Source organism: Apteryx mantelli, chromosome Z (assembly GCF_036417845.1).
Source record: "Apteryx mantelli isolate bAptMan1 chromosome Z, bAptMan1.hap1, whole genome shotgun sequence".
Taxonomy (NCBI): Eukaryota; Metazoa; Chordata; class Aves; order Apterygiformes; family Apterygidae; genus Apteryx; species Apteryx mantelli.
Window position 1 is genome coordinate 9,508,214 of NC_090020.1, and position 71,934 is coordinate 9,580,147.

The following is a 71,934-nucleotide window of genomic DNA, read 5'->3' on the forward strand; positions in this document are numbered from 1 at the left end:
TTCAGCCCAGGCTCAGCACGGGGGCCATCTGACCGTCTCAAAGCAGAAGTTCCCATTTCAGGTACAAGATTCAGTTTTTAAAGACAGCTCCAGACCTTTTTTTCTCCCTCTGGTCTGCTCTCCTAAGACATGAGGGAAGAGGATGAGTTAGTGATGGCAGTAGCATACTGCATGATTTTGTCAGCAGCTGAAAACTTCTCCAAGCACAGAAAGATAATCTCCACTTAATATCTCCATGGTGCAGAGGGAACGGTGAACAGCATGTTTGCTTCTTGAGCCTGTGCGATGAAATGACTCTTCCCAGAGTCTGAGAGCGTGGCTACTTCAATCACACAGCAGGGAATATTTTCATCTAAGCCTGATGGCTGTAGTTTTCAAGGGGACATAAGTACCCCAAATCCATTCAATTTCACTGCACATCCTGAACCAAGGATTAGCACAGTGTTTTACTTGTTTGTCATAAGCATGGAGAGAGAGAGAGAGAGATAATGTCTCCCCAACTCTAGTATGCATTTAAAGTAGTTCTAAACAATTTGCACAGCTCCTAACATGGTTGCCAGAGGATGCTCACTACACAGAGACCCTGTATAATCCAGTTAAGGAAGAGAGGAAAGAGTAATATCCATGGGAATAAAATAGGTAGAACGGAGGTTGTTGCTGGTTTGGAGTACACTCCTGAGCAAATCTGGCTTGCAGAAAAAGTGCTGCTTACCAAGTAATTTCTGCATTGAGGAAAGCAGCAAATGACAAGTCAGAGGTGAGAATCAGATGATGTGTCTGGAAATAACATTGTCTTCCCGCTCAGGGCTCATGACTAAGCCAGTAGTTTGCAATGGAAAGATAACCTGTAGTCAGCTGGATGACCTGCTATGAGTTGTGGTGCACAGAGCACTGAAATGGATGTCTGCAGTGCTTTTCACCTTCCAGAAAGTTGAGTGAGGACAGGTCAGTTACCAGTCCTCATTTCTCTCCTTAATGCAGGCTGGATTTGGACAAAGGATTTAGAGGAAAGGACAGATTTTAAGGAGAGCTCGTTTCCCTTTGAGGATGGTGAGGAGCTCACCCTTCCCGCCTCGTTCCCTGAGAGAGGTGTCAAGCCTTCCTTTCCATGCCACTGTCCAGGACAAGAGGGACCTCTGCCCACTCCCTTTGGCTGAATTTGCCATGGGAATTATGGGAATTATTAATAGCCGGAGGCTAACACAGCGACAGCTGGAAAGTCTGCTGCTGTTCAAATAACAGCCTAAAGCCACAGTTTGCAGGTGGGATTGACAAGACTGCACACCATCTTCCCTAAAGTTCAGCTGAGACTATGTGGGAAAGAGTCACTGGTCGCTTTGATCCCCACCATATCAAGAGAGAAAATAAAGCGGTAGATTGCAAAGCACAGCTGGGGTGAGAGAGGATCGCATCTATATAGAAACCTAGACTTGTAGAATAATTCAGCTGGAAGGGATCTCCAGAGGTCACCTGGTCCAAACCCCCTGCTCACAGCAGGGACAACTCAGTTCGGTTGCTCCTTGTGCAGTGAGATGAGAAGATCTCCAAGGATGGAGATGCTACAGCCTTGCTGAACCCTTCTCTCGGGAGGTGAGCACCCTCCTGAGAAAAAAATTCTCCATTGGTCCCCTGGCAATGCCCCGTGTTGTGACTTGTGTCTGTTTGGCGCTGTGCCTGTGCACCTCCTGGAGGAGTCTGGCTCCATCATCTCAGTGCCCTCTCACACGGGAGCTGGAGAGAGCTAGGGGAGCTCCCCTTCACCTTCTCGTTCCCAGGCTAAAACCAAAAGCGTTTCTGTCTGCCTCTCCTTGGACATGCCGTGCTCCAGGCCCCTCCTCGTCTCCATGGCCTCAGCTAGACTCACTCCACGAGACAGTGTCTGCCTCGTGCTGCCCTGAGGAGCCCCAGTGGGACACATGACTCCAGAAGTGGGGGGGCTCAGTGGGGCTGAATATAGGTTGTCCGTAAAGGAGGTTGCTGCTTAGTGTTTTCTTCTCCTCTGAGACAGGAGGTTTGGGGTGAGGCGGGAAGCAGCCTAATGTAGGGGTTCATATTGAGTTTCAGAAAATTCATTCCATAATTCTTAGCCATCTTGTGCCCTTTTCGGAGAAGAAATTCCTCATCTTGAGCCTGCAGGGTGGTGAAACACGGCATGTCAGATGACGGATTATTTCTCCCTGAATATCGTGCCACTTTAGAAAAGTCATCAGCACACTCAAATCTAGCCTGAGGAGGAGCGGCTGGAACAATAGGAAGAGGAAATAAAGAATGAAAGAAATAGTTGTTAGGTGGTTTGCAGTTGTCCGAGTTTCAAGTTGAGAGCTTCAGAGCTGGCAAACAGACAGCAACTTTGAATTAGACCCGTTCTTGTACAGGCATCACATACCATCGACAAAAGGGCCTAGGAATTTCAGGAAGTCAGAGACTCCTAGGCAACCCTGAAGGTGCTCCTCCAGGCGGGACAGAAGGAGTCCACATGCACGTGCACAGCCCAGACACACATGCTAGGAGCCAAATCACTGCACAGCTGTCACGGCTATCCATGTATTCCTAGGGCTCAGTTCCACTGTAGCCAGATAGAAAGCTAGTTAAAAAAACCCTCTCCAAGGTCAAAATGTATCTATGAATTCTCAGAGAAACAAAAGCCTGGTTTGCCCTTGGATCCCGGAAAGCACATCTTGTAAACAAAGGAAGGGGCTTGCCAAATCACACAGCTAAAGCCGTCTCTCACTGCTGCAGATTCACTCCACTGCAGCAGATTTGGGGTTGAAGGAGCCACAGGATATCCAGGAAATTTTCAGTAGTCCACCCTAGCTAAGGCTAGGACTAGAAAGCATTATTCATGCTGCTTTCATGATTACTTACTGAAAGCTTCAAGGTCCTCACAAACAACTGCAAAGCAGACCCTTGCCCTCCTCCCCAGTCCAGGCTCCTTCCGAGCTTTCCCATGGGCTTGATATTGGTGCTTGGGCTCATCCCTATGGGTTAAGTTGCCATGCAGTCGCTCTTCCCTGTTTCAGTTGGCAACACCTTCCCACCAAGCAGCTGTACGAGGTTTAGCCCAAGGGGGCTCTCACCCCCAGTGGGACCTTCCAGCTGATACCACAACACAAAGTTAAAGTATCTCACACATGCTAATTAATGGCAACTCCAGTCTAAAGAACTTGGTCAACGTATGCAAGGTACCCAGAATATCTGTGTCGATGGGAATTACAGCTAGGTTCTTCCAGCAGGCTTTCAAAGCTCAGGATTTATATTTCTGCACCAAATGAGGTTTTCTCCCTTTCTATCCTTCAACTCTGCCTTCAGCTGGTCGCTTCAAGGCAAAAGACATGCCTTTCTAAGGAAGCCAAGCAGCTACCCTGCAGCATACCCTCTGCAGCAGCGTTTTGTTCAAGGGCCAAGCTGAGTGCCAGCCAGTGATGACACCAGCCTTTCGGGGACAGGAGGGCATGCAAGAGAGCAGGCCAGACAGCATGGGGCCATTTTTCACTTTTCAGGCTCATTCGGATCTCTTACAGCAGCAAATGTCTCACACGTGCAGACATCTGCTCCTGAATCACAAGATGACAGTTTTACTCCACCTGGACACTTGGGACACCAGTTTTGTTTTGTTTGCACTGGCATAATTTCAGACCGTTATACTGGAGTTACCAAAGGTTTGATCCCAAGAGGCTAAAGTCAAGTCCAAATCAAGTTCTCCCATTGCCTGAAAGTGCCTTATTTTCACTGTGCTTCATTGCTCCTCTTGGTGAGGATCAGAGTCAGTCAGTCAATACCGGTTTGCCTGGCAGAGTACAGCAAGGAAAGCCATATGTTTCATACCCCCACAGATTCCAGCAAAACCAGGACTCCAGGCTTGTACCTGAAGAAGAGGTAGTTGCTTCTGGCATCCTGAAAACAGGGGCAGATCAAAACTAACAAACACTCAGGCGTTATTAAGACCCCGTGACATTCAGAAACTGGGGAAAAAACAGCCCTTACTTCATGATACAGCTAATATTCAGCCACTAGATATGCACATAAGCTAATCTGCGCTGAATCAGCCAAAACAAAGCACTTCTCACAATTGTGAGTGCCCTGCGTCAGGTATCTGCAGACACTTGTTTGACTGGCCACAAGTCTAATTTGCTCCGAGCCAGCGATTTCACTCATCAAGACCATCTTAAAAGCAGCTTCCATTTTCAGAGTGAAATAAATTCAGACTCCCTGCTGGGAATTTTCACGCCTGTATTTAGACTTCCCCTTGTCATTGAAGACCTAGACTACTACAGCCGCAGACTTCTTAGAGAAGTCCCTTGATTGCAGTCACTTGTGCTGCCCAAAACCTCCGGATTGGCACCAGCCAGCCAGCAGCACAGCACCTGCCACGCAGGCCAACAGCGCGTTAAGCCGGGCTCGGGAGAAGCTCAGCAGCGCTCCTTAAAACAGGGCTGAATGTGGTCCAGGGGAGTTTTAGGTAAGTTTTGCGCCCTGAGCAGGAAACCATTTCAGGTCTTGGGAAGGCGTCTATTCACATCTCCCAGCCCTCTCACCTTGCCCACGGGCAACAGCTGGGGCTCAGGTGACACCGAAGAGGGCGGAAGGTGCCACCGACGAATGAAGAACATTTCATTCTGAGTACTGTTGCTGCTGAGGATGGCTGTGCAGAACAACTTGCAGGTGGACAAGGCTGCCCTTCCAGAGACAAAAATGCATCCTTCAGGAAGCAGCCAACTCCAGGACAACCACCGCTGCAGCTGACTGTCATGAAGAGGAGGGGGAAAGATCACTGCAACACCTTTGGACACACTGGCTGGTTGGTTTCTGCGACACGGCCGTTTGGAGCATTTTCACTCTGACCTGACATCTGCATCGCCCCGAGCTGTTCAACGCTATCACATCTGCCTCAGGAACATCACATTGAGGCAAGGGTTTTGAGGCAAGGTCCCTCACCTGCGACTTGTGAAAAAAGGAATGGTTTTTTCTGCCTAGTAAAGGCAAGTCTGTGACGAAAGTATATTACCTAGGAGAACTGCGTTTGATTTTATGGTCTGTGCCATTTCATTTACTGCTGCTCCCCGCAAAATCCCAGCATAGCTGGCAAGGGTTGCTGTGACGTGTCTCAGCTAGGTGAGTCCCCCTCCGCTCCTCTGCTCCTCCATCTGCTGCTCCCATGCTGCTCTACGTCTAGTACTGTAGCACTTACACTCGTATTGTATGGAGCTAATGAAAAAAAGCAGTACACTAACAATACAGGTTTTTTCCCTTTCCGATTCTGTTCCAGAGCAATGAAGCAGTTTAGATAACTACTCTACATTGGAGAGGTATGCCAATGTTGGTAATAGCCTAACACACGTCTCTTCACCTCACACACATATATCCTTGTCTTTAAAACACCTGCACCAAGCCAGCAGGAACCACTGAAAAAATAATCCGTTCTTTCACTATGTAATGGCCTACATTCTCTTCTTAGCACGTTGTCATGTGCCTCAAGTCTCTGAGTTGAAACCTTTTGTCACATACCCTTTAATACCCATTTCTACTAGGAGTCCTTTAACTGGTACAATCAAACAGAAATGGCCAATATCAGGAAGATTAGATACAATTTGCCTAGGAAAATATGGCATTTCTTAGATTTCTCTGGGTACCTAATGAGTTTTGAGCGTAAGACGCAGAAACAATCTGCACAGTGAGAACCAAAGATTAGAATCGAAGATTATGCAGAAGGGAAGTAGATTAAAAAGAGGTTTTAAATGGGAGAAGTATTCAAATACCCAAACACACAAACATGCACCACACACACGGAGGCTTGAGGCAGCTGTTGCCGTGCCCTTGGTTCCCGTGCGAGTACTCTTCACCTAGTGTGATGGCATACGTTTCAAAGCCAAGGACGCTGAAAGAAATAATGCATTTGCAGCCCCAGACAAAAGCAACAACCCTGCACGTAAGAACAAAAGCAGATGGGACACATCTGTGTCTTTGGGGATTAAGTGACATATGGCAGTGAGATGCTTTACGTTCTCCAAAATCTGCAAAATACACAAACTAAGGTGAATGCTTTCTTATAGCTACCAAAGCAGTAAAGCACGCCACGTTTTGGTAAGAGATACTGCAATTTCAACTATTAATGCTGATGAAGTTGCCTGTGAAATAACCTGCATTTTCAGTGATATTACCCCTGTTACTTCCCCCCATAACTGCTTATTGCATATGCTGTTTATCTCTCTGTGACCATTCCACATGCATTCCCGAAGAAATAACTAAAATCCCTGTAAGAGTTCAGTGATAAGCTAAGCAGAGGTAAATAATAGAGGGTTAGTTACCTCATAAAAGTCTGCAGGTTTTTAGGAAAATATATGAGGCTCTAGGAGTTAGACAGCTCTGATACCCAAAGGTTTTCCTCATGCTTTTTTGCTGTGTAAATGTTCCAGTCATACTGAGATTGTAGGCATTCATTATACAACGAAACATAATAAGATCTATGAGTATAAGGACACTGGTTTTCAGAAAAGGCCAGAATTCCCCTCAATTTCCTTTAGGAAACAGTAATAAAAAAGAAAAGAGCAGCAGGAATGTGGCAAAAACAGTACAGAGAGAGAAACAAAGTATGCAGATGTGGTGGAGTATCTGCACAAAGTGCAAGGGGAGTGAATAAGTACCACAGCAATGATATCACAGGAACTGAGGAACACCATGAACAAGAGAAGGAATGATCAATAAGTACAGTTAATGTTGCTCAGAACATCTTGGGAATCCATGCCCTTCCACCCAACCCCCTGGTGACGTTTCCTTATTTAATAAATACTTGTGTGCAGCAAGCCATTTTGTGAGCCACACCAGTGACGCTCAGTCAAGGAGCAGACCACTTCTGGAACGAAACTGGGAAGCTGGCAAGAACTGGACTTTTGCCCCAGGGCCCAGGGAGGTTTTTATTAAAAAAAAAAACAAAAAACAAAAAACAAACCAACAAAAAAAAACCGCCCCAAAATTGATTTTCAGCTGTGCCGCCAGATCAGATATCTGAGTCGCATCAAGATCATCATGCCTAAGCAAGCCACAAAGCATGCAGGCCAATTGAGACAGCTCTCCTCACCATCACTGGCATCAGGGCATGGGGAGTTTGGTCCAGACTTGAGCTTGGGCATGCCCAGCTGCTGACTTGGAGCTGACATCAGCCAGCTCCAGCTTGACCTAATTAAACTGCACTGTCTCAGAGAATTCAAAATCCTTCATAGACAGCACGAAGGCTCAAAGTCACTGTGAAAAACTACCTGCGCAAGCCCCATCAGAGACACCTCTCTCCTTCTAGTTACTGATCCACACTTTACCCAAATAGCTGGATGCAAGTATTAACCTGCTTCCAGGTTTGCTCTAAGGAGGTCTCTGCAGCTCAGCTACCAAAGCTCTGCTGATTTTTTTTAAGACACAAAGATCCCATGTTTAACTCTTCCTCTCTTTGCCTAACCCTGGCTGGACATTACAGCATGTCCGCATTTGACGAAGATGATGAAATCCCCTGTGCAGACCAGGCATGTGGAAGGAGAGACAGCCCAGACTGTAAGCTAACAGCAAGGTGGCTTGCTTTCTTTTCTGCCCAAATAATTCAAGACAGGCATGATGCAGGGGAATGAAGGAGGAGAAGGACAGCTATTCACAGGCGTGTAAAGCAGGAGATCTGCACCTCAGAAATAAGCCCACAGGGAAGCTGCCACCTCCTGCTTCCTTGTTACAAGTTCATCTTCCCTATCACAGGACTCCCTGATCCAGCAGAGGCCACAGCAGCATCCTCCCTGTGAAGTTCCCTGGTCTCACAGTAATACATTTGGAGGGGCCAAAATTTACCTGGTAGAGAGGAGAAGGTAGCATACTGCAATAGAGAAACAGTTCCTAGGAGGTTACCTTGCTGTGCTACTCACATCAACTCCGTGCTAGAAAGAAAGACACAATTCAATAATAGCACGTGTGCCCAAGAGATTTTGAGAGCAGTTTATCGATCATGTCGCTCAAACAGTGGGCATCACAGTGTGGGCTTCTTGCAGACTTCTTTGCAGGAGAGAGAGAAGAGATTCGAAGAGGTACCTAAGAAATCAGTCTGCTCCATGACTACCTCTACTGTTCATAAAGCTCTTCACACAGCTGTCTGGGGACCCCATTCCTGCCATGGATTAATTAATTGGCCTTGTGCCTTCCAGGTGTCTGCAAACTGTAGGAGCAGTTTAGGGGATCCAACACTCAGGTTAATCAGAGAGTAAAGCTAGAGGGACCTGATGCGCTGCCTATCTCAGGCCATTGCATGTCACCTAATCACCCCATAGCTAGTCCAGCAGCTTTTTGGTTTAAGCAAATTCTCAAGAAAGACATCCAGCAGCCCTGATGTGAGGACACCAAGACGGAGCAGCCCTTTTTCTAGATGTTTGCTACATTTTCTGCTAGAAATGAAATCTGTGCTTCATGTCCAGCTTCTTTTTTTTCTTTTTTTTTTGATTTCAGCTCCGAGCCACAGATGGCTTTGATGCCCTTTCCACAAAAGTAGAGAGCCCTTTAGCATCCAAAGCACATTACTGCAGAGTCTGTCAATACTTGCTATTCTTCCCACTAGAAACAGAGCTCACCTCACTCTGTGACAGGAGGCCACTTTTGCACATGCTCATTACCTCTTAGACTTACTATAAGCAAACTCTCTGAGGATGCCCTCTGCCTTGGCACCACTGCAGCCACGCCGGCCATGTGTTATTCCGAGCACAGCTCCTTCCCCAGGCTCTCTCTGCCATCAGCAGGCTCATGCACCTTATGCTACCAGGTGTCCAAAAGGAGTACAGCAACAATCACCACCTTTGCCCAGAGAAAGATAACAGTAGGTAGAAGCCTTGATCAGACTAGATTTGTTCCTACTGAATGGCCTTCGCTGCTGCGATGTTCACAAGCATTATCCAAGAAAAAGATCTGTATTAACAGTCAGTTATTTCTTTATTTTAGGCAGAAGGTTACAGGATTGGGTTTCCACCCCGATGATGTTTTGCCAGGGGTCACTCTAGTTCTTCATCTTCTCTCTTTCAATTTCTCTTTACGTGCAACTTGTCAGACTTCAGTAAGCCAACGCTGATGAATCCCTCCACTGCAAGGCCAGGAACTCCAATGTGCAGAAGCACCAGAACTGAGGCGACTCCCATGGCATAAGGCTAGGAGACACCATCAAAAGAAAATTTTTACATAACCACAGATTGGCTGAGGTTGGAAGGCAATCCAAGGCTCTTCCAGAGATTGCCTAGTCCAAACGCCATGCTCCAAGCAGAGGCAGCACGAGCAGGTTGCCCAGGGCTGTGCCCAGTTGGATTTTGAATATCTCCAGGGATGGAGACCACAGAACCTCTCTGGACAACCTGTTTCAGTGTTTGATCACACCTACGATAAAAAAGCTTTCTTTTCCCTACGTTTAAATGGAATTTCTTGTGTTTTGATTCATGCCCATTGTCTCTTGTCACAAGCATCACTGAGAAGAGCCTTGTTCCATCTTCTTTATATTCCCCATCAGGTATTTATACACATGAATAAGTTCCCCCCTAGCCTTCTCTTCGCCAGGCTGAACAGTCCCAGCTCTTTCAGCCTCTCCTCATATGACAGATGCTCCAGCCTCTTCACCATTTTCATGGCCTGTCACTGTGCTTGCTCTGCTATGTCCATATCTCTCCTGCACTGGGGAGACCAGCACTGGACACAGTACTCCAGATACGGCCTCACCAGTGCTGAGTAGAGGAGAAGGATCACCTCCCTTGACCCGCCGGCAATGCTCTGCCTAATGCAGCCCAGGATGCCATAGACCTTCTTTGCCATGACTGCACATTGCTGGTGCATATTCAACTTGTTTTCCCACCGGGACTCCCAGGGGGGCCCCCAGCAAGTACTGGTGCATGGGGTGATTTCTCCCCAGGTGCAGGACTCTGCACTTCCCTTTGCTGAACCGCATGAGGTTCCTCTCTGCCCATCTCTCCAGCCACCTGAGGTCCCTCTGAACGGCAGCACAGCCCTCTGGTGTACCAGCCACTCCTCTGGGTTTTGTGCCATCTGCAAATATGCTGAGGGTGCCCTCCGTCCCATCATCCAGATCACTGATTAAGACGTTAAACAGTATTGCCTCTAGTATCAGCCCCTGGGGGACACCACTAGTGACTGGCCTCCAGCTGGGCTTTGTGCTGCTGCTCACAACCCTCTGAGCTTGGGAGTTAGCCAGTTTTCATTCCACCTCACCACTGTCCATACTTCATCTGTTTGTCAATGAGGATGTTACGGCAGACGCTGTCAAAAGCCTTACTAACGTTAAGAGAAACAGCATCCACTCCTCTTCCCTGAATTTTTAATGAGATATAGTTTTTTTTTTCCTGCTGATTCAAAGCTAATTCAGCAATAAGGGGGGCACTGGCTGAAGCTGTGGGTCATAAGAGGCTCTCTGCTCCTCAGGGGCCTGCATCAAGCAAGCATTGCTTGCTAATGCCCACCAGCAGTTATCTGCAGGTAAAGACTCTCTCACAACAGACCTAGGCAGGTAAGTCTGGCATTGCTTTTGGGAGACTGACTTGGCAACCTTAAAAATTGGCTTCCAACTTCCAGCCTCGTTTAAAATTTCATATCAGGCACCAGGGAGCTCACAGTGCCAGGGACTGAGGTAGAGATTTCTGTGGCTGGGGGGTTGGCAGCAGTAATGCTTATCCTGTCGCTGCTCCCGAGAGGCCTCGGCTTCCCCATCACCAGCAAACACTCCACTTAGCACTCAGAGATGTAATGTCACAAAGCACTAGCACAGGCATTAGAGGGATAAAAAGCAGGAATCTCTCCGGAGTATGAAACACTAAGCATTTTAAGATTGAAAGAAGTTTATAAAAACACAGTTTTGACCTGTTGCCCTTCTCCATTCCTGCTCCAGAGCCACTGCAATGGGGATATAGCAGCCTGATTAGACAAGCGAAGCCTTTGCAACACCAACAGCTGCCCCGGCAATTTGCCAGGAGACCACAAAGGCTCCACCGCTTCTGAACCTACGCAATTTTGTAAACAAAACCAAAGAGCACACAAACATATGGCAACGAGCACCAGCTCAGCAGGCTCAGAACAGATCAGCTGGACTATGTTAACAGTTTCAGATACAAGAGGTCACCAAGTAACAGGACCACGCTGCAGAAGGGAGAAGTGAAGAAGGGGTGGAGGACCGGGTGCAAACATCTCGTGCTGGGTTACTTCAGCTCGCAAGGTTTATCGGGGCAAGGGGCCCGGTTACAGCACGGCTGGAGCACACAGCGCAAAGTCAGCTGCCCGGGGTACACAGCAAAGGGTTGTGCCCAAATCTCCCCCGTCAGCCCCCTGGGGTGGATGGTTTACTGCACATCGTCAGCGATGGTACCAGCTGCAGCGGCGACCTGAAGAGCCTGGCAAAGGGCACGTTTTGATAGTAAAAGCTGAGGTAGACTGTTTCAAAGGGAGGTTAAAGGTGAACACGACAGGAGTGCTAAGGATGAGGCATGGTGCAGGTGGTCATCCTTTCCCTGAAGCACAGCAACGTGACATGGTGCAGGGAGAGAGAGGGCAGCGCGTTGGCTCGGAGCACGGGCCCTCTTTCCAAAGGAAAATGTGATGTGATCTTCACCGGTCTCCTTCCCACACAAGGACCTTGCAAGGGAGGCAGGGGGTTACATACTAAAATTATAACAGAGGATCTAAATAATTTCCTAGCAGGGAAGTTTGCCAGAGCTGGTGGAGTAGAGAAACTGTGGCCAGGGCTTGTCTTCAAAGAGAGTGAAAATGTTGGAGCAGCTCTGTTACATCTGCTTCTCTGGTTCTCCATGACCATATAATATATTATTCAAAGGCATAAAAGGCCCATGAAGATGACATGTTGGTATAACTCACCAAAATAAATAAAAATACCCTCCCTCCTTGCTAACTAGGCACCGTCATACTCGAAAGCCACAAAGATCCCTCCAGCATCAGGAACACTGAAGGGAACACTAATTAAAGACATTTATAAACTGAATGATATTATTAATTTTAAAAGGCGTCGCTGCTGTGGTGGAGAGCAGCCTGCCCCAGGCTTGCAGGGCTCGCTGAGCACATCAGGGGACCGGGGAAGGAGGAACTGGTTGTTACAGTTTGTGTGGATTGTCAAAAGCTATTCATCTCACCACTGTTAGAAGAGTCCCAGGGTCACTGTGAAAAGCTCTGCTCACGTGTTACAAAAAAGTCACACACAAGACTCTAGGAGCTGCAGTGCATTAAAAAAAAAAAAAAAAAAAAAAAAAAAAAGCTTTGTTCCAAAGTAATAATAATACAAAGTGCAGATTCCTTGGCAGGGACAACTCAGGGAGTACACACTCGTGCTGGCAGGATGAATTTGGCCTCAGCGAACATGCAGCCTCTGAGCCTCACCCCGTTTGGTGCAGCTCTTAGGTAGAGCCCGGGTAGTCACAGCCCAGAGCATCTACACCTGCACCCATTTTGGGGACAAACCCTTGCTTCCTGAACGTGCACGGAGAAGGGCTCCAGGTACTAACAGGACCTGTCAGTGATGCTAGGTAAACACAGGGTATGTTCAGGTAATGACACCAGCTCCGGCTCCGTGGCAGCTGGTTTCTGGAAGCAGCAAATAAGAGCCCTCTGGCCGCTTTCCAAGAAGGTGCCCTTTGGCTTCAGAGCCTGGTCTCCCTGCACCATCTGCAGGAGGGTTCCCGGTTGAGTCCAGTTTTTCTGTGTGGCTGACGCACGACAGAAAAGCTCTGTCAGCACCCCTATGGGCAGAATTAGAGATCCTTACTTTTCAGGAAACCGGTTTCAAGTTAAAAAGACATTCAGAGACATTTTTTCAAGCAAACAAACAACATGGACTGTGTGACCATCTGAATGACAGATGTTAATCATCTTTCTTTTCCCTTAGTCTCTCAGCAGGGTGAAGGCCAGAGACGCTTGTACAGAGATCTGCTGAGAAACTACAGTCGTCTTGAACGACCTGTGGTGAACGACTCCCAACCTCTGGTAGTTGAGCTTCAGCTTTCTTTGCTGCAGATAATTGATGTGGTAAGTCCCTGGCAGTTCTGCTCTCTATTGCACCCATTCGGCGTAACAAATCTCATCTCTGGTGTAAAGACCACGCGTTTCCTCTTGGCCAGACTATCAGAGAGAAAAGCAGACTGGATTTAGCCAAGCATCCTCCCTAAGCGCTAGAGTACGTGCTTTGACACTTTGGAGGAGTCAATATCCTTCTAAACTCAAAGCCATCTCTGATACAACATGAGCTGCAAGCAGATTAATTATGTAGTTTTTCCATTCATTTTAAACAGAAGAAAACCCCCAAACCATTTCAAAATGGTTATTAGAAGCTATGTGTTACTACAAATTAGTAATGGCATGTTATTCCTAGAACCATCCAGGATGCAATAACTGGAGACTGCAGGCAGTCTTCAGAGCTACCAGCACTGCATTTGCACCTTTTCATTAGACATTACAATAGTGCTGTCCTCTTCATCCATCACACCTTTACCATGCACTGCGGTTGAAGGAGCCTGCCCTGAGATGAGGTTAGGAATCACAAGAGCGTGCACAGAGCAAAATCTGGAGGCACACCCTGACGATTGTCTTGACTGATGCCTCTGCAACATGCTTTTGCAGAACTGATGATCTGACCCAGGGAAAATTTTAACACAGTGATCCGAGCCAGGATCCCCTTTTCATCACAAAGAGGATTCTATATGACAACTCAGTATCTTTAATGGCATTTCATTCATATACATGCAAAAAACAATCCAGAAGAACAGGTTTGGCCACCTTTAGCTGTCAATACAACAAACTGCTGAACATCTCTTTCTCCATCTTACCATTCCTGCAATCAGTGGCGTAGGCTCTTTTCCCATGCAGTCTCACTGCCCAGGAGGGAAGAAGGAAGAGAGAGAATAACTTTCAAACTTTTGGACAGCTTCAACCCCATTTGACAGAGGACCCAAAGTTTTAAATTTCCTACAATCTTTCTGAAAGTCTGTAGGAGACCAGATGCTCTCCCCAGAGGGGAAAGCTGGCCCCTAAAAATGAAGCTCCCTAGCACTGGGTAGAGATGCCACGTGAGCACGAGTGGCAGGACCAGCTAGTTGTGGTTCTCCTGGCAGCAGGCAACAGCCACTCAGGCAGGACAAGAAGCTTTCTGCTTTGAAATATTAGATATCGCATGGAGCTGGAAGAGAGAAGAGTGCAGTAGTCCCAACCGAAGTCCCTCACATTCACGGCAGGAGCTCACAGTCCTCGACTTGAATGAAAGAACAAAGAAACCCCCCAGCCAATTTTAGGTAAATTTCACTGGGTCATTCCAGGGTTAGCAGAGGCTAATCTTAAATCTCAGCTCAAAAGGTCTTCCTCCAAACTCACTGTGGCATTTTCCTTTTTTGCTGTTATCTTCATGCAATAATTTGAGGGCTGGAGTAGTGTGGAGGGCTTTTTACCATTAGAAACGGGACTATGCATTTTCAAAGTCAGTTAGGAGGAGGAAAGAGCTACATAAAACCCACTTTGGGGGGATGCTATGCTGGATCTACAGCTGGGTTTTCATGTTCCCGCATGAAATATTTCCTTTCAACAGACAGCATTTTTTAAGCTCTTTACCTCCTTTACGTCACGGTTGTCCGTTCCAAAGAATTAGATTTATCTTCTCCCTTTTGGTGATTCAGAGTAGGAAACAGGTCATCTAAATGGACATATGCACCTGCAACAATGCTTTGCTCCCCTCCACCTCTGCACACACCACGGATGCTAGAAGTTCATCAGCTCAAAGCGGTAATGACTCGTTCCAGACTCGTGGTCTTGCATACTGCGGTCATGGTGTCTTTAAAAGCCAGCTGGAGTAACCTGGGGTGTATATCTTACACTATGTAAAAAAAGGTGCTTCTCTCCTCAGGGCAGTGACAGAAAATCCTTTGTATATGGGCTAAACTACAGCTTCCTCCTTCATGCCATACAATAGTAGTTTAATAAGGAGCCCATACCAGGGACACTTCCAGTCCAGCACAGGTTGTTCAGCATCACCTGAGCTATATGGGCACATTTACAGGGGAAGTGTAGTGTCCTGGACAGCTATCTGGTCTGGTGTGGGACATATTTTAGTTTGAGGCTAACCGAAGGACGCGTTCCCCTCTCTGCACAGGGTGTTGCACGGGCTCTTTCTCCTTGTTGCCATCCCAGCAGGTGCACCATGCACCAACTCCAGCAGTGGAAATGTTGTTCAGGACATTCGAGCCAGCGCTGCTGGCAGTCAGTAATCTCTACTAGCTGACAGACGGGGAGGGAAACCAGACGGACAAATTTTCAGACAGACACAGATCTGAGGCAGGAACAGCAGCCTGCGGGCTAAGTGTAGGTTGGGCAGAACTTTTCTGAATTTAACTTTATCAGAAGCAGGAACAAACAGAGTTATGATGAGGGTAATGGTTCAATGTGGAAACAAACTGCTATTGCCTGTCTAAGGAGGCACCTTCTCCAGATCCTACCTGTGTTCCCCAGCACTGCAGGAAGTCATGCAACTGGGGAATATTTCCTGGTGGTGCCAAGGAGAGCGTTACCTTGCAGCACCACAACAGCACAGGGTGCTGGGCAAGGTCCCAACCTTATGGGACTTCACGCACCATGCCCCCTGGGGAAGGAAAAAAGAATGCCACACTGAGGGGAATATGGATATTAAGGTCTAAAGAAGACATGATATTGTACAACGTTACTGCTGGACTCACGGGAATGTTTTACAAGTACTCACCATGACAGGTGCGAAAAAGTGAGGCCTGGACTATTTCCCTGTGAGAGGAACCAATATAAAGAAGAAAAACGTAAAGAAAAAAAGCAGTCCCTGCTTGCACAGAGGGACTCACTCTTTTCTCTTCACACAAACAATCACTCTTTACTCTTGCCAAGGCCTGAAATCACATCTACCGTACACAAATCTAGGACAGGCTCCATGAAGTGGCTCCATGAAGTCTGTTTCCTAAGCATACTGTCTCATAACCTAATCAACTCTGAATTCATCTTCTGCAGCCAACCAGCTGAAAACAGCATTTATGACAATCCAGATTCCTTTTGCTGCACAGAGAGGGAAGGTACCTCTGAGGTCCCTGTAGTTTGCTGAATAGCAATATCTAGTGACATTACCTAAAATTCCACCTCCTCTTCTCCCCTCCATTCAAAGCAAATTTCCAAGCATGCCTTCCTTAGGTTACGTTTCCTGCTGGCACCTGCCTGTATTGGCCTGCATGGGATCCTTTTTTGCTTTTTAGTGCTCAAAGCCAGCCATCACACTCAAAACTTTGAGGAACAAGTTCTCTGCTTGTCAGATAGACCCTAGGCAAAAAGGGTAGATGAATGGTAGGTGTCATTAGAGGTAGAATTGTTTCCAAAATTGTCTTAATTCACAACTAGAGCCAAGACAGAGCTCTCACTTCCAGTAAGCTCAGGGAACAAATGAGCAGAAGGGGGGCCAGTATGACCAGCTCTGCCAGAACTCCCGTTTCCAATTCCTGCTAGATACCATGCTCCAGCTCTTGCTGGAGAGGTATGTTTTAGCCAAAGCGTGTGACAGTGCGAGACACTTGCATCCCATTGAATAGCCTTCATTGCTACAAGAACTCCTGCCAGGTCACAGAAGTGCAGAGGTGTGCTTTTTCCCCCCCATGCCTTAAGAAAGTATCTAGACAACGATCCTCCTTTTAAACCCCAGCGGCATATGGGAGCAGACACACAGAGAGCAGAAATGGCTTGTGGCAGTCACCCCACAGCAGGGCTCAGCGCAGTTTGCCTTGTCCTCTAAGCATAGGTCAGCTTTGTCTGGAGCTGTCTCACGCGTACACTGTTGCTGGGGGCCGTTTTTGCCTAAGGTTTGTGCCCTGCCCCTTCCTTGCCTGAGCAGGGATTTGCCTGGTGGTCCCTCCCAGAGAGCCCCATTGAGCCCTGATGGCCCCAGCAAGTGTGCAGCACCTCCAAGAGCACCAGGAATGGGACTCCTGTTCTTGCTTTGAGAGCCGAGCCAGGCCATCAGGCTGGAGTAGTCAAGAAACGAGGCATGACAGCAGGCCATTTTTCCTTGGCTCAGTGTGATAGCAGCCTGCTAGGTAGCAACCATTCGTCGTCATGAATGATGGCTTGTTTGCTCCTCCTGACATTTGTAGGGGAGCTTATCTGAATTGGTTTATATCCCTTATGTAGAATCACTAATGAGGAATTAAAAAAAAATACAGTTTTCATTTTCCAGCTTTCTTTCTTTTAGCGATATTATTCACTGTTACCTTTGGGTCAGTGCCTCAATAGACACCGCAACAACAGTCTTACTGCCCTTGATTCTCCACAGGAGAAAGTTTGATTAGTTTTCAAGGCCACAAGTCTCCCCAAACTGCAAGCTTAAATCTACAAAGAGAAAAAAAAAAAACCAACCAGCCAACCTACAGAAGAGTATCAAGAATAAAACCCCAGCCTGACTGTGAGTGTATCGCATGTTTTTAAAGACCCCTCTAAATAAAGAGCCTAATTTTAAGAAGATGGCTGCACCATGCTGCAGAGATAATAAATTCCTGAAAAGCCCTTTCCAAAAGCAAACACGTGGCTGAGGTTTCCAGTAATTGCTGCACTGTCAGTGTTGCAGAGACCATACTCTGACAAGCATGCTCGTTAGCCTGGTGCCCTCAGTGCTTGCAGAGTTCAGGGACGAGGGCAATGCCATCTCTGCCCAGCAGAGGTGGTGGCTCCAGGGCTTGCTGTGAGCCCAAGCACAGGTGACATCCCCCGCACCTCTGGCACCCGGCCCTTCACCCACGGCACCTCGGCACAAGCTGTGGCTGCCGGTGTCAAGAACCGCTCAGCCAGGCAGCGAATTCGGGCACAGGGTACCTTGGTGCCACCAGCGGCAGGAGCACCTCTGGTGCGGGAGCTGGACCTGCTCAGGGGTGGGAAATCTCCAAGGCTGAATGGTGGGGTGGGCAGAAGGGAGAGCTGAGGGCACAACTGGGAGAGGAAGAGAGAAGTATTGGCCTGACAAAATCATAGCAAAAAGGGGGCTGAGAGAGGCGACAGGCATCAGCAGGCGTCCAAGCGGATGCAAAGAAAAGGATTCTGCAGGTGAAGAGGGGACTGCACAGAGCTTATTGCAACCCAGAAAGCCCCTGAGCAACCTGAAACTGATCCAGGAAACAGGAACCCGCCTGCAGAGACACCGCGGGTGACAGGAGAGTCATTCATAAACCCTTTCTATTTCTGTCCTCTCTCAGCTGGTCTCTTTGAGTTCTCTTTGGAAAGATTTATTCCAGTTTATATTCTATTGAGACCTGCTTCTTTGAGCTTGAAAGTCCTTTTGGTCTATTTTGCTCATGAGACGGAGGAGGCGTGGGCAGAGCCACCCCAGAGGTCAGGTTGTGCATCTCCCCTTGCACGGCTCAGTCCCGTAGCGCTCTTCTCCTTCCTGCTCACCTCCCACCCCGCTGTACCCCAGCGGGTGCCGGGCTGCCCAGGTACCTAACACACCATAGTCGTTCAGGCGCTTTTGTGGGAATTTCCTCCTGTTTCAGAGGGAATCACAGCTACAAAAAGGGACTGCAAGTCCCCAGTGGGAAGCCACAAGAATACCAGGGGGAAAAAAAAAACAAAAACCAGCCACCCACAGTAGGTCATTTTGCACTTCCAGAAGCCAAAAAAAACCCATTATTTTTCTGTAGCAACAACCCCAAGGCAAATGCTATATCTGGAAAATTCAGCGTGCACTGTTTTGCTTTGATTACACAGTGGGTAACATGATTGCACATCCTACTGACACTGGGATTATCCCAGATGTGATCACATGCTTGCAAACAATCCCATTTAAACTGCAGAATTTGTCTCTGTGGTGCGTCAAAGCTCTTGAAAGGTTTGGAAAGCGGCAAGACAAACTCACGGAAGAGTTGACTGGGACAATGCAGAGCAAAGATTCGATCTATCTCCTGAAAACCAAGTCTTTGCATTGCCGTACGGGGAATCCAGCAAAAAAGATCTGCGCGTACTTGCCCTAAGCACGCAGGTGCGGTCATTACTGTTTTAAGCAGACTACAAGGTTAGCTGGTCTGACCCAGTGCAGCAGCCTTTATCTTCTCTACCAAGAACTTACCAAACTGCTGGGTTCAAGCTTTAGCTCACACTGTTTCTCCCTAAATCGGAAGCTACAGCTCAGCCTTGCAGGGTTTTTTTTCTTTCTTTTCTTTTTCTAAGGAAGCGATTATTGGGGGGACCATTTTTCACAGCAGGCAGCTCTCTTCGTCAGAGGCGCCTCACTTTGCCCGCTGGGCTTCCCAGGCGACGTGCTGCTCGGTTAGCAGGACCCTCGACCCCAGCCCGGGAGAGCTGGCGAGCAGCAGCCTCTTGGCTGGAGCTTGCACGGTTTGAACGAAATTTGCCAACGCCGAGGGCTGCCGGTCGGCAGGCTCTGTGCTGTGGGCTATGGGCCTGCCCTCTCCTCGAAGGCGAGCTTAAGAGAGAGGTGAAAAAGCAGGGGGAAGCGCAGGCCACACGCGTGGTGCACACAGCCCCGGTAGCCCCAGACCACCCAGACCATCGCTGAGAAAAGAGAGAGGTAGAGGGAGAGCGAGATGGAGAAGGGTCCTGTTAAATTCAGCTGACTTTGGAAAGAAACCCGGCCTGTTCATCGGAAAATGGGTTTATTCGTTACGGAAAACATTAATACAGAGCAGGCACTGGGATCTCTTTTCAAAGTGTGGCTGCAGGTGAGAGCTACTGTACCGCTGCTGGGTATGTTTACGTACAACATTCACCCTCAAAACGATCCTGTTCCCTAGCACACGGGTGTTTTAGGGATGGTATGGCATGTGAATTGAATGACCAAAAATTTCAAGGGTTAAATTTTTGGCTCTAATTCTCCGTTCCGTTCCTAAACTGGCTTTACAGCAGCTAGGTCATCCTCCCCGCCGCCCCCTCGCCCCTGTGTCCTCACGTGTCCAGATCTCTGCACTGGACATCATGCAGCAAGCCCATGTCAACACACAAGTGATTCGGAGAAACAAATATAAATATGCCAGTACACACATGCAGCCGTTCACGTATTATTCCCAATATAGCATCACTATTCACTAGATTAAACCATAATCCTTATAGTACATCCTGTACAAATCTTTTCTGGATTGATAACTTCCAAAACGTAAGCTTGACTGCTTAAGATTGAAATACACAAAGCATGTGAAAGAGACATAATAATGCGAGGATTATTCTTACAGTTATTCTATATTTTATGTATTTTTAAAGTATTGATGAGTGACAGGGAGATAAAACGACTCTTTCAGCCCCTCTGGATTAAAAGGATCTTTCATCCCACCCCCACCCTCCATGGATGCCCCTGCATTTATTTGTGGGTTTACTGAATAGCCTTGGAAGGTATGTTTGCTCTGTTTCTCCTGGTATGGAACCGCCTCTACCAAAACACGTTTCTCTTTCCAGAAAGCTCTTCTCCACCAGGCATTGCGGTCTTATCCTGCTATAAAGCAAGAGCAAATTCGCTGAGACCAGAGCAATGAAACTGATGCAAACCGAGATGGGAACTGAGATGGGAATCAGGCTGAATATCATTACATATTCTGAAAATCAGTAATTAGTGATCACTAGAAATAGTTATTAAAATTTCAAGCAGAAAAATTACAGAAAGGTTGACAGACCAGTAGATTCATCAAAGCTAAATCCCAAACTCTCTCTCCCTCTCATAAAGTTCGCTTACTGTGACCGATTTGGAACTCTGGGAAAAAAAATTTAAACCAATTGGTCCCTTCATTAGCATGGAAGCAGCTTGGAAAATGGGAATGCTGGCGCTGACTGAGTCATGAATTATTATTTTGGCTGCCTTCCAAGTGTCAGTGTTATCAAATTTCAGACCCCCTAATAGCTACAATGTCTCAAAGAAAAGGTCACTGGAATTTTTAAATTTGTATGAATGTGGATCACCCTTAGGTGAAAAGCACTTATGAGAAATTGCCTACAGCCCTTCATAGCAGAAAAAGCCCAAAGCAACAAAATGCGAAAAGTGGGAAGGAGTTGGTGTTCAGCCATGAGCTCTTAACTAGACCCCTTAACTTGACCAAACCAGCCCCTCCACATCTCTGTCCTGATGGGTACAGAAATACTCCACAGATATCAGTGGATGTTTGCTTATCCTTTTTTATGTCTGTATCTTTACCAGTCCCTTTGCCTGCTCTCTAGGCTATCCCCTCTGATTCCCTTTTTCCTCCTGAAGGTGCTTTGTTAACGGTAGTGAGATGAAATGCTTTAACATCAGGTATCTCTTCAAAGTTGATGTTGCTATGGAAGCATGCATTCCAACTTTTTAGACTCTTTCAGGCAGCAAAGCCGTAAACATAAGAGTATTCATATTTAATGAGACCCCTGAAATATAAAGGCTGTCCAGCCATGCTGACTAACTGTTACCAGGGCAACCCAGGTTTTTCTGAAGATCTCTGGTTTTGTGGAACTTCAACCACACGATGCATTAAAGCTGAGTCGTCCCTAAATATTTAAGTCCTTTGGGTCAGGGGAATGTTTTAGTTGCTCAGCTCCAGGCTGTGGCCAGATGGGTGCTTCAGCAAAGGAAAGGACTGCATGATGCAGACACAGACTGATTCTGCAAGTATTTCAAAGCCTCACCCATTGCTTTTGATTTCCTTGAGCAAAATCCAGTGCAGAGACTAGTGTCTCTGCCAGCAAATCTTCCCGAGAGAAAACCTCCAAGTCAATGCAACCTCTCTCTTGTACAGCAGAAACCTTGAGATATCCCTTCTATATGTTCAGGCACATTGGTAGGGTAAAAAAACAAATAAACAGAAAAGCAAAACGGAGTAACCACAGATGGCCTTTGGTGACCTATGATAGTCATCTGTCCAGTCTGGGACTTTTCAGCTGAATATCTTCCAATAAGTCGGTGACTAAGTCAGCTTCCAAGGCTATAGCTCTGCAAGAGGGCAAGGATTAATGATGTCGGTCAGTCACCTGTTCACAGGTCCCATGTTACCGCGATGACACGTTACCATATGATGTGACTACTGAACCAGCAAGGGCTTTGTTTCTTTTTGTCCGTGTATTATGGACCCAGATATTTATGTGGCCAAGGGCAGTCGTATTTTATCTGGATGGTGGTGCAAGCAAGGGGAGAGTCCACTGGCAGAGCCTGGTGCAAAAGGAAGGTGGACCTGCGCACACTGTAAGCTTTGGACTGACAGTAGGGAAAATAGAACAAAACAAAAATATTCACATGTTCCAGCATGTGCACTGGCTTCTCAGCTGGAACAAGCCGGAGTAAGTTTCTTGCTCTCCATGGGTCAAGGGTGGCTGTAGGAATAGGCAGATGTCCAGGGCAGAGGATTAACTGGGGTGAGGATGGAGACAGAAAGGGGAGAAGGTGACCAAGATAAGGAAAGGAAGGATTTAGAGGACAACCGTTGCACTCGCTACTGACAACAGCACTAGCTTTTCCAGCTTTTGTAAATACCAGCAGCAAACTGATTCGTTTGGGCTGAACATTTACAGCCCGAGGGAACTGCCAGGGGAGTGCTGGGAAAGCGGCTCCGGGGAGCTTGCTGTCTCCAGTCTCCAGCCTCAGCTGGGATCCTGGCGGGGACGGCTGCATGCTGCAGTGAGGGGAGGGGTTGGAGAGGGCCTGCCCGACGCCGAGGGAAGATCATCCTGAAGCAAAGTGCGACAGAGAACTGGTAACAAAACACACAGTGCTGCGATTATTCAAGCTTTCTGCTGGGAAGAAAGGTATCCTGATGACTGACCTTAAATCCCTCCATATGAACCCAGGACACACAACGAGGGAACCTCCTCCAGTGCTTCCCAAGCTGGAAAATTAGCTTTTATCTAGGCAAAGCAGTACTTTTATCTAGGCAACCAGTGACTTCTTGGGACTGGGTAAGGCAGATCTGCTCTCAGGGTTGTCTGGAAGTACTTCTGTAAGAGACAAATACAGCCCACTAAGCTGCCCACATCATGCCCAGGTGTCTCAGAGATGCTGATGGCCCACAGCTCCTGATAAAGAGAGCAAGAACTGTGATTCCTCTGCAGCTCTGAAAAGGACAGGCAACCAGCCCCTTCCTTCCAGACCAAACCATTTCTTTACAGGATGCAAAGCTATATGGCTCAGTAAATCACCAAACCTCCAGAAATGAGAAGCTCCATAAGCACATGAGCCCTTAGAAGGCCCTTGCACTAGAAGGCAACGGATTTCCTTCTCTGTGAATCTCATATTTACTATCCTTAGCTATGCTAAAGGCCTTTAGCGCAGACCACAGACTTGGGAGAGTACAGTATAAAGTGTGCTTTGCTCTTCCTGCAAATCAGGCACTCCGGGCAAACTCAAATCCTTCATGGGAAAACTTTCTGTTTCACCTTGCAATAGGAAGGACCCAGCAGGCTGCATCTGTGCTGTCATCTGTGTGTTGATTGGTGCTGAATATAGAAATAACATTTTCTGGGCCTTGCTGTCCGTAAAGCCAACTCCCTTTGAAAGCTCAGCAGCCTGCAGGCAGGAATGAGAATAGACTCTGGATAGCCATGAAAGCAGCCTGAAGTGACATTTCTTTCCCCGCAAGGCTGAGAAGATGTAAGAAGCCCAAAGCCCTGCTTAGACTTCGTGTTCTTGCTGACTGCTGTTATTAAAAGGAAGGCAGAAAGACCACGTAGGGCATGGCTACACTGCAGATAAACCTGTGGCAACCCTAATAGAAAAGTTCACCTTCGACTGCAAAACGTACCTAAGAAGCAGGACAAACATGGTGGGTCTGAGCACAAGAGTGCTGTGACAAGGAGCCAAATAGTACCAAAGACAATGTGTTTAAGCTACCTGAAATATCCATATGCTCTGTAGTGACTGATGAATTGTTTGCAGTGAAAGCTGATTATCAGGGTCATTAGTTTCTGAGTTTGAGCAAGGAGCTCCTAGAAGTATAATGGGTGAGCAGTTTAGGGCAATAGACTGTTTTGTGAACTACAGAAGTCAGTCTTAGGTGTTTTTATTTGCAGGCATGGAATCTGTCAAGTATAAAATGCTTATGTGGGGTAAAAAAGGGGTTTTCCTTGGAAAACAGAGCCATGAGTAAAAGGCTGCTGACCAGAGGCCTCTCCACATGCAGGAAAGCCATGAGCCTTCCAGGTGTACATTGCACTTTAATGGATCCCCCAGAGACTCTCAGGTAGCCAAAGAAAAGGGAAAGGTCCCCTCCTCCCCTTCCCCATGAGGTGCAGTGAAGCTGGGGAGAATCCTTCCTTTTGCAGACCTCAGAGAGAGGAAAGACCTAAGTGTCACAGCTCCTCTTTTGGGTCACCTGCGGCTCCAGCAAGCCAGGGAGCTACCTGGGAGGGAGCATGCCACAGACAAGCTTCATGCTCGTTCAGCAGTACCAATGATCCAGCGTCCTCCTTGTCAGGGAACTGGTAATTAAGAGGCTTCCCCAGACAGCTCTGCTTCATCCATTAGCCTTGGAGTCTGCAGTCATGCAGTGGTTTCTGCATGGCATGCACAAGAAGTAAACCCACAGGCCTCACAAAAGAAAACACTCATCCAGTGACGGAGCTGAGCGTGAGATAAGGCAGTCTGCTTTTGAGCAGCTCACATCTTCCCTGGTGATTAATGGGTAGCTGCTTTGCCTATCTGCTGTGGGGGTAGCGCTGGAGGGGGAGAGAGAGGGGAGACCATGAATGCAGCTTGAGGTGGCTAGACCGACAATTTTTCCAAAATGAATAAAGCAGTTCTGGCTTCACTCCTTCTGTTAACCAGCAAATACTGCAAAAAGTAATATAATTAAAGGTCAGACCAATCCAAAAGCCCAGACTACTTCAGGGATGTAGTTTATCTTGTGCTTGTGGAGGCTAGGCTTTTTGGATGTTGAGCACTAATGAAGAGTACAGGCGGCATGGACTCTAGGGGAGCAGGACAGATGGTGGTGTAACATACAGCTTTGCATACAGGACTCTGGCAACCACATGTACACTTATTTTTTACATGTCTCCAGTAAGCTCAGTCAGCCTCTGCAAGCTCCAGAGTATCAGAAAGAGCCTCTGGAGCTCTTTGACTGTCTCTAGACTCTCAGATCCAGTCACCTACTGGGTCAAGGAAATGTCAGCCAGCTCTAGGAAGACCCCGTCAAAAATGGAGGCATGCCTTGAGCTGGGGCCAACAGGAATGGAGCCCACAGATACAACAGGCAGGCTGGTGTCCAAGCTCAAGTGGGTGCTCTAAGCACCCAGTAGCAGCAAACAGAGCTTGCTGGAGATACTACTGATCAAGAGCTAGTCTGGCAGTTGACTGAGACTTTGATAGCCCTACCTACCTGCAGGACTTGACAGATGCCTCTGAATATGACTGCAGAGCGCTTACATGCCCAGGGTGCTCTGTAGAGTTTAAATACCTGCCAGTCTTCAATGCAGTGTCTGCCACCTCAGACACTGCAGAGGACCAGATGTTCCTAAGAGCAAACACATACAGACTCAGAGGACTAGGGCAGCTAGGAACCAGCATGACAGGACGATCACCATATACCTCTGGAAAGTAACTTCATCAGGTGAAAGCCTGGACCCAAGGAAGTCAGAAGAGATCTTCCTAAGAAATTCTATAGGCCATTCATGTCTCGGTGAAGCTCTCTGCCTGACAGTTCTTCCTGTACTCCTGTTATGAGTGCTAGCTACTGCATCCCGTTGGTGACTCCAACTTCCGTGCACTGATATATTTTTGCGTTGGAGCCTGAGGTTTGATTGCTGCAGCTCACAGTGTTTGCCACAGAGTTTCACAGCAGCTTTGTCTGGTGCTAAAACATAACTCTCTGCTTCAGTGATCTCTGCATCTTCCCTGTAATGAAACTAACCCCTCTGTTCTCTGCATGAGCTCTGTGTTTGATGCTTCTCTTTGGCTGCAGGAGAATGGGAAGAAAACAATGGAACATAAAGATTGTCTCTAATTAAAAAATAGTAGATTTCAGGGGGCAAGAAGGTAGTTTATTCCAACGTATCGGTAGGAAGGGGAGTCAAGCCAGCGTGCAATGGGGTAGTGGTCTGAGGACCGCAGGTAGAAGGTATATGCCTTTGCTGTGGACAAGTGATTTCCTGCCTTAGCGGTGCCTTCCAGCAAGTGCCCAAGAGAGCTGAGCTGAGGTAGAGGTGGAAACTGCCTCTTTTTGGGCCTTTTAGCCAAGAATCCGGTTTTCCCAGAGTGTGGCTGCATTGACCAGGCCTGCCCCTAGCTGCGGCATCAGGCCCAAGCATGAGGATCCACTTCTGCCCAGACTGCATTTCTCTCTGGAGAGGGAGGTGGATCTCACCACATTAATCACATTGTCCCACCACAGTAGCTGGGCAAGGCTGCTGTTTCCATCTCTGCTGCTGTGGTCACTCTCCACCTGCAGGCTGACGGCAACACAGCCAGGCCCCACAGCCATCCCCGCATCTTCCCCCAAACTGCTCTGAGACCAACGAGGTGAGGGCTTCTTCATTTCTGGCACCAGTCAGAGCCACTTCACTGCAGCCTCCACATGCTGGTGTCTGAACCTTCAAAGCTCCTGCTCTGTACAGAGCCAAGGCGTCTACATGAGCTCCCATCAGACAGTGTTTGCAGTCTGCTGCCATATACTAGCTTTTGCCCAAGACCAGCCTTTCCTTTTCAGCATGAGCTAAGTTACATAATGCCGAGACTCTAAAGGAACAGCACCTTCAGCATCCTTTCACTATTGTTTTGCAGCGGTAGCCAAGACAGTGGAAACGCTCTCCTATTACTGTATGCTGCATAGTACTGGAAATCATCTTGTTTTGCCCATCTAATGAAAAAGAAAATCTTGTGCATTTGGTAAGGAGTCTCCAGCAAAATAACAGCCATTATCTATTATTTTCACTTCTGATGTTGCTCAGTTACAACAAATGCAGGAGGTTTGTAAGATTTAAGGATCAAAGAGAGCGATAATTGTCTGGGTCATGTGGCACAATTCAGTGATTTTGCACTGACCTCACAGTCTACTCAATAGAGTTTGCATGCATTTTCTCCAAGAATCAGGGTTTTGAAGGGAACAGAGCTGTGATGCGTCCACCTGTGATTAAACTGTATTTTGAGGCTCATCTCTTTTTCTCTTCTCTCCCCTTCTCCCTTTTGTTTAAAGGATGAGAAGAATCAGGTGTTGATCACAAATGCTTGGCTGCAGATGGTGAGTAACCCGTGTCAATAAAGAGCAAAAAACCTCCTTAACAGTAAGTCTGCCGCTGGCCCTGTGTGGTTACAAGTATGGTCTACTCTTGTGGGGGCATGAACTGATCTCCTGAGCGACTTATGCTCTGTAAAGACGTAACTCAGGAGCAAAAAGCTTGTGGGAGACTTGAATGACTGAGTTAATTCTGCTATGACATTAGCAGCCAAACATTGCATCATGTTAATGGGCACAGCAGAATGGGCTGCTTCTTCCTCAGCGATCTGCTGGGATTTGCAACAGAAATGAGCTTTCCTACTGCAAAAATCCAGAATTCAGACAATCCTGCAGGACTACAGGACTCTGGGTGTCCTGTCCCTAGGAGAGGCTGGCTATGGTTATAGCACCAGTGACTGTTTCCCTGGTAGCCCTGCCACAGAGGTTTGCTGCAAGTCACAAGGTTCAGCACAAAACTTGTACCTGTACCTTTCTTGAACTAAGTGTGTGTGTTGGTGTAGGGGGGAAGGGGGATCAGAAGCAAGCCCTTGAGATACAAAGTCCGCTTGCTTGCCTGTCATAGCGAGGTGGTTATTAACCCCCCGTTCCCAAATCTTTGTAACAAATTGAATTATTTCCATCAGAGATTGCCAGACAGTGGTCCACATACCACTAATGATACCCAAGTTATTTCAGACCAGGTTGGTTCACCAGCCTACTACCAGAGTTTCTGTCAATCCATCAAGAAAAGGTTTGAAATATCTGTATTCAGGTCTTACGGTGGTGGGGTTAGACAGTAAATTACAATATAATGGCACACAACATCCAGTCATCACTTTGTAAATTCTTCAGGATACATGCCAGCCTTCTTTAATTGTTAAAGCCTATCACTATAAGCTATGTAACTATTATCACATTACTGCATTACTATTGGTAACAGCCATTCTGTTCCCCTAATATTAAAAAATAGGTTAGAAGATTTTTCCCAGCTCATATATCTCATATATGTATTTTCCAACAGTACTGGGTTGATGTTTACCTGTCTTGGGATCAGTATGAATACCCAGGGGTGCAGAACTTGCGATTTCCAGCTGATCAGATTTGGGTGCCAGATATTCTTCTGTATAACAGGTAAGCAGGATATGTGACAGCCTACAGAGACATGGAACTACAGCACTAGATGCTGGAAATCAGCCACGCTCCACTAATACTCGGGCTTTTCCTACCTGGGGATTTTGCCTCCTTCTCTTGAAGCAATTAAAAGAAAAGAAAACAAGTGCCAGATAATAGTTTTTTTTCTAATACCCAAACTAAATCTCCTTTGCTATAGTTTTGTGGAAGTCTTCCTTCCATTTTCACAGTGGATACAGAGAACAACGAACCCATATTCTTCCTGTAATTACTGTGTCTCTCCTGGAAAATTATTATCATGTTTCTGCCTTAGTCTTCCTGCCTGGACTAAACAAGGCCAGTTTCTTTGTGCTTCCCTCATCATCCACATTTTCTAAATCTCTTTCCATTACCGCTGTTCTCCTCTAAACAGTCCAATTTGTTTTTTCGCCAAGATTGGATTCAGCACTCTAGCCGAGACTTCTGCAGTGTGCAATGGAGTGATATACTAATCTCCACACCTGCTCACACGTTTCCTTTAACATGTTCCTGAAGGAGGGTTTTCTGCTTGTATGCTCACTAACATCTAATTTCTGGGCTTATTTTTTGATCCATCATAAACTCCAGACCTTGTCCTTCAGACTTGCTGCCTTACCAGGTTTTCCTATGTCTGTCTGTCTCTGACAGTTTTAAGGGGAATACTTCACAGTCATCCGGATTGAATTTCATTCTGTTGGTCTCTCCAGTTTGCCAAGGTCCATTTTCTGTTCCAAGCCCTCACTCCAAGGTGTCTGAAGGAAACTTGCAGTCACCTGGAAATTGTATAACGGTTATTCTTTACGTCAGCTTTACTGCTCACCGTTCAGCTATGAGCCCATGATAACAACTCAGCAAGATTCAGTCTCTAACCAGCAGGCATTTAATCTGTTCCCTATTTCTTTAGTTTGTTTATAAGAACATTATGTGGCAAAGGCTTTCTGAAGTCCAGACATATCTCCTGCCTCCTCTTAATCAGTAAGTCAGTCCTGACAAAGAAGAAAATTAGTCTGATTTGATGCAACTGGCCCTTGACAAATCCATGCCAGCTGTTATCACCTTGTTATCTTTGAAGTTAGGCTGATGTGTCTATAACTTCACCCTTTAAAAAAGATCATCTGAATATTCTTTGATCATCTCAAGTTCACTACGCCCTTTCTTATTTTCCATGAGCTCTCACAGATAATTGTTAATGCTTCAGGGAGTATTTTGGCCAGTTCCTTCACTACTCCAGAGTAAATTTCATCAGCTGTGGCAATGGGAGTCTGTTGTATGCACACTTCTTTAACCTGTTCATCCCCTGTTCTGACTTGCACTCATGCCATTGTGTCTTGCCGCCTTTTATGTCTCTAGCTAGTTATCACCTCAGCTTTTTCAATTTTATGCCCATTTGTTTGTGCTGTTTCTTTTATGCTCGTCTTGAGTCATGTGCTCTTTTCCCCATATTTTTGTGATTCGATTTTGTTTTTCAAGCCCACAGAAAGCTCCTGACAGAACTGTCATTGTGCTTCACTCTTTTACATTAGAGTAGCTTAGCACTGTGCCCTGAGTATAGTTTCCTTCTCCTACACTTCTTTTTCTCTTTAGGCCAGGAGCGTCTACACCAGCAGGCCATTTTCCGCTCACCAGCACAGTTTGCCTCACTTTCAGCCTGCCCCCATTACTGTCATGTGCAAGGACTCCTTGGACATGAATAAAGAGCAGGTCACAGGGGGAACAAAGGGTCCAAATTTTCCACGCTGCTGTGTGACATCTCCTGGGAGCCCCAGGAGTGGGCTACATCTATGCCCAGCCACGTGATGGACTCATGTCTGGCTGTGACACAGGACGTGCCCAGTAAAACGTTGGAGTCATGCTCAAACATGACCGACCTGCATATAGCCGTGATAAGCAAGGGGCTACTGTGTAAAGCCTTTTTACAGGCTATAGGAATGCTCTGCATTTAACCTCTTCCCAAGAGACCCTCTGGAGCGAGCCCCCACGCTTGCTCCCTTGAAGATGGCTTCTTTACCTCAGAATTGCTGGAATCTAAAGAAATGTTTTTTCTTGGTCCCTTTCACCTGGTTTCTGCTCTTACAGTCTCAGTCAGTCTCCCCATATAAGCCCCAGATCCAAAACAGCTTCTTGCCAGTGCTTTCATCCATTGCGTGAAGCAAAGTGCTGGCCCCACGCATCCCGAAAGACTGCAGGACTGTTCCCGCAGACCTGGGTAACAAATAGCTTAATTTACACTGTGAGCTGCCCGATTCTGACAGAAGTCCCAGAAAAGATTCGTCCTCCCGACTGTCTGGTCTTTGGAGACTCCTGGCGGGACACTACCCCCGCTCCCTTCCCTTCTGCCTTTGCCCTGAGACATCACCAGCTCTGCCTCTCCCTTCCTCAAGGACGTTAGGGCAAGCATCCAGTGTACCCAGGCACAGGCCAACAACGTCTATGAGAAGGTGAGCTACTGATGGGGGTGGGCCCTTTGCCTAGGCGTAAGACAGCCCTTAATTCAGACATCCTGTACATTAAATTCTGACAAAAGAGTATTGTTCTGTTGAGAGCTACTACATCCAAAGTCATACGTCTGTTGGCTCTCTCTTGGTTTTGTTTTGTTCTCATTGTGTTGCAGCGCTGATGAAAGATTTGATGCAACATTTCACACAAATGTGCTGGTGAATTACTCTGGATCCTGTCAATATATTCCTCCAGGTATGCAGAACACGTTTGTTTGCTTTAAATCAATGTGTATCTTTGAATAATTACAAACAGTTTTCCTTTATGAATGAAATCCAAGCATTTGGAAGCAGTCTGTGGGTAGAAATTTTGCAAGCCATCTATTATGGGACAGACCTGCTGAAGTGATTTAGGTCCATTATTAGTGGCAGATTTCCACTTCATAAACGAATAAATGTATTTCCTGAGCAGTTTGCTTCCAACATTCAGAGCCCAGCAGAGGTACCATCTAAAGCAAGGTGGTGTGCACCCTCACGGCACATTATCACAGGGGGAGGTTTTACGTGCAACCCGGTTAGCTCTTTCTTGCGAGTGAAGAGAGGTGTGACTACAGAATGAGTCACAGGAGCAGCACTGCTCTCCCACCAAAGCCCTCTGTGTACTGCAGTCTTAGGCTGAGCCCAGTCCAGAACTGGCCAGACTCTGGTCCTCGCCTGCTTTCCAGGCATATTGCTGACTCCAGTGCTCGCAGGGTCCTGGCAGGTGTGACCTACCAGCAAACACCCAGGCTATTCCCACAGTTGCTTGCTGTGGTGGACAAGAAACACCCAAGCTTTTTGAGGTAGCTGTTGGCAGACCGACTCCAAGCATATCCACAGGTTCATTGGTGATCCCTATCCCTGAGATGACTTAAAGCACTCATGTGGTTTCTCTGGGACAGATCTGCAGGTAAGGCTGTTCTCCAGGGAGCAAAAGACAACATGAAAAAGTTGGCATTCACGAGGGCAGAGCCTTTTCCATCCCCCCAGGGTCTGTTTAGGTAGATCATGCAGGTGGTGCCTGTATTAGGCAGATCTGGTGCCCTGCTAGTCTCTTTTCTGTCGATGGAGTAGAAGCGGTACCACGTATGCAGACTGCATCCAGAGTGAGCTGCAAACTCCATGGTGGAGAACTGCTTACTTAAGACCCCAAAGAAAGAGAAGCTAAGGAATAAGCAGTAAAGGAAATCTGTTATGCAAAGCACAGGAAATCTTTACTTACAAGAATTTAACTGCTGGTAAAATAATTTGTCCAATCCATTTTTGAAGGAAAATGTTCATAATCAGCCTACTTAACAGCACCAAGAGCTCGCAGAAGCAGCTAGAATAATTGAGACATGGGAAAATACTGCAGAAGGGAAAAGAGTGTTCCCAAAGCTTCATGAAAGTTTTATTTCCCTTGACTCCAAGAGGAGGCTGTACTCACTGTTGCTGTCCATTAGAGAAACAAGCTCCAGTACATATGGCTAGGCGGAGAAGCGGAGATGACGAACAAGAATGGGACAGCAGTCTGTTGTTAAGGAAGGGAGCGGAGCCGAGATTCATGAGAAAATGGGAGAAAAGACTCCCTGTAGCCAGTCCAAAAAGGGCCATGACAGCAGGAGGGAAACCCACCTGAGCATAAAGGAACAAACCAAAGGAATCCAGCCACCCCAGAACAGCACTGTTTGTGCAGGGAAGCAATCATGAACGACATCCTCAGCCTTTGCAACAGTAGACGGAGACAATAACAAAGGACTCTCTGCTTTGGAGATTTAATTTTCAAAAGGCACAGCTTGAGCACTTACTGAGGAGCACGAAACTCTGTTCAGTTATATGACTTAAAAGTGGGATTCACATTAGTTGGTGTTTTAGGGAGCAGGCAGAAACAGTTATTCCAAACAAGTAGGGTCAGCTCGACATTTGAGATAGTTTTCTGATGAAGCAGAACTGCCTCTTCTCTGAGCTTGGCAAGGCATGGTGAGCATGTGAGGTGAGGTGGAGGCTGCGGAGCAGCAGGCCCACGAGTGAACCAGACACATCCAGAGTTAAAACAAAGGCCCAGATTAGCGTGTAGAAGATAAAGGCCGCCAGTGAGCAAGGTTTAGCATAAAAACACATGTTCAAAGGGATTGTAGGTCTAATTCAGGGCTTTTGAGCATGTCAGAAATTGAGCAAGCCTTAAGGAGGAACCCCTTTAGAAAGCCTGTCCAGGTACACCCAGCAGCACCACTTGGACACCCATGTACTCTGTACCCCTACCCTGTCCTCCCCATTTGATGGGCTGCACCCTGCACACATTTGATTCCACATATTTCTATCTACAGGCATTTTGAAGAGCACGTGTTACATTGACGTCCGCTGGTTCCCTTTTGATGTGCAGAAGTGTGATTTGAAGTTTGGCTCCTGGACCCACAGTGGCTGGTTACTTGATCTGCAGATGCTTGAGGCTGATATTTCTAACTACATTTCAAATGGAGAATGGGATTTAGTGGGTAAATTGACGGGCTAAAATCTTCCATAGTCTAATTTTCAAAGGCAAAACCCAAGTACAGAGAAATGAGCAATCCAATTGGGAAGTTTGAAATACAGGTGTTAAACGCTCTTATGTAAAAGTCAGCAAAAAAAAAAAAAAAAAAAATCACTGATCAGAGAGAATTTTTCAAACACATTCATTCAAATGTGTCTGAAAACACTGTGTTCTGCAGCAGCAGCATGAAACTCAGGGGAACCTGTACGTAAATGGAATCTGTTGGTCCTGACATGTTTGAGCAGTTTGTCAGTACTAAATTTGGATCTGTGTCTCATACAGACACACTGAGCATAATGTCACATCTATTCTAGCACATCAGCCAAAAATTGATTGGGTTTAAAAACACTATTTCAGCGAAATTGGAATGAGCTTTTACAGAAATGAATTCCTCTCGCCCAGAAAATGATCAAAGTGTCTATCAGTTCCTGCAAATAACTGCAGCTCAAGATATCTCTGTTCTCTTCTGTGCTTCAGAAGACACCTGTGTTTTTAAAAAGAGGATCCTATGCCCAGAATGAGTTATTCAGAGCTAGCTCCTAGTGCCTTATTATGAACTCACTGATGTAAGTCTAAATCAGAAGCAATGCTATGGAAATCAACAGAGCTTAGACCACCCTACAGAGAACTCAGAGACAGGATCTTTCATCTGCTAGTCCAAACGCGTAGTCAAGGAGACCTCCTAAAATCAGTCCATTTCAGAGCAGTCCTGGCTTTCACATACTCCTTTATAGTGGCTATTTCTGTCCGGTAGCTTTGTGTATCTGATGAAGAGACTGGCTTTGGATTTATCTGTCTTCCTCCCAGATAAGGCACGGACAGAGCTGACCCTTAACTAGCCCATACAACTATAGTGATAGTTAACACCATAAGCCAGCCACGGCCATATCCTTTATGGAGCTTTTGCCACACTCCTGCCAGAACAAACACGCCATAGCATCTTCTGTCATGTGGGCAGAAACAAAAAGGAGGTAAGCAATGGTGGCAGGAAAGGTACAAGATGCTGAGCTCTTCCAACTTCCCCTGACATTTCCTGTGCTGTTGCTGTCCCTGCCAAGCAGAGTCTTAGATGTCCCTGCCAAGCAGGGTCTTCTGCAACCTGGTCACTTTGGCCAATCCACAGTACAGCTGTGCTGGACAGCTATGTTTCTTAACCCTCAGAGGTGACAGACTTTAAGCTTAACTCGACACCCCTTTTGAAAACGGAAGTCATATCATATTTGTTTTTCCTGATGAAACAAAGCAAGTACTATATAAGAGAATGACAGAAAAATAACCACTAGCGGCACCTGTCCTGCAGAAAATCTGCTGCATGGGCTAGTGAATATGACATCCTCCCTTTGTCACCATTTGCTTTCTGCAGGGAGGCAGAAGGTATGTTTTGCTGCATTATACTTTGGCCACTGTTTGCAAATCTTTCCTTGTTGGGACTGGGATGGTCAGAACTGTGTTTATTCAGCCCAAATGAGTCTCTGTGGCTAAGCCAGGTTCTGAGTACTCAAAAGGCATGAAAAAAACCCTCAGAAAATGCAGAAGCAGGATTAGGAACAGCAGGAATCTTGCACAGCTGCCTCAGAGGTTGCTGAAGACACTGACATACTAAGAGTTACAACAGCTGGTTTAACCCTGTAGTGATGTATTTCAGCTTTCAAACAACTTCGAGCTGAGGAAAAAAGACATATTTTGTCCCTTCTGCCCCTTAATCTGTTCACCATGTTTTCATCCTTGTGGCCATAGTGTTAGAAAATGACTTTTGCCTGGTAACAGCCTTAGGGGTTTCTCTTCTCCCTTCTCAGTTGCCACAAGACACTTCAAAGCACTCCTGGGTCTGATATTTGGAAGTATTGAGCAGTAAGAGACCCCACAGAGGTTGGGGTGGGGAGAAATCCCTTCCATTTCCCTCAGACTGAACCTCAGGAGTCAGACGAGATGCCCGCTCAGGTCTGAACCTAGACTGTCTGGAGGTAGTTGTAGCGTGCTCACACCCCTACACTAGATCCTCTGTGAGGGAACAACTGGTTCAGTGGTCAAGACAGGGCTCAGTTTGTCTCCTTTTTCTCACCCCATTGCTGGCTTACGACTTAAAGCAAAAAATACTGAAGCACCAAGGTGGCTGTTGCTGCCTGTGCCAGGAATATCCTCTGTAGGGCTGGATCTGTTTGTGGTCAGGATAGACCACGTGGTCCCTGGAGGTCCTTCAGCTCTGGTGAGAGACCACGTGATTAGAGGTGCCATAAACCATCATGTGCTTGGCCCCTTTCCAGGGATACCTCTCCCCACTGCTCTGATCTCCCCTCTCTACAGGTGTCCCAGGAAAGAGGAATGAGATGTATTATGAATGCTGTAAAGAACCATATCCAGATGTGACATATACCGTCACCATGCGCCGACGCACACTCTACTATGGCTTGAACCTGCTGATTCCATGTGTTCTGATATCTGCCTTGGCATTGCTTGTTTTCCTCTTGCCAGCTGATTCAGGAGAGAAGATTTCTTTAGGTAAGTGCTAAAAAATTCATTTCCTTTCTAAGTCTTCTCCATAAAATGGGAAATAAATGGTGCTTGATAAAAAAGATTTCCCTGGAGGAGCAGCTGAAGCACTTGTTTGGTTGGAGAAACCAGGGTAACAGCTTTCTGTAAGACATTCACACATACTGTGCTACGTACTTCTACTGACATCATCCTTTTGATTTTATCCTGGGATGAGGCAAAACTTTTCGCTGGCACAGGCAGCAACGATAACACTCTCTCTCCTGTCGCTCTTTTCCTTAGTGCATCTCAATGCATTTCACAGCTGATTAGCTCCATTTTTCAGCTAGGATGTACTAAGTTACGGAGAGGTGGAGTGGCTCTCTGAAGGGTCATGAGCAGCAGTGACTGGGCATTGGATTCTCATCTTCCATGTCCTCAAGTCCCCAAACCACCAAGCTATGAGTTCCCCATAAATGCAAAGAAGTGACAGTCAAAGAAGAGTTAAATGTGATTTACTATTATATGTGCTTCCAAGAGTAGAAGACAGGGGAAAGCAGGAAACACACAAAACTGGCCCAGGTGAGATCTTAATTTTTATATTGTGCACAAAACTGGTCAGGGCAAAGACATTCAGAAAGGAACAAGCGCACTGAGGGTCCGTAGAGCAGTTGGAAAATTGAGTGGCCTGGCTTCCGTGAAGCAAAACAAGAACTAAGGGGAATAGGACTGCTGTCTATAAAGAAGAGGGGGAAGTCAAGAAAAAGAATTATTTGAGCTAAAAGGCGATGCTGACACAAAAAATAGGGCATAATGTTCGTGCAGGCTGTGAAACAGAAGGTGATTTCTCAGCACCAGAACGGCGAGTTTTTGCAACAGCCTTTCCAGAGGGAGCAAATAAACAAAGAGCTACGTTTAAATCAGGTTGCAGCTGTACGGAGGGCATTATACAATGAGCAACAGCCAAAGATTACTTGTGACTGTGAAGTCTCTGGAAGCTCTTAAAAACTGGCTGGGCTTTGCTTGAGCCCAGTTTTGCAAGAACAGCACAGTTTACAAGTTCTGCAAGCTTCATTTCATTCAGCAGCAAAGACTTCTCCATCACTTTAAGAGGAACAAGGTTTTGGGAGTAATTGAGACAAGGGGAAAGAGAGCGGCTAAAGATGCATCCAAAGATACTCTCACTTGGCAGAAGCTCTCATTTGTCTTGACAAGCACAAAGCCATGCATTTGGCTTAGCTGTAGATCAGGACAAGGTTATATTTATCAGCACAGACATCGTAAGAGGAGCTGCAGAGATCACGTTCCTCATCCTTCCTCTCTATTTTCATTCCCTGCAGGTATCACTGTCCTGCTGTCCCTGACTGTATTCATGCTGCTCGTGGCTGAGATCATGCCTGCAACTTCTGACTCAGTCCCACTGATAGGTAGGTTGCTTTTGTCGCTCTGTGCACACCCTATGATACTTCCTAAGAGCTGTGCAAAGCCGGTTTGAGGACTGAATCTTTTTTTAATAGAGTTTTGCATTTCAGCAGTGTCAGGAGTAAATCTTTGTCTGGGCCTTCACTGTTTGGGCATATGAAGAGAGCCTACATGAGGGTTGCAAAGGGGCTTTGAAAACATCAGATAAGCTGGTAACTGCAAGGTGCAGAGGACATAGGACTAACACAAAACCTGGAGGTTTAGGTGGGCAAAGCTGAAGACCCAGCACCTTCAGGGCACAGGCACGGAGTGAATACTGGAATAATACTCAGCCCTGGCTCTGGATTCGTTGCGCCTGGCTGTAAAGTTGCTTCGGCAGCTTTTTGAATGAAGCAGGTCCCACACAGAGCTTTTGAAAATCTCAGTGTTGCTGGCTGGAAAAAATTCTTTCCTTGCCCACGTGACCTGCCTTCCCTCCTTTTATGCATCTCTCCCTGCCAGTTCTCCTCCTCCTCTCTTCTGTCTACCCCAAGAGCAATTCAAGAGATTGCAGTCGAAATCCAAATACATCACTGGTGTGGTGGTGATTTCTAACATTTGATGAAAGCTATTGACCGCATTATCTTCTTGGTGACTTCCACTGTAACTGCCCTGGAAGACAATATAAGAAATCCAAGCTTATGCCATATAAGCCTTTTTATTATAGCCTAAGAAGCAGTCATGGAAACATCTAAAAGACCTTACCTGGACTCAGAATGGTGGATTATTACTTTTATTTTTACCGTGGTGGTATCAGAAGGCTCCAGGTGAAGGCCCATAATACCAAGTGCTGAACACACACATGCCCACACAGTAAAGGACTGTGTTTGCCCCAGAAAGCTTGCAGATTGAGCAGATAAAGCAGACATGGATGGGAAGGGTAGAGAAGGAGCTGGAAGAAATATCATTCTTCCCTTTTTCTAGGCAAGGAATGAAGCTGTGAAGGATTAAATGATTTTCCCAAAGTCATATGGGAAAGACAGAGTGCTCTAATCATGTGCTTCATTAGTTTGTTCTTTCTGGAGGGTCAGATAATGAGGCAGATGAGGGATTCACTCTTGTTCCACAAGATAAACTGAGGCATCAGGAGAGACTGATTGCCTGTTATGGGGCTGTCATACCAATAAGCTGGCCCACAAAGATGCTGGCTGGGTATTATGAACACTGCCAGGCACAGTGAAAATGCAGGTCTTGCTTTCATGTTGTTTTTGAGGTTCAGTGTGATACAAACTGCAGAAGGGGAAGGTCACCTCTGTGTGCAATACATACACAGCTCTGCAAGTCCACAGCAGCATGACAGGAGCGAGGAGAGATCTCAGGCTGCAGTCCCATCGGCGATGCACGTCAATGACTCCAGCCTCTGCCACATGAAATTCCTGAAACTGCTGTCTGAGAAGGATAGGGAGAAGTGAAAGGACCAAGGCAGGTCAGACTGCCAGCAGCTGCAGGTGACTCCCCACCTCTTCTGGCCTGAGGATGCACAAACCCTTCAGAGTTGGGACAGCTAAACAGGGGAGAAGGGGAAGGCCAAGCGGCAAGATGTGATCAGTAAAGGCACAGGCCTGTACGCTGCCTTCGTGTTGCTTGCAAGTGGGGCTGAGTGCAGAGCCTGAATTAGCATTGGCATATTCTTTAAGGAGAAGCCACAGATAAGCATGTCATGTTGGCGGGAGCAAAGCCAAGGATGACGGTCTCTTTCATCAGGACTAAGGGGGCCTGCGCTTGAACTGGGGAAAGGATCATTCCCTGGCCTCATAGCAGGGTAAGGAAAGTAAACCTGTTCTGGTTTGAAGAGTAAGCAAGAATGAACACCATAGGAAAAACTAGGAACTGAAAAATTATATTATCTCCTGAGCTAATGCCAATATTTTTGTTCAAATCATGACTAAGATACACACAGAGGACAGTAGAAATAAAAAATATATATATTCAACAACATATCTAGGTGCCGATGGAGGGTGTGCTTCATCATTGCATAACTAAAGCCTAGCATGAGGCATACCACAAAAAGAGCAAAATGACACTTAGTCGCACAACCTCATTATCTAACTTCAGGGAGTTAGATAGACCTAACAGTCGGGAAGGATGGTGACTCACAGGGCTATGCAGCATGCCCCTAAGCAAGAGTTTCTGAAAGCCTCCAAATAAATTGGGCACCTTGCTGAAAGTCAGCATGACTCTTTTACCAAGTAAGATGGGCTTCCAAAAAGCTAACAAGGCCCCTGCCATACATGTATCTAGGACTCCACAGGGGCAGCTACAGTTTCAGAGAAACTTGCTGTGTGGGGAGGAGAGACAAGGCATCTGACAGATCTTTACATAATTTTGCTTCACATAATATGTAACAAAAGCCAGCTGGAATTACTAAACGGATACGCTTGCCTATGTCCAGTGCAGTAGCTTTACTTAGACCAATTCCTCCTAATATAGGTCCCTACTAGAGATGATAAAAAGATTTGGACCAAAAAAAGCTATGAAGAGTTATGTATTATTACAGATTTTCATGCTGGAATAACAAGTTTCAGCAAATTACTACCTAATCTATTGCAGATGTGTGGACATCAAATATCAGCAGGGTGGTGGGGAGGTCTGTTGGGTCAAGTCCTCTTCTTCAGGTGACTGTTGGCTGCTCAAGTATTAGGACCTCTCACACCTTTTCATCATTTTTGGATCACAAAGCCAAGAATATGATAAGGGACTCTCTTCTCACCACTAGTGTATTAAATATGCCTTCTTGGCAGCCTGTATTATTGCAAGTTTTTTCATAATTCAGAAATAATTGGAGCATATCAAATGTATTAGAAATGCACCTATCAAAGTTGTCATGTAGGTCAAAGACAGTTTGTTCCTCTCATCTGTTCATTAAACAAATTTCACACTGTAAAACACTGTAAAAGAAAAATTATAATACATGGATGGTCTATTAGACCCTGGAGACTGACTTGAGCTATCCAGAAAAGGGATGTCTAAAGCAAACCCCTGGCTACTCTCACCTGACGCTCTCCTGTTACAGCCCAAAAGCACACTGAGCCTTGACTGGGGTCCACTGTGCAACCAGGCAGTCTGGGCTGGCGTGCTCTGAAACTTGGCAATCCTCCTTTAATGGGAGCTCCTGCTTCACAGGATCACAAGATAACTCATGTTGGAAGGGATCAGGGGAGGTGTCTAGCCCAAACCCTGCTCAGGGCAGGGTCAGCCATGGGGTCAGACCAGGTTGCTCAGGGTTATTTCCAGTCAAGACATTGTCCCCTTTCATTTTATTATAGAAGACAATCAAGTTGGTCAGGCCTGATTTATCCTTGATAATTCCTGGCTGACTGTTCCCAGTTACCATCTTCTGCCTTAAGTGCCCAGAAATGTTCTCCAGGGACTCGCTCCCTGATTTTCCCAGGGATCGAAGGGAGGCTGACCTGCTTGTAGGTCCCCAGATTGTTCCTTTGGCTTTTCCCAAAGGCGGGTGCAACAACTGCCTTTCTCCAGTTCTCAGGGATCTTCCCCAGTCTCTGTGGCCTTGCAAGGATACCAGCCAGCCCTCTCAGCACCCGTGGTGCAGCCTGTCTGGTCCCACGGACTTGTAGGGGTTGTATGGGTTGAGACCTGACAAGTAATCCCTGACTTGATCCTAATCCACTGCTGGTAGTTCTCTTTCTCCTTGAACTCTGTCTGTAAGCACAGAGACCTGGGAGACCTTGACAGTGAAGAATGAGACGAAGACAGCACTGAGCACCTTGGCCTTATTTCTGTCTGCTCTCACTAAATCATCCACCCCATTCACCAGTGGGCCCATGTTTTCCTTTTTGAGCTTTTTGATGTTATTGTAGCAGTAGAAGCTCTTCTTGTTGCCCTTGATGTCCCTCGGCAATCTCAGCTGCTGAGCTTTAACTTTCCTAACACCAGTCCTGCACGCCCAGACAATGTTCCTAAATTCCTCCTTTGCAGTCTATCCCTACTTTCACCCCCATCCCCCATATGCTGCCTTTTCGCATTGGAGCTCTGCCATGAGTTCCCTGCTTAGCCATGCTGGTCTCCTGATGTGTCTGCTTGTTTCTATGACTAGCGAGAAAGATCTTTCTTGCACCTGGAGACTGCTGTCCTTAAAGCCCTGGCAGCTTTCCTGAGCTGCTTTAGCCTTCAGAGCTGCCTCCTATGGGATCCCACTTAGAAAATCCCTGAAAAAAGTGAAATCTTCTCACCTGAAGTCCAGGGTATTTACTTTGCTGCTTTTCTCCCTCAATCCTATCAGGATCTTGAACTCTATTATTTCACTGTCACTACAGCCCAGGCTGCCACCAGTTATCATGTCCCCAGCCAGTTCGTCCTCGGTAGTATTAGCAGATCCAGCTGTGCACTAGTTCTGGTTGACCCATCTTGTTCCTCCATCCAGAAGCTACTCCTGGCACTCTCCAGAAATCCTCTTGACAGCTTGCATTCCACTCAGCTGCTCTCTCAGCAGATGACAGGGAAGTCCAGGTCACCTGTGAGAACCAGGGTCTGCAACGCAGAGGTATCCCTGCATTGCCTAAAAAGGACCCCATCCACTTGCCCACAGTGATCAGGTGGTCTGTAACAGGCTCCCACCACAGTGTCACCCTCACTGGCCTCTCATCTGACCCCAACCCACAAGCTTTCCACCAGCTGTCACCTGTCCCGTAGATACCCACCATAGGAGCTGCTCCTGCATGTAGAGGGCAATGCACATCGTCTTCCCTGAAGGGCTTGTACCTCTCCATCAGAGGACTCCAGCAGTGTGAGCGTCTGGTGATCTCCACGTCTCAGTTATCCCAGTTATGCTGAATTTTTGTGACTGTACACAGGACTCCAGTTGCTCCTGCCTGTTTCCCAGGCTGTGCGAATTTGTGCACACACTCTGGAGGTGGGCCCCCTCCGCTCTATGCTACCATTGCTGAGGCCTTTCTTGTTCAGCCCTCCGTGCACCATTTTCCTTCCACCCCTCTCCACTATTCCCCCACTTAGATGTGGGTTGTCATCTCTGTCCCAGAGCGTGCTTAGTTTAAATCCCTACTCCTAACTCCTAGCTCTACTCCAGACACCAGCCCAGACAAACAGGGCAAGACCGCCTGCCCATTTGGCTGCTGGATCTAAATAGCCCTTGTTCAGCAAGTACTCACTGTTGGGCTGTATGGTATAGACAGACCTTGAGCTCTGAAAGCCTTTTCCCTACTCCAATGGGGAAGCGCAGAATAATCTTCCCACAATGATATTGCAGGCGATCCCAGAAGGGGTATAGCAGGTAATAATTGCAGTTCTTCAGCATGATCCAATTCCAGCTGAAAATCCCTAGGGAGGAAGTGGTGGACCCTTGGACAGCTTGTTCAGTTCTTGGAGAATCGCCATGATTAGCACCAGGTTACAGGAATAAATGAATCTTCTAAAGCATGCGGTTTAAAAAAGGATGCAAGCAATTCGATCCTGAAATAGAAAGACCAACTGCTGGACTGCAGGAGAAGTCACTGTTGCTCGTCTTCATGTCTGTGGGAGCAGAGATGCTCTGACCCATACACTCTGAAAAATCTGCTTTGTATTGTTAGGATTTGGGTTTTTTAAAATTAAACGTGCATCCACAGCCACCTGGACCCATATGAATAGTCCCACCTTTTGCCAGTCCAACAACACTGGTCCCTAACATGCTGTATATCTTACTTTTCTCTGCCTTTTGGCCTCAGTTTTAACTATTTAACCATGAGAACGTGAGAAATTCTCAGAGCTGCTGCTTGCAGTCACTCTGTTAAGGGGGCACAGGAAAGCTGCTCTGATATAACATGAGGAAAAGAACCGGCTTCTCATGTCTGATCTGTTTGCAAAGAAATGAGGAAATGGTATCTTGATTCTTCTTAACTGAGGCTAGTCTCTCTTGACCTCGACTAATATTTACAATAAATGAGGCACTTTGCAGCCTAAGTAAGCACAGGGAAGCAGGTGGGGCAGGATGCCTGCTTTTTCCTGTTGTAACCTGTCTGCAAAATATCTCCCTCCCTTCCTTGGCACATCCTTTGTACTCTGTTCATAAAGCTGCCCAGAGTGGACTTTCTCTTCCCCCACCACGTGCAACTTCTCACATGATGGACTCCGGTTTTCTAAGCAGCCCAATAGATGCTGTGTTAATACACAATAACAACAAGCAGACTTTTTTCATCTGTAAAGAGCAAGTGGCAAAGCTTGGCCTAGAAATCAGAGGCAGGTTGCTCAATGCCTTTTAACACTGGGACTCTTCTGCTTCAACACACTGCGGGGTGATGTGTACTGAAGCTTTTTCCTCCCCAGTGAGCCAGGCCCTTTCTGTGCCAAGAAATGTTCCAGCTAGGAGTCTGGGTGACTGCATTTGTCCCCCTGCTCCTGTTCTCCAGAAATTTCCCCCTGTTTGGGGGAACAAGATATTTCCAGAGCCCACTTTTCAGCAGCATTGCAAATGTGCCACACAAGGCATTGAGATCTTTCAAAAATTAAAGGGCTGCTCTTCTGCAAACTCATCCGTGATGCTGAAGAAAGGAAAAGTCCAGGAACCAGAGCAAGGATGCCTCTGTTTATGTTTAAAAAATTAAACACCCATAGCAACAGAAACCAGCTCAGTCATTTGGATCAAGAGTATTTACGTCCCATGGCATTCACAAACACAACGGTTCGGCCAGAATTCAACACAAGTTGACTATACGAGCAAGGCTTGCTTCACTGCTGGGCCCTGGAGGTCCCTCCTGGCACTGAAAGCTCTGGACTGTGGCTCCTGAACAGACTTTCAGACCATGATTACACGGCAGCAACTGTGTCCTAAACTTACGCACCCCGGGAACGGCTTCATCCTGCCTCACCGGCAGTGTGTCTGGCTGCACTCATGATTTGACCTACTTTTAATTTCTCTCTTTAAAAAAGTTTTTATAAAGAGCCTGTGTAGCTAGACAGCTGGAGATCATCTCATGAGGAAAAAACACAGAGAAATGCACAGAACTCCAGACGTGTTACACACCTGAAATTACTGGGCTGGCTGCACTATCACTGGGTGAAATCCTAAAGCCTGTGTCATACAGCTCAGGTGTATGGTAACAACTGCCCTTTACGTTTCTATAAGCCTATTAACTTACAGACAGATTTGTCTCTCACTTGAAAAGCCAGCAATTCCATGGAGATAGCCTGCTCCTAATACATAGTACACTTGTGCACCAGCTGAGGGCATTATATGAGGAGGGAGATCCATGTGGATGTGTAACAATCCCAGTTCAGTGACCAAACTGAAATTACACAATAACATAATGAAATAGAGTTTCTGTAGAAGTTCTGGATCTGTCCATTCAAACTAGAGGGTCATGTAATTCATCTGAGAACTACATCTGAGACATCCAGTCATAAACTGCAAGGGCTTTTTTATTTTGATAAAGACAGCATGAAACATATAAACAGTACTGGATAATCAAGTCCATTTTGGCTAATGGTTTTGTGACCATCTCTGAAGAAAGGATCAATCCATTCCTTAGGCAATAGGCATACGCCTGAATTCTCTTTTCTAAAGAGCATTGTGCCTCCCTATTTGCAGACTCCATATCCCTGACCTCTTTCATTAAACTCTATCATTCATTTGAAAGCAACCTTGCAATTAAGGGTAGCAAATCATGCATTAAGAAGTAACTAGGAAGGAAGCTTCCCCAGATCAAGTCAGATTCCTAACTGTAACTCTGCCCCTTCACAATTATCCTTTAAGTAGAGCCTCCTTAAGATTATACAGCTGGTGGGCATGCTTACGCACTTCCAACAGTACCTGATAAAGCAATCACCAGGATCTCATTAATCTTGCATTGCTATAGGCATGTTTTCAAGAATCAATGTCTCAGGATGGGCTGCTGGGTTGGACTCACGGACTAAATACCTTAAAAAATTCAGCTCCTAATGTAATGTTTAGTTACCTAGCAAAAATCAACCTGTTTTTCAGAAAGACAGATCAATCCACAGCCCATTGTAGTCAGATATGGCCAAAAGCAACGGCCCTGGAAAGTTCAAGGCAATGCAGTTACGGGCATAGCTGGCACTGCTTCCCCACCCTCATATTCCGCTGCCTGCGATATCATCTCGGGGGCAAAAACACTTTGGGCCACACGGCATGGCATGGAAAGGGTTCAGAGGGCTCTGCTCTTCCTTCCTCCTCTGTGATCCTGGCTGCTTCCAGCCTCAGATGATTCAGCCTATTTCAGATGTTTTATTCTTAAAGAAACACCACCAAATCCCTGCCTGGCCCTAGTCAGGGCAGGTTTGCCTCTCCTCCCAGCGCAGCGTGACACGGGCTCTGGGATCCCCGTCCACCCTCCTGCATCCACCTTGACTGCATCTCCACTTTAGCAGTCCCATGACTGCAAGAAAAGGGCGATAGAGTGCAGAAGTGACCCTAAAATGTTTACTTAGCGAACCTCGCCTGGCTGTTTCTTCCTCTCGTCTTGATCCAAAGCTCACTGCAGACACGAGTCCTTCAGATCAGGCCCCAGGTGGCAGAGAAAGTACAGCCACACAGCGAAACAGCCAGGAGCACCCGCAGCAGGCAGATTCCAGCTTGCGGCCAAGGCTACAGCAAGCTGAGAGCTGGCTGCTCTCCCTCCGCCCCAGCCGGTGCTCACAGGAAATATTGCTTTCAAAGTACTTTGTCAGATCAGATAAGGCATGCTTCTGCCCATAAGCCAAATCCTAAATTGAAATGTTCAGACCTCTCAAACCAGTCAGATGATTTGTTTCTCCCACAAACACTCTTCCGGCCCGGAACTTCAAGGCGTCCTGCTGAACATGGGAAGCGCTCAACCATTTTGGATTTACCATGCGCTATATTTCAGTGCAGAATGTCTGCGGGGAAGACAAATGATTTTTTTTTTTTTTTTCCTCCCACGTACCCAAGTAAACGCCAAGGCAGTGCAAATCATTATTTCCTGCCAGCTCTCTTCAGAACAGTACCATCACTTTTGGGTCTAGAACCTGTATTTTGCTCTAAAAGGTGTTTTATTGCAGAAAGTGTGGACCACTTGAAAAATGGTATGTTCACAGAGTGTATGAAAAACAAAACTTGGGACTCATAAGTACAAGGAACTGTCACTTCCTCAGTCCATATTAACATCCACACGATGCTTGATGCCTTGGCTGGACATATCAAATGCCATGCAGTAAAATTGAGTTATCGTCGCCTCTAGGTAATATAAACTGCATTTCCCTCTGTCCCCTTCTTTCACTGTGCTCACCTGCTTGCCTGTTCTTAATGCACAATAAGTACTTGCTACTCAGGGCTCTACTAGCCTAACATATTTACAGCCTTGTCTCCTTCTTGCTCTTCTTTACCATGCTTATTTTATTTCAGTAAAGAAGAAGGGTGTAAGCTGTGAATAAATATGTTTGCACCAGATGCTCGGGGTGATTTCTTGCAGTTCAGTCATACAGCAAACAAGGCTGCAAATTGCTGAGACAAGGAAGCAGCACAGTGCTTTAACAGCTCCAAGAATTACAGATTGTTCTAAGTTAAGAGCAGAAGCCATTAGTGGTTCTGACTAGATGGAGAAAACGAGATTAATCTCCTATTACATTTTCTGTCATGTGCCTGTATCTCTTCAGCTGCTGCCACTCTAGCATCTGCCCTTTCATTTTTCTCTGTCTCTTTTTGATTTTGCTGAGTGCTTTCCCCCCGCCCTTCGATGCTCCTGCCTGGCAGCTTGCTGACTCCAGGCCTCTGCTCAGCTTCTTCCATGCAATGGAAATTCTCAGTCTCAGCAGCTCTTTGCAGTTTTGGGCTCCGTGGTCAATGGTGCTGTTCCCAAAGTCTCAAGCTTTGCAACTTTCTTTATGAAAAAAATACAGCTGTTCTTCTTCTCAAATACCTTGTTCTACTCCTCAAAAGCGTGTGGGAGAAGAGCTTGAAAACACTGACCCTATGCCCTCTACAAGTATCATAACCAAAAGGTAAACATAGAGTCTAATCCTTAGATTTCTCACTCTCTGAAGACATTTTCTGTTTATGAGGCATCAGCTCACAGTTCAGGAACATGACGATGCTCTTTGCTCTCTAACATCAGTGAGAGGTAATGGATGACACATGGTGGCCCAGCTAGAGCAGATCTCATCAGTAATGGACATAATTTTCCTGCCCACATCCTTTTCCTTGTTTCTTTGCTTTCTGTGTACAAGGGTAAATCAGCTAGGAAGGGAATCCCTCCTTCACCTTTCGGTGCGCTGGTCTCTGAGAAACTCTGCACAAATGGTGGGCCATCAGCTGTTGTGTACTGGGACCCTGTCTGCCTGGCACTGGCCCCAGTCTCTGCCATAGGAGGAGAGAAACAGGACGGCTGGAAGCCCCTGGGATGGTCTCTGAGGTCTCCTGAGTCCTCCACAGGCTGCAACTTATGAACTGGAAGCATTTCCAGAGGTGCAGTGGTGCACAGCTCATTTGGTGCATGTTTTGAGACATTTCTCCCATTTCCTGAGAGTTCAGTGGAGGCATTCAACACCAAATGGTTGACATGACCTGACTAGTAGCAGCTGTAAACCACTCCAGCATTTCAGGTGCAGTTACTGACGCTTTCTGCGGAGAAGGAACACAGACTCCAGTGGGATGCATCCAGTTCAACCACTGTGAATACCTGAGTATGACATTCCCCTTCCTCCTCCTCCATTTCATAATAAAACCAGGACTGTAACTTGCCGCAGTGGGGAAGCTCTGTCTTTCCATGATTAACTGGGTTAATAAATCTGGATAATACACTGATTTTCCTGTCAGTATTCAGTAATAATTTTAACAAAGCAACGCATCACTCTGGGATCTTCTTGCCTTTCTTAGGGTTTCTGTTTTATTTTCTTTGTTCTATTAATTAGTCTTAAAGTTAAAGTTAATCCAGTTCCACTCCAAAACATTTCTAAAATAATCTTAAGGTGCTTCCCTGATGCTGGGTGCTGTCACAGAATGTCCTAAAATGGTGCTGGAAACTCCTGAAGTTTTGGATTGCAAGTCAAGGCCATCCTTTTGATACAGGTTTTACTCTTTAATGTCAGAGGATGTCTGCAAGAACAAATAGCTATTGTCATCGCTGATCATTTAAAAAGACTTACTGGGTCTCTGTGGCTGTGTCAGATCAGTATTTGTTGTGATTACAGCACCTGGTCATCTTCTAATGGTGCTGAGACTGAGCCTGACAGCTCCCGATGTTAAAGCAGCTGTCCAGGTAGCGTGTTACATCATGCCCCCTCTGGCAAAGAGAGGGAAGAAAATCAACAATGAAAGAGCAGACACCTCATGCCTGAAAGAGATCAGCTCCTGTGCACAAGCAGCAGCTGTTTCATTGACACATGACTGCTGAAGAAAGCAGCATGCAGCTTTGAAGTCACATGAAGAACAGCTAATAGCGACCAGTGCAGACCTCCGCATCCCTGGGGAGCATCGCTATGCAAGGCAGGAGCATACGGGGGCTCCAAACGCTGGTGTCCCAGTCCCTTTTCCTGCCCTGTGGCAGCTGTCCAGGACAGAAGAAGAAAATGGGAGCAGTTCTCTTCCAGAGCATGGTAATCGCATCCCAGCTCTGCCTCAGAGCAACTCACAGCCAGCACCCAGGCCCACGCTCTTCCCAGTGCACTCTGGACTGGGCTGGCTGCTCCTTCACTGGGGGCTGACACTGCCTGTGGCTGGGACATTTATTAAAGCCTCCACGCAGACCCATTTAGCCTAGAAAAGATCTTGGTAACCAGGAGCTCCAGGGTAAGATAAGACAATAACATGCTCAGTGACAGATATTGAGTATTCTCCTCGAGGTGTTTAAATGAAATGGGCTGAGCTTCTTTGTAAAATCAGGTTCACATTTGCCCGCTGCCGACAGATACACTTGGAAGGGAGAGACTTTGTGGGAGTCTCAAAGCCCTAATTGCACCTGTGCTGTGGGCTTTAGGATGGACTCTGAAATACTGGGGCAGGGGGGAGGGAAGAGGACAATCCTGTGGCTGGATTGCAGCTGTTGAAGCTCAGTTCTTACTCTGTTGCTTGTTCCCTGTACCACATCTGACGGATCAGCATCTCTGTTCCTGTGGCTGTGCTTGGCAATATCAAGAGAAGCCCAGGAGTGGAGTTGGTTGATCATGTGGGGCCAAAGTAGGGTGAGTGGAGATGGCAGTGCCATGGCTCCAAGGAAAGTGGTACCTACGTGCCTTGCAGGTTGGTCCTCTCAGCAGCTCTGCTCACAGGGTTGCTGGAGGAGGATAAGAGAGCAGTGGTCATGGCAGAGGGGGTGGTGGAGGTGACAAGGGACCGCGGCCCTTGAAGCTTTCGTCAAATGATGGGTTTGATCTGGCTGGGGTGAGGGCTAAAGACTGCCAGGGACAGAGGTGCCAGGCCAGCAGACTGGAGGAGGATTAAGCCACGCTCTTGGGGAGGTGTGTGAGAGACAGCACGAGAGTCTTTCCCACCAGAGCTCTCTTGAGAGCTGCAGGAGGAGAATATTCTTCTGCTGCAGGGAAAGAGGAGATGTAGGATTAAGCCATGGAAGGGAAGACCAGGAAATATTTGAGGGGGTAAAGCTACTGTTTCAGAGTCAGCATCAGTTTGCCTCACTCCTGAACCTGCTCAGGACTGGAGGTTTTCCGTCCCTTACAGGTGAACTGTCACTGATCCCAGGCCTGGCTCGGTCTCAGCCACCCCTGCCCGTGGCTCTGCCCTGACGCAGGATCCGTAATGCGAGCACAGAGCCGTGTTTTGGAACCAAGAGACCCATGGGCAGAAGCTCTAGTAATTACTTTATCAACAGTGGCTCTCAGGTCCACCCTATCTTGCCACAGGAGAGTGGGCAGCAGCCTCATCATATCTCCTCCTAGCTGGACTACCTGCCAGTTTTCATTTCACAGATACACTTGTGACTTTTTATCGCCTGAAACTGATAACACAGCTGAAGCACTATGCCCTCTGTTCTCCATCCTTACTCTCCAACTTAAAACTTAACAGTACCTTGGCCAGAAGGACCCAAATAGAAATGCAAGTGATGCACACCCAGCCATTTCTTCCTTGCCCACCATCAGGCAAGAACAGATAGCATTTTTCTTTATGGCACCACAGGTCCCCTACAGTTGCCAGTCTCGGCTTGAGAGAACTGTTTTCCCTGTTTACTCCAGACCTCCATAGCAATTTCCTGCCCTCTGTTCTTGGGATTACAGCACAAGAAACTAAGAATGTGAATTCCTCAGCTAATCCTTGGCTGGGATTTTCAAGAGTCAGGTAATACCAAGTTCCTTTCAAATTCAACTGAGAGGTTAATTTTCCAAGGGTCTATGAAAAATCCTAACCAAAGCCATTTTTAATTGATCACTTCAGGCCTGGAAGTCTTATTGGTGGCATCTAAATGCATAGAATTTGCTGCAGGGTTTAGTGACTTATGGCACTAATTATTCTAGTGGTGTCAACATGCCTGTATTCCTATTATATGACTCATTTTGGAGTCAGATCAGCCACCTTCTCTGAAGCCTGAGTTCATGGTTTGTTCTGTTTTTGCACCACCGTTGCCTTTATTCTTTCATGAGTAAGTGTAACAGAGATCTTTCAATTCACCTTGCCCTCAGGAGTATTCTTCTAGTCCAGCTGCATAATTCATTTGGCCGTGGAAAGCTATGCCTGCCTCTTGAAGCAATTCTAGCGTTGGTTTCAGGAAGGCATCAGAACCTCATTATTATGAATACGCTCTTTGCCGCTAAGGCAACAAAAAGAGGTGTTAGGAAACTGAGCCTGGCACAGAACTTGCCTTGGAGTCCTTATTAAAATCCTTGACTTTTCCTGCAAGCTTCGGCAGGGAGGGGTGGGCATAGGAAGAGGTTATAAGCTCTGGCAGTGTCACGCGTTGCCCCATGTTGCTCCCTGTTATCTGACTGTCACACTCCCTAGTATTTTGCCATAGCAAACGTCACTAGCTCTGTGGGCATTTCTTTTTCACACTCCAGTGCCTCAACCTAACTCCCGGCATGAGGAGGCTGTGCTGGGCCTTAGACTGGTTTCAGGTCCCTGCTCTGGCTTCAAGGATCTCGATTTCTGTCCTGCGTGGCAGGCTTAGATTTAGCAGTAAGGCGGAAGCACAGCTAGGAGCCAGAGGAGGTGGGCTTGAGGGCTGAGGAGGGTGCTGAAGAAGATGCCTAACCCCTGTGGGCAGTGATGGGGAGAACAGGCGAGAAATGGTGCCGTGGTCACACTTTGCTGAGGGGTCCAGTGACCCAACGAACAAAGCATGTGCCTTTGGCACTGCTGCCGGTACCACCAGGAGGCTCCCAGGACCGGGGCCTCGTGACCAGCATCCTCATCAGCTCCACAGGCACCATGCCGTCCCTGCAGCGGGAATAAAAGCAAAGCAAATACGCCTTTCACTGGTTCTAGCCCTCCCCTAGGTGGAGGCGAAAGGGCTGAGCAGATGTACTGAAAACCGCAGGCCTCAAGCAGTGTATAGTGTGGATGGCCAGAGGAGAGGATGTTTGGATGTGACACAGGACTGCTCTCAGGGCCTGGCTGAGGAATGTTATTTGCCTTTTCTTTTTTTCCTCTCCTAACCAAATCCTCCTTTCAATTGCAGCTCAATATTTCGCAAGCATCATGGTCATTGTTGGTCTGTCTGTGGTGGTAACGGTGCTGGTTTTACAGTTTCACCATCATGACCCTCAAGCAGGAAAGATGCCCAAATGGGTAAGCAGCTTTGGCGGTAAATATTCAACAACCTGCTAAAAAAAAAATTACAATTTATAGTGAACTAATGAGGGGCAGAAGTTGTTCTCAATTAATCCCAAGTGCCAGCTACAGACAGTATGTGTGACACTGCTGTGTTTGCTGCCAGCGTAAAAGAACGAATATACTAAATTTGGGTTTCCATTAAAACCAGCATATATTATTTGGGTTTTCTCTTTAAACTTAAACCAGGAGACAGCTTACTCTGCACCCACTTTGCAAGTGCTGACCCCAAAGGCAACAGCCTTGATTTCTTATCCAGCAGTCGCTGGTGCTGATAAAACTTGGCGTTTCAAAGCACTAAGCAAACACCTACTAGTCTCTGCTGGGCAGTTTGTCCGGCATGTTGCCTTGTAGAGGTTCATACTGCAGTCACTGGCAGAGCTGTAATCTCCCAAAACAAGGACAGGAGGTCCAGAATTCAACGCTGGAGGCAGTCTGCATTTCCACTCTTGCAACTGTCCCAGCTGTGAATGGCTCTCTGAGTTGCTGGAAGACAGTACCCACCACCGCAGGGCACCAAGGGTCCTGGATATCAACTCAGCTGTGCTTCTTGCAGCTTGCAGGGTGGCTGACTGCTTTTCTGCATCATCAGCAGATGGAGTCAGGCTCAGTCTGGGCTCAGTCTGGCTGTGCTGAGGGACCCCTGGACTTTGCTGGGAAATCTGCCCTCTGCTGAAACCATATCCACTTGTCTGCCTGGAGAAACAATTTTGTCTGCTGGCATCTGATGACTTCTCAGTGCCATAGTCTGTGGACACTCTTTTCTCTACAACAGAAGAGTCTGTTACGCCAGTGAGGTCCAGTACCAGCCCCAGTTAGCTTTCAGGAGGAATGTGTTTATTTTAGATTTTCATGTTAAAAACAAAAGCATACTTTTTTCTCTCTCACCTTCCCAAGAGTGGGTTTTAGAATAAGCAGGGAACACATTGCTGCTACAAAAGGAAAAGTAATGAAAGCTAAAGCAGATACCAATAGTCGCAGTCATCTGCTCACCCTGGTTTCTAAGAAGTCTGCTTTTGCAGCGTCCTCTATTATCTCATTCACTTTATTTGTCATGCTGGACAATTATCGTGATGTGATGTGAAATTTCACATGGCTACCAATGTCAGCTTGAGAAACAGAACTGATTTCTAGTTTATCTTCTCTAAAAATAAGTTGCAGAGTCAATGCAAATTAAAAAAAAATAGATGAGTAGATATTAAGCATAGCTAACAATCACTTCTTAAAATGCTGTATAAATTAAGATCAGCTTAGTTTCAAGACAGCACAGCAGGTGAATTCTAGACGAACCTCTATGTCAGCAAGACTTGAGGACACCAGTCTGGATAAACATGCTTCAGATGTCCAAATGGATAGAGTATGCAGCAGCACAACAGCCCCTTGGGCAATTGTACTGTGTCTTCTGCCTTCTGAGGAGTCTGGGCGTGGGCTGAGGTGTCCTGTTAAATATGCTCACAGACCCTGCCAGTCAATTCTTGCTCCTTGCCAGCCCATCAAGATACTCTCTGAGGCCACGTCAAATATTTTTGCTAAGGAAACTTCACTATGATGATGAGACATTAGAGGAAATTATCATTCGTGATTCTTTTTGAAGTTTCCTGGGAAAGAGGACAAGCCTAAGAGAACAGTTCTGCAAAGCCCTGTAACAACTGAATGTTACATGTTAAGACAGGACTTCTATAGCTGCTTCTACAGTACGTCCAGATTTAGCATTAGGCCTAACCAGACACATGAAACCAGCCCATTACCACACGAATCATCCATTCTGCAAGACAAAGCAAGCCCTGAAGAACTGTGCTCTTCTGTAACAAGCTATCAGACCTGGCTTGTTGCTCACTCTCTCAAACCTCAGAACACAGAAATGGCATATCTGAAAACTATTGGACAAAGGATTTTCTTCTTTCATATCGGTCATCTGGAGCTCCCCGGAGCTCCTGCAAGACTTGGAGCAACCCGACACACTCCCATTCACATCCTGGAGAGCTGAGAGGACTTCCCTCCCGATGAGTGAATCCAAGGGACCCATAGCGAAAAATGCAGTAACAAATTAAAAAAGGGTTGAGCAATCACGGGATCTGGAGAACATCCATTTCCCCGTAATATGTTTGGGAGAGGTACACACTTTGTTCCACTTCTGGAGCAGTTGTAGAAAGAGTGGATTTTCTTTTGCCATTGGCAAGAAAATTTGTAGGAACATATTTGGCAAGAGATTCCTGGCTAGATGTAGAGCAAAATAGGGATTGGTTGTGGGAAGAAATGAATGGAAGTATCTAGACCTGTGTATTGAAGCATGCTGCTGGGAACTTGTTCCCCCAGCACAGACCTGCTGCTGTTTCACTCAGAACCACAGAATCACAGAATGGTTGAGGTTGGAATGGACCTCTGGAGATCATCTAATTCAACCCCCCTGCTCAAGCAGGGTCACCTAGAGCATGTTGCCCATGAGCATATCCAGATGGCTTTTGAATATCTCCACGGAAGGGGGCTCCACAACCTCTCTGGGCAACCTGGTCCAGTGCTCTGCCACCCTCACAGGAGAGTTTTTCCTTATGTTCAGACAGACCTTCCTGTGTTTTAGTTTGTGCCCATTGCCTCTTGTCCTGTCACTGGGCACCACTGAAAAGAGTCTGGCTCCATCCTCTTGACACCCTCCCTTCAGATACTTGTACACATTGATAAGATCCCCCCTCAGTCTTCTCTCCTCCAGGCGGAACAGGCCCAGCTCTCTCAGCCTTTCCTCATATGAGAGATGCTCCAGTCCCTTACTCATCTTAGTAGCCCTTTGCTGGACTTGCTCCAGTAGTGCCATGTCTCTCACATTGGGAAGCCCAGAACTGGACACAGCACTCCAGATGTGGCCTCACCAGGGCTGAGTAGAGGGGGAGGATCACTTCCCTCGACCTGCTGGCAACACTCTTCCTGATGCACCCCAGGATACCATTGGCCTTCTTGGCCACAAGGGCACATTGCTGCCTCATGCTTAACTTGGTGTCCACCAGCACTCCCAGGTCCTTCTCCGCAGAGCTGCTTTCCAGCAGGTCAACCTCCAGCCTGTACTTGTGACTGGCATTATTCCTCCCTAGGTGCAGGACCCTGCACTTCCCTTGGTTGAACTTCATGAGGTTCCTCTCTGCCCAGCTCTCCAGCCTGTCCAGGTCTCTCTCAATGGCAGCACAGCCCTCTGGCGTATCAGCCACTCCTCCCGGTTTTGTATCGTCAGCAAACTTGCTGAGGGTGCACTCTGTCCCTTCATCCAAGTCATTGATGAATAATGATGAATATATTGATGAATAAAACCCCCATACGGTCTGTATTTGACAACATCTGGACAAAGAATGACAAGGTAGAAACTACAGATAAGAAAGACCTATCTGAGTACTCTGGGTTCTTGCCACAGACCTGCTGAGGTCCACTATTTTTTGGCTGAAAACGTTGTGTGCAGGGGGTCGTCATCCTTGAACAACAAGGTTCAATGGCCTGCCAGCTGAACTGCCATACACTTAAAAAAAATTACTATCAGGAAGCAAAGACTGTAGAAGGCATTACTGGAGAGTGCAGATGATATACTGTGACAGCTGTAGCACAGGCAAGCAGGCAGGGCTGAGCGATCTCGAGACAAAAGGGGCAAATGCCAGTTGTGTGGGAAGAGGCTGGCAGCCCAAGAGCGGTCAGTACACAAGTTCTCTGCAAGTCATAGCCATTGCTCAGTCATTAGGATTTATGGCACAATCCCCATTGATTTTTTCCTGCCAGCATCTTTCCGGGCCCGTTTACCTTTTTTTTCAGAGACATCCATACAGCTTTTTGCTGAATAAAAACAGGAACCTATTAAGATGGCTATCTGCAGAGAGGAGGAAATTGCTTACCTGAAATTTGTTCTCTGCAATCCCAGTCTCAGCAGATCCTCCTAGAACTACTCACTCCCCACACACCCCTCCCCCTGGCAGAGCCAGACATCCAGGCATCGCAAAGCTCTACCCCTAATTAATTGTTAGGGGATGTTTTTCCACCTTTGATGGAATTGGCTGCTGGAGCGAGTTCCAGGGGAAGGCGTGGGCTTTCCTTGGGAGCACCTCCAAGGTAGAGGCAGAAGCCCTCCGGCTCTCTGCTGTGCCTACATCAGGTTGTTTAGTTTCAGGCTTCCCTTTGGATATAATCCTGGGCTGGCTGATGCCGTCGGGCTGGGGCGTGCAGGTTTGCCGGGGAGCTGGTGCTCCTCACAGAGCGCTGTAGCTACAGCCTTGTCCGTGGGCTAAGCGGTGGGCAGGGGTTCACACCCGGGCTGTTTCTAGACAACCTCAACCAATTGGCATGCCAGGAAGAGACTGATGCCTGAACGTCTGTGCTTTCTAGGAAATATGGCATTAGTCCAAACACATGAAAAGCTGCGGTGTTGTCTTGCATGTATTTAATTGTCTGTAGGAAATGGGCTTGTCTGTATCTGAAATTATAAATGTAAATTCTCCAAAGAATAAGCACACCATCTTGAAAGAAAAAGTAACATTTCTGCAGAACAGAGCTTTTCCCCTTACATCTCCTTGAAGACCCAGGGCAGACATATCAACATTTTCTAATAAAGTTTGCCTGGCCTAGTATTTTGGAATTTCACATTATGTGAGAATGAATTTCTCTCTACCCTTGCCACTGACACTGCTGAAATATTGTCAGCAATTAAAGCCTTTATATTGTTCCATGATAATATGCAATCATTGTGTCCATAAGCAGTCAGAGGACATTTTAATTAAGGAAGTTCAATTAAATCCAGGATGGATTTTTTAACCTGCTACATTATAGTTTTGTGTTTGTCTGTGGTGACCAGGGAGGAAATAATGAAACATTTAAAGCCACTAATGAAAGCAGAATAATTTGAAACTCAGGAAAATAGCTTTTCAGGGTGAGGAATAAAAGATTCATTAGAGGGAGTGAAGCAGAATGGCCCACAGGGCTGCGAGCCAGAAGAACTCTCACTGTAAAACTTAAAAATTGTATTACCATCTTCCACTCGTCTTGGCTTTGGGGTTTTACTATTATTACTCCCTGCTGTGGTAATTAGCGTCTCCTCCTTTCTGAAATTACGCTTGTCATTACAGCAGCCACGCAAAGCGCGAGCTGTAATTCGCCCACCTGCGCATCTGCCCTGTGCAAACGCAGGAGATGACTCCACCCGTATCTGAAACCACCCTACGGACGAGGGGTGGCCCTGAGGCATACAGGGCCAAACCGACAGGAGCAGCATCCTTCAGGCGGTCCTGGGCACAGGGGTGAAACCAGAGGTCAGTTCTGCTTTTTCTGCAAGCAGAGCGAACCAGTAATTGAAGAGGCCACCTATCTTCCAAGAGCGACTCTCACCAGCTCCTTGCGAATGTCCGTTCCTCTATACATACTACTTGAAGGACTCTACGGTTACAAGATTTTACTGACTGAGTTTGCTGCTGTCTGCCTTCCACAGCAATCGGTACTAAAAATGGGAAATCTGGCAGGCTCAGAGTTCAGACAAGGGATCTGAAGATCAGTTCACAGGGAAAAAAATGCTGGATGTACCCTCCTGAGTTAGCTCACCTGACAGCCTTAATAGGAAATATTTGCCCCACAAACGTCCATAGGCAGGTTAGAAAGCTCTCGCGAACTGTCGGAGCAGTTTTATACCAGAGCATGAGGAAACGACAGCTGATAATAGCAACATTCAGATTTCGAACTGCCCAATTTAACTGATCAGCTGCTGTTGTTTTGAGAGAAGGCCTGCTGTGTTATGTGGCTGAACTCTTCACCAAGGATTAAAACAGGATTGCAACAGCTTTCAAGTAAAACAACACAAGGCTGTTTATATAGACTTAAACAGCAGGGGTTGCGGGGAGGGTATATGCTAAAAACTTCAGTTAGTCTGTCCTATAGTCTAATTCAGCACAATCTAAACATGCCCCCCAAATCTTTAAGAGTATCTCTCTCCATATTAACTGAGAAATGGTTGTAAAAGAATGCAGCCAACTTTGTGCCTTCCGCTCAACCACAGAGATCCAGGATTGTTTGCAAAATAGGGGAGTTCGAGAATTGTTCTGTAAAGTGAAGATCTTAAATCTCCTTTGCTCTCTAAGCTGGGTGGACATGGAACACCTGTATGTTCAAAACATGTCTGAAAAATGTCATTTTTGGGAAGGGCCCAGATCCTGAAAAACTCCACTTAAAATCAGATAGTTGGAGAACATAGCAAACAGCCAGGCTTTCTAATTGAACATAAGGACTGATGACAGTAGCCACCAAATGCTTCAGAAACAGTATATTAAAATGCTCAAAGGCTCCCTTTATTCATATTCTGATCACTCTCTTTCAGGTCCGTGTCATCCTGCTGCACTGGTGCGCTTGGTTTCTGCGAATGAAGAAACCTGGGGAAAACATAAGGCCCCTCTCTTGCAAATACAGCTATCCCAAGCACCCTCCGAGCGTCAACAGCGCTGAGTTGAACGTCCTGCCCGGGCACCAGTCCAGCAACGGCAACGTGGTCTACAGCTACCACGCCATGGAGAGCCCACGCTGCCGCCAGAGCAACGATCTGGGTAGCAAGAGCGGAAAGGTTACTTGCCCCTCGCCAGAGGATATCGAGCTCGCTCAGAAGAAAGCTTTCGTGGATCACCTCCCAGTGATCGTGAAGATCCTGGAGGAGGTTCAGTTCATCGCAACGCGCTTCAGAAAACAAGATGAGGGTGAGGAAATCTGCAGCGAGTGGAAGTTTGCAGCTGCTGTAATAGACAGATTGTGCCTGGTTGCATTTACCCTTTTTGCCATCATCTGCACATTTACAATACTCACGTCTGCTCCAAATTTCATAGAAGCTGTTTCAAAGGATTTTGCATGAAGCTTTCAAAGATGAAAACAGTAAGGAGAAAGGTAATTTAAAAGTCAAGGTTTCCAGTAATTTTGCTAGGTAATTTAACTCAAAAGAGAGAAGTGTACTTTTCTGTGCTAACATACGCAGAAGGAACCGAAATTAGTTTCAAGAGCTAATTTATTCCTGATGTTTGTGACTGTAATTACTGAATAGCACACATGTTGAGTATACGTGTTGTTATTTATTTCTTAGACTACTTCTACATGTAATTATGTCATGATCTTGTGACCATCAGATAGACAAGATAGACAAGAATTCAAATCTACAATATATTTGTTACAAGCTAACACTAGTATCAATACATTACAAAGCATCTGTGAACCTTTAACTATTTTTATGTGGCTCGCTATAAGCTCTTCAGTACTTTACTGTTTTCAGTATCTTTATGTTTTGGGGATTTTTTGTGGCTCTGATACTCACTTCTCAGGTTCGACACATATCTCTTCGCAGTCTTATGACGCTGTATTGCATTTAACAAAATAAACTGTCATCGTGTTAGCTCTTACTAGTGCAGTGACCGGAATGTTTTCTCAGTGAATATGTTAGCAGAATGTATTTTTGCCAGAATGTAACTTTTTAGTTTTCATGTAGGAAATATTGGTTGTTGAGGAATGAAAGAAAATTCATCCTCCAAAATGGCAATCACACGTACTGTTAATGGCGCCTCCTTAGCTCTCCTGCTGCATCACCGTTGCTGTCATGTTCTAGCTCTGCTTAATATGAAACATCTCTGATCGCTTGGATCACAGCTGCCAAACTAATAATGATGCATTCTGTGTAACTAGGGCAAAAATCTTGGTTCCACACAGCCTGTAGAATTTTTGTCACTGATTTCACTGGGGCCAGATTTCACATTTAGAGTCCACAGCTTACACAACAGCACTGAAGTAGGGTTTTTTTTGTGCTAAATTCTGTTAGCATAGTCCACTTTCAAACTTGGACAATGTGGCTTGGTTAAAAGAGTTGTGTAAAAGAATATTTTTGTTTTGGTAAATTTTAATGTAGCAATATTTAATCTCCATTTGTACCATTTTGTTGTCCACAAATACAGTAATGTAATGTCTATATATTAATAAACAATAATCCTATTATGCCACTTCCCTGGAAGAGAATGTCAGAAAAGCCCCCTTCTCAAAAGCACCTCCTTTCCATTAACTATGCGAGTGGAAACCACGCCTTTCTCAGTGTGATTTTATTTTGCCAGCTGATCACAACAGACCTACAAAAGGCTGTGATGTGAGGTAGGCATCTTTCCTCTCTGGGTATCACAGCACATTTCTGAATGTCTTCTAAAAGAAAACACCACCACCTTATCTTCTCTGACTGTCTTCCAGCTTGATTTTCTTCCAGTCAGTGCTAATGTACCAAAATTAATGTTTCCCGTATCTGCTTGATGGATCCCTCCCATCATCACTCCTGGAGAGGAAGAAGCAGATCATGGAGCTATTATTTACGGGAAAGCATTTTCATTTAAAAAGTGATGGTGAAGCTGGTAGCTCCACAGCCTGAAGAACCAAGCAGCTGTTTCTTTTAGGAGAAGCTGTGGGAGCTTTTTCGCTATTGCTCTTCGTTAGGAGGTGGTGGGTCCCTTTAGAGAGAGACTTCACTATAATGAACCTTACCTCTACAGCTTTGAGATCAGATCATCACACTAGTGTTTCCTACTTGAAGTTATGTCCAGAAAGCACCCGAAAGCTCTTGGTAGTCCTGACTATAGTGACCTGTTTTGTATTTATCATAGCTTTTGTGCTCTGCGCTACTTGTTATTTCTTCAGTTCAGCTCAAAGTGGCAACAGTAAAAGACCACCATAACGAATATTCATTGTATTTTTTTCTGAGAGATCTTGCTGCCCATCTCAGTGTGCTAGTGCTCTAGGTAGCTTTTGCTGCACCAGCAGCAGAAAACTGCCAGGAGCTCTGCTTCTGTCCCTTGCCCATTTTGCTGCTTCTGCTCATGGAGCTGGCCTTGCTGAGGTGCAGGATGCAATTCAAGAGTGGTTTGCCCTACACAAACTCCCAACTGAGCTGCAGGACTGCTCTTGGGGCTCAGGTCAGTGATCAGCAGGCTCCGCTCCTGGGACGCAGCAGAAGTGCTCACTCTAAATTATTGCTTTGGTTATGGGGACAACAGATGTAGAAAATGTCTAAATATCCATTTATTTCTGCAGTTTGTGATGCACGATGCTATATGACCTTTAGAACGCTTGCTCAAGGACCACTAATATTTTTGCTTGAAAGTCTCCATTTTTGAAAGTAGTCTCCAGTGACAGGATAAAAGGATAAAAGCTAATGTTAAACCGTACAGTCACAGTAACTTAACATCCTAATGCAAAGCATGTTTCTTTACATGAAACACAGTTATTATATGAGAGTATTTTTAACTGGAGCAGGGATGCATAAATCTTAGGACCAGAAGGACGACAGAAACTGTCCAAAAACAACAATGGAAAAATAACCTCAATCAAATATTTAGTTTATGAAGTCCAGTAAAACTAAAAATTCCATTTACAGATTACCATTTTTTACTTCTATGCCGCCAAGGGATGGGTCCTCTCTTATAGAGCTATCCTAAGACTCAAATTGTGTTAATGCTATGCAGTTCACAAAACCTTGTACTGGACTGAAATTGCGTTCTGGTTACTTGTTCAACTGGCAAAGCGAGGCAGATCCTTTTGACATCTGGTAGTCACTTGGCCTTTTGGAAGGTAATAACACTGCTACCACAAAAATTCTGGAATGACCTAGTTTGGAGTGAAAGAGGAAAAACGGCCACTGTACAGACAGAACAGTGCAGAATAAAGCCCCGATGCATTCAGGGCTTTCCCGAGAACCGCAGCGCAATTGGAAAGGCTGATGCGTCATCCCACATATATACCAAATCGCAGCCTTTTGTCGCACCACTAGTTAGTGTCACACAACGTCTGTCAAGGTATTGCGTAATTCCAAAAGACAGAAAGTTTCCAAAAACAATCAGAACGGCCAAATGGCAACAATGAACTAACCCACAACATCCGTCTTTTACAAAATCCGTGCACTTAAGCAGACGTTCCGTTAAGAGTCATGGCCATCTTATCCTCCGCAGGCAATGTGAACATCCTAGTAAAAATCCCGGTACTCTCTCTCTTGCTGAGGAGCGCCGTATTTCCCGGGAGGCACGTCAGATCTCTGGTGTGGAGGTATTCAGCGTGGGCTGTCGGCACCCTGCCCCTGCAGATTTTTGTTGAATGTAGAAAATTGGTGAAGAACTTCCTAAATAAAATACAGTTACAAAACTGATCTCATAGGCTTGTCTGACAAAAAGAAAATACTTTGGGAAGACCAATGTTTAAATGAAGGTAAATGCAAATACAATGATAATGTACAAGGAGGACATAATACTAGAAAAAAAAACCAAGCAGTCATTCCCACGGTAAACTCTAAAAAGAGCTGTTTTTGCACAAAAGAGGACTTTCAAAGATTAGCATCTGCAGGATGCACAGTTATTTCATACAATCATTATATCTTTTTTAAAAAATTCATTTATCAGGGAAAGCAGGATCTAAATTTCAGACCAAGGACAGGAATACAGCAGTATGGTTTTGGTAGTATCTGTTTATATAGAAAATCAGTTTTGTCAAAATAATTTGCATGGTTGTGCAATAGACAAAGAATGAATGTATACACAGTATAATACAGTGAAGACATGTCCACAGAATTCTAATCAAAGTAAAATTTAAGGCCATATTTGTGGCATTCTCTCCTTTTACTAACATTGCACTCCGAACATTTCAAGGTACAACCATGACTTTTATTCAATGATAGAACATGCGTAATGAAAGGAAGGAGCACTTGGGAATCACAGTATCTTCTAACTGCCCACAATACATCAAGGCATAAAATAAATTTAAAATAAAGTAAAGATGCATATTCAGCTATTTCTGCAAGAATCAGTTATTTTTCAGTTAAAAGCCAACAAATAACACCCTTTCTCAGAACATCCCCCCCCCCCCCCGGCCAAAATAATGTTACCTTGTAATATTTTGTGTAACTTCTGAAAACAGGAAATCAGGATCTAAGGTATTTCAGGCCGAGATTTCTGAGATCTATGAAGTACAGAGTTACAATACACATAGATGGAACCATAACTCTGCCCTCTTTCAGTAAGTCCTCAAAGCAACTATAATACCGTTTCCATCCTTTTAAACAAGTGTTCTGCTTGGCCCATAGGTCCATGCTAAGGACTACATTGAATACTACAGTAAAATTAAACCACGTTTACACTCATTTGTGCTTAAAAACACACTTCTGTCTAACACAAACTTTCTTTTATCATCCAATAAATTCGGGGGTTCCACTTTTTTTCCACCTTGCTGCTGACCAGACCCCTGTGCACCTCCCAGTACAGCTCATGTGGAAAAGGTCTGCAGATTTTCCTCAGTTTCGCACAGCAGAGTTTCATCAAACCCAGGGTTAAAGGAAAAGCGTAAAGCCTCAGTGCGTTCGTCGTGTGGTAATTAAGTTTTGTCCCCGAATTATTTGCTTAGAACAAATCATTTCAGGGAAAACAGATCCCAAAATTGGAAATTGTCTGCACCCTTCTCTGTGCTTCTGGAAAGCCTAATGACTTGCATCCGTAAACATCCCGTGAACCACTACCCTGTCGGCAGGAGGTGGCAGCTGACAAGAACATCAGAAAGTGAAAACAGTGGCTAAAATGTCACAGATCAGAAAAACTTCTGCTCAACATGAAATACTTAGGTTCATCAAAGCAGAGAACAAGCCAAAGGCCGAGGAAACCCTAGAAGTAGACTGTTTAGAATTTTTCTAAATTTCATTTGTGTTAAAAAAATTCTGATGAAAAGCCTTCCATGTTTTTTACCAGCTCTAAAGAAGATACACATCCTGAAGTTAAGAATATATTTTTTATTGATTAGTATTGTAAGCTTTATTTTGTTTAGAATAAATTACTTTTTGATATAAAGACTCTTTCTTCTGTCAGTAATAAATGCCAAAAGTACCTCCAAACCCAGACGCCATTCTTGTCCAAACTGGCATATTTTTAATGCTTCGGTAATGTGTGCTTGGTCTTGATATACCGGGAAGACTTTGTAGCTAAAATGAAGCTCATGAATTGGCAGGTTGTAAATTTTGAGGATGATTTTGAGGATTTAGAGTCCCTAGTTAAAAATAATTAAAAAAAAAAATTTTAAACACAAATTAAAAGAGAATTTAGCTGGATTTTACAGGTTTTATAATTAAGGTTGATTTACAATTTTCCATCTAAATGGTTATTTTGTGAAGAAGAAAATTTCTAAAAATGTAATCTCTATTAGAGTTATTTCGATTTCATGCAAACTTTTCAAATTTCCACAGGGAAATCAAAACAAAATAGCACAGATATAATCGCAGCTCAATCTAACTCTGACTGAATTGGATTGGTTTGCTGAACTGACTGACAAATTTTTTGAGTTTAACGTTAAAATGTGCTTTCAAGGGGATCCCCAAGAGAGCTGTGGTGTGAGAGTGCGATCGTTGCTTTGGCAGCTAGTACCCCTCATGCTGTGCAATGCGCACGTGCGTCCAACTGAACTGCAGGGCGCATGACAAGAATCAAGACCACTGATTCATCATAGGAACTTAGTCTTTCCTAACCTACATAGAAAAATTGGGATAACAGAATGGGAAATCGAACAGCAACTCCCTGGAGGCAACCTATGGCCCCACACTGGAAGAGGGAATTAAACGCTAAACTTCAATTTTGCCAGGTGACATTTTTCAGAACTTTATGATCAGTGCAGTGTTCTGTTACGCCAACCTTGTATCTTGCACAAGCGTTACCGCACTTGATATTGCCATGGGAAGGAAAACCTGGTTTCATGTATCACTAAAACCCCCAAACTGGTACATCAGGTCAGATCAAAAATCCATCTGGCACTTCATCTTATCTTTGACAGAGATCACACATAATTGTTCAAGAAGGAGTCTGGTAAACAGGCATGCCTGGAATGATCCCTCTCCTTGTACATCCTCCTAGCCTAAAACAATAATTGATATAAAGTGTACCTGCACTTAGATCTCCGTATTTAATAGATAGTACTGGAACAAGCCAAAGATTATACTGTGGCATCACGATTAGCTCGGATTAGTGCATGAAACGTACTGAATTCTGGCAGCATATCATTTTGCACACAGTTACAACAAACCCTGCAGCTTTAGTGACAGAAATGGAGATAGAGAATTCTCAAACATGACTATAACCAATGCTACTCTGCAATAAACAAAGACAACAGTTGTTGTGCTTTCAACAACGTTTACTGACTAGGATGATCATCATGCTCCTTGCAGGCTCTCTTTGGCTACTTAGTCTAATGCAACCAAATTGTAGTTATTTACACAGACTTTCTCTGCTTGCTGATACTTTATTCAAATACTACTGGGATTCTGCTGGAGAGGAAAACAGATGAGGCAAGGCTCTCTTGCAACCTTGGCTGCATGCCAGCGAGGGGAGACTTGGCTGTTGTGGGTGGCTCTTCTTTCTGAAGGGTGAGGCATGCAAAGACCACTGCTGTCTGCATGTCTCAGCTAAGGAAGGTGAAAGAAGAACCAAAAGAAAGGGATAGGAAAAACTGCAGATGCATATTTTTCCTGTGAAAATGCTCCTCTTAATTTCTGTGCAAAAAACCAAGGCTTCTTTCTTAATATTTTTGTTCAATAGAATAGTGGTACAAAATAGTCTTCACATCTCTGAAGAGTCTGCTACACCAGAAGGAGGATCCAAAACCCCAGCTGTTGGTTTTCTAGTATTATTTTCCTTAGGTAGGGGCAGTGAAAAAGAAGTATCCCATCAAAAGAACAATGCAGACACATAGCACCACGACCTGGTAACTCTGTGGCAAACAAATACGCTTCCACATAGAGTCTTTTTTTGTTTTTTTTCCTTTTCACCCGTCAGAAATCCAAGTGGGAAAAGGAAATTTGATATCCTGAAAGACCTTGGCTGACCTCTTTTGATCCAAGACTAAAACCAGAATATTTTTGTGAATGTTATTTATGAAGTTTAACAGAGTCTAGCCAAATCTTATTCTCCTAACTTAGAAGTCAATGACTAAATTCAGCCCAGCTGAAGAACTTCCTAAATGGCCATAGTGCACTGGGTGACCTCCAGCTGGGTATCAAGTCTCTGAGAGGATCAGTAATGATCTGAATATGACCTTAAACTGCATTTTAGGGGTTTCCTTAGCTGAAATTTGTATCCACAGCTTTGCAACTAATAGTCCTTAATGAATTAACAGGCCTCACAAAATGTATTGAGAAGTACTGTGGATACAAAACATGTTTATGGGTAATGTGATCAGCTTTGCATGTGACCAGAGCGTTTCTGTATTTGGTTTTCTTAGCAGTCTAAATCCTAAACACCTTCACTTCACTAGGAAATTAGAGAAAAGGTATGAAGTTTTTTGCTAGTTCTGGAAGCCTCCAGCTTTATAATTATGCGCAAAACCCAGCTAAATTTTCATTGCTGAAAAGCGAGCCCACTCTTAAGTAGCACAGGCACATACCAATAAGCAGAATAAAGTGGAAGAGGCCAAAGAGAAGTTCCTACATCAGTGGCAGGGAGGAGAGCATCCTGAGAAGAAGTCAAGATCTTAGGACTATGTAGCATCCAAAATCTCAAATACTCGCTCAGCTCCAAACCAAACCTTTGAAATTCCCTGTCTCTCAAAGTCCCTTGGCTATCTTTGAAGATACTGTCACTAGACACTGCTGCCCTACCAAACTTTCTGCTAAATGCCTGCTGCTACTGATCTTAACCTGAATGTGCTTTGGGATTAAATGACCCAGCATACTCTAGTGCAAACAGATTTAACATCTGCAGAACGACTACCAGAGTTTCAGGTTCTCAGTAGGGGCTGAAAGGCAAGTGCTGCGTGCGGGAGCGAAGAGGGCTGTAATGAGGCTTAGGGCTCCCTAACTGTCCTAAAGTGACTTCAATTAAAAACGGAGTGCTGCTGCCAGAAACAGGCTAGACAACGTGCCTAGGAAAGTACCATTAAGTATCAGTACACCCTACTGAGACGTTGTGCTGGACACGACCAGGAGTCCCAGACGGATCAGGACAACGACCTGATTTCAGAAATCTGTGCAGTGAAAAGTCCTGGGGGGCTCCAGCCGTGGAGGCAGTGGCTGCACCATTTCAAATGTGCCACAAGACTCATTCTTCAGCACCACCTTACCGTTGCCCAGAAGTACGGTGCCCTTGCTATGAAGTACCTTTCCCTTGAAGAATACCAGCAGATTGAAACCAAGTGTCCAGAAACGAACTTGACCAACATAACGGTAATAACTAATAGCAGACTTTTCAGCAGCTGTGCTGTGTGAAATTTACATTTTAATTCCCAATGACCTTTGGAGAAGGGATTACGCAGTAAATTCGGGCCAAATGCTTCCTTCACATCTCTAAGTAACTCCCACAGCTACAACTGAGAAGGACCAAGTTCAGCATGAAATTCCCTTATCCTTAACTAAAAAAAGCAGGATATTTACATCTACAAAGACTATCCTAAGGACAAGATCTTCTACCCTGCTTCCTAAAAGCTTCGGAGAAGGATATGTTGCATTGGCCCACAGAGCAGGACTCTGATGGTTTAGAAAACTACTGTAGATTTTCTCCATCTCCTCTGACATCACCAAAAAAACAGCAATAGCTTTTTTGAGTGTTTCCAGAGTCTCTAAACTCAAAAATTAAAAAAAAGTCACAGAATCAAAGTGAACCACACACACCTTATTCATAGCTTCTTTTTGTAAAGGTTGCTTCTAGCGGATAAGAATAACACGCTTTTCATGTAAAAAAGAGTTTTGACTTCAGGTATCGGGGTATTTGCTGGAGGATGAGTTGGCATGGCAAGAAACAGCCAGATTCACTTCATCATGGGCAACAAAGACCGCCAAGTTAAAACCTGGGTTTTTAGGGAGCGAAATGGCTGAAAAGGAGCCTCTGCATAGCACTGAAGACCCCTGTGAACCTTGCAGAGTCCACAAGGCAGAGAGTAGGAGGCCTGTTTGGCAGGAGATGTGTCTGCCACAAAGTTCCTGGGGATGCAGGTTGTGAGGAAAGAGTCACTGAGCTTCCAAAACTGGATGAGACAGAAAATCAGCAGTACATCCGCCCACCTTTTTTCTTCTGTGGCTGCTGGAAGAGAAAAGCAGTAGGCATTGCAGATGGTCAGTTTCAGACAGTAACAGCTGTATTTGTTATTTTTTACAGTTTTCAATGCAAAAATACCATATAGTGACTTTTGTCATTACTTTTGATATTAATTTTGGACACGTGCTTCCTTCGCACAGACATGTCAAGAGAACCTGGCTTTTATCTCGCTGACTGACCATCAAAAACCAATTCTAGCTTTTTGTGTTCAGTGACTGTGCATTTTCTACCATATATTAGTAAAATGTTCTTGGCAGAATGACAAGGGGGTTTGCTGTCAGACAGCCTGTATAGTCCCTCTTAGCTGAAATATTTTTCCAGATGTCACAGCTGAAGTCTATCTAATGGAATTCCCAAACAGATAAACATAAAAAAATAAAAGTAGGTGTCACAACCACCTGCTTGGGGTTCAGGGTTCATTATGTGCAGCATTCTGTGATGCTATTCACCAGTTTCAAAGGATAGAGAGCAAATAGCTTATTACATCTTTTCAGGGGTTCAGCATGTTAACTCCCTTGCAAATACTCCCTGTTGTGTTCCTGACGTTCTCCTCTGCATCTGGAGGAAACCTCACTCACAGCTCCGCATTATCCTGAGTGCAGAGCTAAGGTGCTGGCAGGTGCCTGGCAGGGGAGCCCTGATCTGCTGCGCAGTGAACATCATAAGGACAGGGGCACATCTACTGAATATTTAGGAGCAAACGTTGGACTGAGTCGTTCACTTTGCTCACAAAACTCTGCACCCATTGAGGCAGTGATAAGCTCTCTTGGCTGACATCAGAGCTTGTCCATAACCAAGCTTGACACCAGTATCACCAAGTGTCTGCAAATTTTTTGAGGAGGAAAGGCGAGATCTTCCTGACAGGAAAATCCATTAAGAAGCTACATGTCTCTAGAAAGGGTGAGCTGTGATTAAATCTGCTTTCCCATTCAGCCGTCCTGCTTACCCCTTCACTGAGTTTATGAAATATTCTCAGGAGTAAGTCTAATGAAGACCAGGGGTGGCTCTAATTTTTTTTTTAGCTGGGTGCGGGATTCCCCTTCCCATATCATGCACAAAGAAAGGTAGTGCACAAGTAGGGCATATTTCTTCTGTGATTGCAGCACAGGATTTGGGGCTGGCATGTATGCTGCTATGTCTGTACTTAGCATGAAGAAAGTAACTCAGAAAGACTCTAGCAAGGTGACCCTTGGTAAAGTACTGATGTGGACAGACCCATCTGCCCCCAGAGCCACCTGATACAGACTGATTAATATCAATAAGCCTTCTATTCAGTGATAGACAATACAAGAAAACTGCAGCTAAGAAATCTGCAAAAAATTGGCATATACTGGATGGTCAAAAAACAGTCAGATGGCCAAGAAATTGTAGGTCCAGACTGTCCTTTTCCCAGCTGAAGTAACTGGTGCTGAAGTAATGAAAATCATGAGTAGGCTCTCTTGAGCTGTACTGTCTCAGAGAAGGAGGACATAGACAAAGCTCAGGCTCCAGACTGTAAGTGGTCCCTGCAGATCTTGAAGGCAGATCTAAAGCTTTGCAAGTCTAGCATGTGTCACCAGGGTGTCTTCAAGGCTAACAACAACCTTTCTTGCTGCTGGCTGATGTTCCAGGTAAGCACAAAAGCAGAAATCCCAGAGGAGCAAGCAAAGTAATTTCAAGCTCCTTGGCTTTCCCAACAGGGTCTTCTCTGACTGCCAGGCTAAACAGGAACTGTCCTTCCCCTCTGATTCCCCCACCACCTGCAGATGCCAGCTTTTCAGGGCTGCTGTTGCTGGCCTCCAGAAAAGGGAAGGGCAGTCGATAGCTGCTGACTCCTCTCTGCTGCATCTGAAGATTTTGCATGGAAGATAGGTGCTACATCCATGGATTTGATGCTTTTGGCTGCTCCTGCATAGTACAACAGTGGAGAGGGTAAATACAAGGTAAAGGGAGACAGTGCTGTCTATGCTCAAGGCAGAATCAGACCTTATCTCAGCAAAAACAATATACTACAAGTGTTACTTTTGCTTACTGACTGAAGTAAGGACAAAAAAGTGAGTGACTTGCACAGTGAAAAACTCTTAAGCTTGTAATATCAGCTAGTTTATACCTGTACTTTTCAGTTATAAGAAATCTTAATGGCACATCTTCTCTGTGATTACTACTGATTGTGCAGATGTAGTGAAAACTTGATGGTTTTAGTGTTTATAAGCAGCATAGCTAAAGCGGCCTTGAGATCAAGGACTAGCTCCCAAAGCATAAATGTACCCTGAGTGAAAGGTGAGTCCTTGCTTTTCTTCCTCACGGGTGTCAAAAGTGTGATTTCAAATGGGGACCCTCAGGTCAGATGTCTACATTCACACTTCAGCACCTAAATGCAGATGTGCTTGTTATGAACTGTCCGCAGAACCCTTGCTTTCCACAGATCTAAACTAATGCTGCAAGTAGTTGGGCCTCCAAAACATGTGCTAGGATCCAATTTACAGGTCTGCACAGATATATTCATCTTGCTTTTGCAACAGCAACTTATGGACCCAGTGCAAGCTCACACTAATAAAATTAACCTGGTCCATCCAGTGAGTCACTGCAAAGCACAAATGAAGCGATAGCTGCGTGGTTTGCAAGCAGCAGGCTGAAAGCTTGCTGCACTCATGGAGACGGGATGAAGGACCTCTTGGGCACAGCAATCAGGCACAGAAGCCGCCAAGAGAATGAGTTCGAATGACTGCCAGTAGCAGAAAGCTGTGTATAATGGCAAAATAATATAAAAGTGTCTTCCTCATTCAGTTTTACTTTTCATATATTTGAAAGTCATATTAAAAGCAACAAATACTCAAATACTCAAAGGACTTCTCTTCAAGAGATGAGTTAAAACGACTGGCTCACAGTTCAGATTTTCATTTTGGTGTAGTATGAATTTCTAAAATAATGTTTTAGGGAAAATGATTAACTTTTTGATGAAGGGCAAATAGGCATAAGCAAATTTCACAGGTCATTATTTGCAATTCAAAACCAGGATTTGCCAAATATTATCTTCGGAGTATGACGCCTCCACCAACTCTGCCACCCAATGCAGAATGAGCTAGTTTAGTGCCATACTTTTAGTAGTTTAAGCAGACTATTGAACCTGTTGCTGCCCAAGCACAGTAGTTGGTGTCTAGTTGTCCTTTGTCATCCTTGATGAAAAGACTTTCTGAAGCAAGTTCCACATCCAGTTTTCCTATTTACTTTTCGGAAAGATTTATGACTAATTTACTATAAAAAAGCATTTATCTGTGCTCTCAGGACACTGGTGTCACTATTGGCCTTGAAAAGAAGAAAGGAAGGGTCCACTCACTAGCAAACTGTAAGCTTCCCAGTTTGATTAATGCCCAGGTTAACATGGGCTGGGATATCCCTCATGGACTTGCAGGAAAAATTTGATGTTCTTTTCCAGGCAGACTACCTGCATACAGTAGGGACTTGGTTCCCATGAGGCTACCCAAAACTATATTGTTGTAAGGAGGAAAAATCTCCCTTGAGAGGTAGAGGTCTCTCTCATATCATGTACAATTAGACAAAAAGGCCCCAAACCAGACCACTCAGCCTGTGTCAGCCAGCTCATGGAATTGTACCAATTTGCATCAGTGGATGACCTGGCCATTCTTAGTCTGCATTTAACGCTTTACGTGTTATACTGTAAGCATGAAAATAGTTTACTAACTAGAGAACTGGCATAAATAATTTCCTTTAAAAATACAAGACATCTATGAGAGAGCAAGGGTACCTAAAGAAGTCTTAAAAGCTTCATCACAGTCTAAGTAGAAAGCACTGAACTATTAAGATTACACTCTTTCAAACATATTACAAAACAGGAACAAATTAAACACCTTCAAAATGGTGGTGAAGCCAATAATTGTATTGCTATAGGCAAGAGTGGCAAGGTGTTTATGAGAAATATGTGACATGAGAG

The 71,934-nt window shown here is 45.7% G+C and overlaps 1 protein-coding gene across 1 annotated transcript; it reads left to right on the forward strand.

The window, feature by feature from the left end:
* Positions 1-7,978: 7,978 nt before the first annotated feature.
* LOC136995360 (neuronal acetylcholine receptor subunit alpha-7-like) lies at positions 7,979-58,786 on the forward strand. The gene is made up of 10 exons (XM_067315981.1): positions 7,979-8,057; positions 12,902-13,041; positions 27,144-27,188; positions 28,186-28,295; positions 30,925-31,004; positions 33,094-33,261; positions 35,601-35,795; positions 37,106-37,192; positions 51,785-51,894; positions 58,265-58,786. Exons 1-10 carry the CDS (start codon positions 7,979-7,981, stop codon positions 58,784-58,786), a joined length of 1,536 nt encoding a protein of 511 aa, XP_067172082.1.
* Positions 58,787-71,934: the final 13,148 nt, after the last annotated feature.

Bases quoted from the DNA above. Each gene is read 5' to 3' on its own strand.
- LOC136995360 (XM_067315981.1), top strand. From the start codon at position 7,979: ATGTCGCTCAAACAGTGGGCATCACAGTGTGGGCTTCTTGCAGACTTC. The intron at 13,042-27,143 runs GTAAGTCCCTGG...TTTTGTTTAAAG, and splicing joins TGCTGCAGATAATTGATGTG to GATGAGAAGAATCAGGTGTT. The intron at 28,296-30,924 runs GTAAGCAGGATA...ATTGTGTTGCAG, and splicing joins GATATTCTTCTGTATAACAG to CGCTGATGAAAGATTTGATG.